Below are 72,089 nucleotides of genomic sequence, written 5' to 3'. Positions count from 1 at the left end.
TCTCCACAAACACAAATAAAAAACAGTATAGCATAAATAAGAGGTAAATTGAAGAAAAATCTTTGTATTCATAAGCACATGATTACAAAACCCCACGAAGAGTCCTTACATATGATTAGAAAAGCCCATAAGGGATCCTTACTCAGAAACGAAGAAGCAGAAAAAGGTGAAGAAGTGGTTAGGTGAAATTTTTTGGCAAGTATGGGGCTTGCCAACACTACTACTAGGAAGTCACTTCTTAAGACATTGCACTGATATGAGGTGCAGAGTCAGTAGCTAATAGTGGTGCCTTATTCCAGGGAATGCAGAAGGAATAAAGCGCCACACCAGGCCGGGGTAGGAAGGTGAGAAGCCGTGTTTAATCCGAACACCCTCGTGAGCAGCGGTGTAGAGTCCAAATATCTTCCTAATCTGGAAGAAGTCGGCCACCCTGTCTCCTCGTTGCAAGTCAAAGACGATAGCAGTAGAAACAACAACAACAACAACAACAACAACAACAACAACAACAACAATGACAACAAGTTGGTGTAATCTCGCTTGGTAAGAAAGAGACCCGGGAAAAAGGCATGGCATATCTAATGAGAACGCCACCAGGCAACTTTGAGACCATGGGTCTCAGATATGAGAAATGACAGCGGATGAGGATGGAGGGAAGAAATGGAAGAAAGACTGATTGAAGAACATTGGAATGAAGAATTAATTCAGGGAAAAGTCCCATTTATGGATAAAGGGCAGAGTAACCGGGGGGCACAATCAATACCCTTTGAAAAACACAACCAATTGCGCCATCAATGCTCTTGAAAGACATATCGGCATGCGCAATTAATGCTTATTTGGAACTGAATCGACAGTGCATTGAAAGACACCGAAAAGACAAGTCAACAGGACGCCTCAATTGCCACAAATACCAATGTCATGAGTATTACATCATCAATATAACATTATCATGGGAGATTTGGAAAGATGGCTGTCAAAGCCGTTTCTTATCATTCCACTCTAAGAAACGTGGGGACTATCTGTATACGGTAAAATTGGAAAGTTCAATTTCCCGTCATTACGGTGCCTTGTCAGCGCGTTCTCAAAGGCTCAAGGCTATGGTCGAGGTTCACCCCTGAGGGGTTATCGATGACCGACCCCGAGGAAGTGCAGATCAGCAGCTATGATAGATAAGTGGAGAGTTCATAAGGCGCGTGACTAAAGCCGACAAAGACTAGTGGACTAGTTCTGATACGAATCAAGACATTGACTAGTTGTCCCATCTCCATATCTTTGTAATAAATTCACTTGTACTATGTTAGGATTCCCCCTCATATATAAAGGAGACCCTTGGAAATTTGTAGGATATCTGATATTTGTTGCTTCATACTAAATATACAAAAACATTATCTCTTATCTCCAACTTATTCTCTTGATCTCAATACTGCATTCATTGCTTATATTTATTGTGTTTTACTAAAAGTTCATCATTTATTGATTATTATTGGCCATAAAGATCCATCTTTGATTTATTTATAACTGTTAGTATCCATTGACCACCCTTTATAGCTCGCAGTCGAGCTCCAGAATAGACCCCGAGATCCTCGAATAGGCAAGCTCGAAGCCTTGATTATTGATCATCCGGTTTGGTTATCACCTTGCTCCTAGGTTCTTATTTCTTTTATAAGTCTCTCACATAGCATCCACTCTATAACAACTGACATAAAAATAGATCACGTATTTTTAGAACCACTAAATCAATTTAGTTGTTATTACCATTTTCATGGTAAACAAATGACTTGAATAAATAACAATTAATAATAATTCAAAATCATTAAAGTATATACTAATGTGGGGTCACATAGGTCAAAGATAAAATAGGTCCAAGAAAAAGTGTTGACGTTTGATGATCTTTTGAAGATAGTTAAAGAGGAAGACAAGGAGTTACAAGTTGAACAACTCACAAGCATGCAGAAGAAAGGACAAGATTATAATTTCTACATCATATTATTTTACCTTTATATTAGTATCATCTTATGTAATTGTATACGGTCGATATTAGGGATATCAATGACGAGGTCTCAATGGCATTCCGAGCCCGATCTCGAGAACCTCTGGGCAAGATTTGAAGATACACCTCAATTTGGCATACCTCGAGTTCAACCTCAATTTGATGTGCCTTGAGCGACAACATCAGAGGCCCGTGACGAACTACCTCAAATCTGTGCAGAATTGATGACCATCATGGAAAGGAGTGAAATTCTCAAGGACACGTGGTTAGGACTGATAATGTTTACAAGAAATAGTACAAATCCATACTAAGCCATATATACTTGTACCAATAGAATTCTTTACCTAAATTAGGAATGTACTATGTTGAAATCTTCCCCCTCTACATAAAGGGACCCCAATTATTTGTAATGGATCATCAATCACTGCAATAGAATATTCTTTGCTATACTCGTTAAACATGCTCTCAATATTCCTTAACTTTATCATTACTCGGTTTTGTTGTTTTTCATTTTATTGTCCTTTACTTATTGTTCATTATTTATCACTGAAGACCAACCTCGAGACCCCTATTATTGAACCTCGAGGCCCTCGATCCTGAGACAATATTGGTTTGGCTATCACATTTTTCTTACTCGAAGTTGTTACTTCTTGCTTATTAACTAATATTACAATAAATCACTTATTTTTAGAACCACAAATCAAGTTTAATTGTTAACACCATTTTCGAGGTAAACAGTTTGGCGTCCACCGTGGGGCTGAAGATTATTTTGGTGCTAATGATCATTTTGGTGCTAGTTCTCTGATAACACACATTATCTTTCACACTTTTTCTTGTCCAATGATTCTTTAATTCAGGTTAAAATATGTCTAACTCTGCAAACATGCAAGGAATTGATGGTCTTGGGTTCCACAGAGAAAATAGTGTAGCAACTTCAGAGGCCGGTATTCCACCGCTAAACCCTGGGGTAGCACCAGCTCAAAATCCGGTTGACGTAGGCTCACACATTTCTCAGCACATCAATTTGCAAACTGGCATTGAAGGAAACATACGTAGAGGTGACCAACCTAATACACAAAGGTAACAGGATCGAGAAGAAAGAGATGTTAGCCTACAATTCATTTTTGGAATATTGCAGGCATAGCAAATTGCCATCACTCAGCTGCAGAGTCAGAAAACGACTCCAAGCATCGTAGGACCGGAAATAGCTCCTCGAGTTGAGCAAGCATCGAAAAGATCGAGCAACAATGGGTCGGGAACACACCCCTCTATTATTAAAATGTTGTAGGACCTCACAAAAAGGATCGAGTCGGGATAAAAGAAGACAGAAGCCAACAATAAAAAAATGGAGACCTAAAACTCGAGGGTCGACCAGATCACGAGCGCGCCTTCGATTTTGAAGGGATTAGATTCAAAGAAGTTTGTGCAGAAGCCATTTCTATCAAGTGCGGCTCTGAAGCCCATTATGAAGAAGTTTAGGATGCCCGATATTCCGAAGTACAATAGGACCACTAATCCCAATGAGCATATTACCACTTACACTTGTGGTATAAAAGGGAATGACTTAAAAGATGACGCGATAAAGTCCGTTTTGTTGAAAAATTTGGAGAAACGTTGTCTAAGAGGGCCACGATGTGGTATCATAACCTCACACCAAATTCAATAGATTCATTTGCTATTTTGGCAGTCTCTTTCATGAAGGCACATGCTGGTGCCATTAAGGTCGCTATGAGGAAGTCTGATGTCTTCAAAATTAAACAAAGAGAGAACGAGATGCTAAGAGAGTTTGTATCCCACATTCAGATAGAGCGGATGGAATTACCAATAGTCACCGATGACTGGGTCGTGCAAGCCTTCACTCAGGGCTTGAATGAACGAAGCTCAATAGCTTCAAAGCAACTGAAGCAAAACTTTATCGAGTATCCCACCGTAACTTGGGCGGATATGCAAAACAGGTACCGGTCGAAGATTAGGGTTGAAGACGACAAACTGGGAGCCCCTTCGAGCTTAGTATATCCAAGCAGGTTGTTGGCAAAGGAGTCAAGAAATACAGAAAAGGAGCTGAGGCTGAGCAAGAAGAGATATCAACTGTATGTCGAAGATAGAAGAAACTCTTCAAGGCATAATACACTTTCAAAATGATCAAAAGGTGGATCGGGGCCAAAGTTCCCGAGGACTCATGGCCAAGGCCGGGTTCGACAAGCATTCAGGTCCATTAGAAGCACCCCAATTGTCGGAGTGTAATTTAAACATCGATGCCTCAGATATCATATCGGCCATCAGCAAGATCAGAGACACCAGGTAGCCCAAACCCATGAAATCAGATCCTTCCCAGAGGAACCCCAACTTAATGTGAAAATACCATGGCACCCTCTGTCATAGAACCAAAGATTATAGAGAGCTTCAAGAGGAGGTAGCCCGATTGTTAAATGAAGGGCATCTGCGATAGTTTCATGCTGACTGGGCAAAGAATCATTTTTTGAGAGAGAGATGCAAACAGAAAAAATGAATAGGAGGAGCCATAGCATATCATTCATATGATCATTGGAGGAGCCGACGTCCCACAGGGACCCATTTTCAAACGAACAAAGCTATTCATCCCAAAGGAAAAGCTGACTCAGAATTACATACCCGAGGACGCACTCATATTCAACGATGATCGAGGCCTTATCTTAGCCTCATAATGATGCACTGGTAATTTCATTTCTTTTAAATAAAGTTAAAAATTAAACATGTGCTCGTGGATCCAGGTAGCTCGGCCAACATAATAAGGTTGAGGGTTGTGGGGCAGCTCAGACAGATCGACTGAATCATCTTCGCTTCTCGAGTCCTGAATGGATTCAACATGGCCAGTGAAATGATGAAGGGAGAAATCGTCAACACAATCAACGTGGCCAGTACAATTCAAGACAACAAGTTTTATGTCATCGAGAGTGACATGAGTTACAATACCTTACATGGAATGCCATATATACATAGTATGAGGGTGGTGTCATCAACATTTCATCAAATGATGAAGTTCTCAACGAAGGATGGCGTAAAGACGGTATGGAGAACAGCATGCAGTGAAGGAGATGTTCACGGTGCATAATTTGGCACTAGTATCAACGCCTTCCACCTCGGAGAAGTCAAAAGAAAAGTAGATAGCCAAATAGCAACCACAGTCTATACCCTCGGTTGAGCCCGAGGGATAGGTATTCGGGGAGTAGGTGGTCGATGATGTTGAAGAAGACTTCCTCATCCCTTGAGCCTTTGTTGCACCCGAGGAGTCAGACGTAACAAAGTCAACAGTAGAAGAGCTCAAATAGGCCGTATTAATCGAACATCTTTCTCATCGAAAGGTATATCTAGGAACAAGATTAACCCCCAAACTCGGGAAAGAACTCATTCAATTTCTTATTGATAACATTGACTGCTTCGCTTGGTCCCATTTAGACATGACAGGGATCCTACCGGAGGTAACCACCCGTCGACTAAGTGTCGATCCCAGGTTCAAACCGGTGAAGAAAAAAAAAGGGACCTCAATCTAAGGTAAAGCATGCATTCATCAAAGACGAGGTAACAAAACTTCTCAAAAGAAGATCCATCAAGGAGGTAAAATACCCTGATTGGCTAGCTAATGTAGTAGTAGTCCCTAAAAAAGGAAATAAACTAAGAATGTGTGTTGGTTACAAAGATTTGAATAAAGAATACCTCAAAGATTCATTCCTATAGCCTAATATCGATCGTTTGATCGATGCTACGACCGGCCATGAGACCCTTATTTTTCTCGATGCCTACTCCGGGTTTAATCAAATTCAGATGAACTCGGAGGACCAGGAAAAGACTTCGTTCATCAAGAAGTATGGTACATATTGTTATAAAGTAATGCCCTTCAGGTTAAAAAATGCAGGAGCCACATATCAACGCCTAGTTAATAAGATGTTCGAACATCAAATAGGCACGTCTATGGAAGTTTACATTGATAACATGTTAGTTAAGTCCCTGCGCACAGAGGACTATTTGACTCATTTGTAGGAAACATTTGATATCCTAAGAAGATACAACATGATGCTCAACCCCGAGAAATGCACTTTTGGAGTAGGATCAGGCAAAGTTTTTGGCTTCATGGTGTCGTACAGGGGTATCGAGGTCAACCCCAAAAAAATCAAGACCATCAAGGAAATCACTGTGGTAAACAATGTGAAAGTCGTACAATGACTGACCGAGCGGATAGCAGCTTTGGGTCGATTAATCTCAAGGTCATCCGATTGGAGTCATCAATTTTTCTCCCTACTCAAGAAGAAAAACAACTTCGAGTGGACCCCGAAATGCCAGCATGCCTTGGAAGAATTAAAGAGGTACCTCTCGAGCACACCTTTGCTCCATACCCCTAAGGAGGGCGAGCCACTATACTTATATCAGGTCGTGTCCGAGGTAGCAGTAAGTGATGTATTGGTTCGAGAAAAACAAGGTATGCAATTCCCTATCTATTATGTAAGTCGGACCCTGGGAGATGCTGAAACCAGGTATCTGCACTTAGAAAAATTAGCTCTAGCATTAATAAGTTCATCTAGAATGTTGAAACTATATTTTCAATGCCATCCTATATATGTATTAACCATATATCCTCTTTGAAACATTCTGCATAAGCCCAAACTATCAGGCCGATTGGACAAATGGGCCATCAAAATTGGAATGTATGATATCAAGTATCAACCCTGAACGACTATCAAGTCTGAAATTTTGGTATAGTTCATGGTCGATTTTACACCCGCCCATATGCTTGAAGAAGAAAACAAACTCTTGTTATTAACGGGCACATCGTATGGTGTATAGACCCTCTTCACGGACGGTGCCTCGAATGTGAAAGGGTCCGGGCTCGGTATAGTTCTAAAACCACCTACGGGTGGCGTAATTAGACAATCTATAAAAACTTCGAAGTTGACTAATAACGAGGCCAAGTATAAGGCTGTGATTGTAGGTCTTGAACTGGCCATAGGCCTAGGAGCAGAAATCGTCGAAGCAAAATGTGACTCTCTTCTGGTTGTAAACCAAGTAAATGGGAGCTTCGAGGTTAGAGAAGATAGGATGCAAAGATACTCAGACAAGATTCAAGTGGCATTGCATTGTTTCAAAGAGTGGACCCTGGTTCACATACCCCAAGAATAGAACAACGAGGATGATGCACTTACGAACTTGGGCTCGTCCGTGGAGGAAGATGACATAGTTCTGGGAACTGTGGTACAATAATAAAAATCGGTGATCGAAGAAGGTCACGCAGAAATCAACTCGACAAGTCTGACATGGGACTGGAGGTAAAAGTACCTCGACTACTTAAAGCATGGGAAGCTCCCCTCGGACCTAAAAGAGTCAAGGGCACTTCGAGCAAAAGTAGCTCAAATTTCTCTCAATGAGAATGGAACATTGTATAGAAGGTCTTTCGACGGGCCATTAGTTGTATGCCTGGGACTAGGGGATACTGAGTGTTCTACGAGAAATCCACAAAGGCATTTCCAAAAACCACTTTGGTGCCAATTCCTTAGTTCGAAAGTTAATCAGAGCAGGTTACTATTGGGATATCAGGGGAAAGGACACTAAGGAATTTGTTCAAAGATGTGATAGATGCCAAAGATTTGCACTGATGATTCACCAACCTGGTGAACAACTACATTCAGTTCTATCTCCTTGGCCATTCATGAAATAGGGGATGGACATCGTCAGCCCCCTACCAGCGGCGCTAGGTACAACTAAGTTTATCTTATTTATGACTGAATATTTTTCTAAATGGGTTGAAGCTAAGGCCTTCGAGAAGATAAGAGAAAAAGAAGTCATCGATTTTATATGGGACCACAACATATGTCGATTTGGGATCCACTCCGAAATTACATGTGATAATGGGAAACATTTCTTCGGCACCAAGGTGATGAAGTTCCTTGAGGATCACAAAATCAAAAGAATCATATCAACACCTTACCACCCAAGTGAAATGGTCAGGCCGAATCCACAAACAAAACTATCATTAAAAACCTAAAGAAGAAGTTGGAGAATGCAAATGGGAAATGGAGAGAAGTACTGCCCGAATTACTATAGGCATATCGAACAACCTCGAAGTCAAGCACCAGGAAGACCCCGTTCTCTTTGGTGTATGGAGCATTGATACTAGTCGAGGTCAGAAACCCGAGTTCCAGATTTCAGGATGCAACCGAGGATTCAAACAACGAAACCATGGACAGCACCCTCGAGCTACTAGATAAGAAGCGCGAGGCCCCACTAGTTCAAATGGCAGCTCAAAACCAAAGGATCGAAAGATACTACAACAGAAGAATGAACCTCCGCTACTTCGGAGTCGGGGACTTAGTCCTAAGGAAAGTCACCCTCAACACTCGAAACCCAAATAAAGGATGCTAGGCCCTAGTTGGGACGGACCGTACCGCGTCCTCAGAGTAGTAGGCAAAGGATCCTACAAACTTAGCACCTTGGAAGGTGAGAAACTACCAAGCAATTAGAACATATCGATGCTCAAACACTATTATTGCTAAGATATAACCTTCGCGTTTTCTAATTTATATGTCATACTAACTTTTTGCAGGTGTTTGATGACAGATATCGAAGTACCCGTCAACTCGAAGATCTTGGATTTCAAAGCATGCGTTGCACTCTTTTCTCTTCGATCGGGTTTTATCCCAAATTGGTTTTACTGGCAAGGTTTTATAATTAGGCAACATCTATATGCTACCTAAGAAAAACTCAACAAGTATTCAAAGTCCGCCTTCGAGAGAACACCACAAGGTGCTCAATTATCGTCGCACATCGACTTGTAATCGAGGTTCCTGTTTGAACCATAGAAAAGACGGACGGCCACAAAAACATGACAAGGCATAACTAAATTTTTAAAAGTCTTTAGCCAGAACGGGAGAAAGTTATAGACATACTATAAGTCGAATCGACCCATTCTAGAAACAGCCTAAGGGCCGATTTGTAAGAGCCTACGGGCGAACCTAAAGAGCTTAAAGGCCATCATAAAGAGACTAAGGGACAACTTAAAGAGCCTAAAGGACGATGTTTTAAAACCTATACTTAAAATGCCGAAGTACATGATGCTCAAAATTTTATCTAATTCAGACTCGAAGTCCTAAGCTAAAACTTAGCTCGACGATCGGACCCTATGTGATTACCTATTATCGATTGTTCATCGAATTCAAAGCCTAAGGTTTATACGCTAAGTCCGATATGTTGAACTGATCATCAATAACATCAAAAAGGCAAAGGAAAGGCAGAAACATAGATGAAATGAAAGACTTCTTTTATACATAAACGATATTCACAAAATGTTCCCTTATGTGTACACATTTTCTTGTATTTCGTCTCTTATAAACTGGATATAAATTTTTTCCTTTAGATGTTTGCTCAGCAAAAGTTTTTGGATAGTTAAATTTACAGAGACCTTTTTTCCCCATACATGCATTTGTAGGATTTAAATCACCACATGGTCCATGCATCATATGTTGAAGCACACGTGAATAAAGATGTTTTTCGGTATTAGCATCAGGTAGTTCAACCCGGACAAAGTTATCATAAGATTAAGGTTTTAATAATTTGTATTCATCACTAAGTATGATAAAATAGAAGACCATATTTTTTAAATTCTATAGTATACATAAAAGCAGCAACTTTTCCAAAGATTTTTCTTTTTAAGATATCAACTTTCAATTCCTCCACTTTTGGCCTGAATAATCATGATACTAAATCGGGTCTATTTTGAGTTTCATTATTAGATAACAAGTGTTGTTTTATTTTTGGCCAAGATGGATTACATGTCATAGTTAATAAAAGATCAAATTTTCCAAAACGTTGCACTAATGCGATAGCATCCATATATCGCCGATGCATATCTCTTGGACCTCCTATGAAAGTAATAGGGAGAAAGATTTTCTTCCAATTTTGGAAGCTTATGTTTTACCAAGTCTTAGAAAATGAATAATTCTTTATATCATATCTATTTGAAACAAATCTTAAAAAAATAAAAATCTAATATTTGTGTTTCTAGCTTTATGAACACATCTACTATGAATTGTTGAAATAATCTTCTGCAGTGTAATACTTCATTATTCTCATGCTCTCTTATATGCAATTTGTAACAATAATAATCACAGCAAAAAATGATCTCTCTTTTTCGTTTCCCCGTTTTCAGGACCTGATCTTCTATGTCAAGAAGTCCATCAATGGAACACATGTTCTTTGCACTTGGTAATTCTCCATGTTCACAATAACGCTGATTTCTTCGTGTAATTTTTTTTAATATCACAATGCCATCCATTTTGACCATAAGGAAATAATAATGGGTATTGTAAAGGATCATAACATCCGTAATAATAATTTGTGGATTGCTTCTTATTACTATGGGTATATATTCGAATATGTGGTGTAAAAACAATATCGGCATGATTATCTTGAATTCCAGCTACATATGTTGTAGTTGGTAAATTATATACACATTGATCTAAACATGGATCACATTTAAGCGCGATATAAGAAACACATAGTTTCGGAACGTTTGCTAGGGATTTTAGAAAGTTAGAGTATGCTCCGTTTACCCAAAATGTTGACCGAAGTCAACATTATGCATATTAATACCAAAATTCATCAAATGTTTCACATAATTCACATATTCTAACATTAAAACTTTCCGGCTACGCGTCCGAACTGTCCACGCCAATCGAGGCAACTAAAGACGAGGTTTTCAAGGCCTCAAAAGCACGGAACAAGGAAGAACTACGGTGATGACCCTTCGGGTCGTCACATGGTCGTGGACGAGGGGGGGAAGTTGATGGTTTTTTCCGGCGAGTTGGAGTGTTGAAGACGTGACAGTGGAGCTAGTGTTTGGAGTTGTTTTCACGGCTGCTGTTCGTTGTTGCCGCTGGTTCACGATGGAGAAGAAGACGAAGCTGGCGGCTTGGGTGGTCGTTGGGCATGAGGGAGTAGAAGCAGCGGGTTGTTTGGACGTGAAGGAGCAGAAGCAGCGGGTAGCCATGGGAGCTTGGGTGTTGGAGAAGAAGAAGAAGAGAGTTGTTTGGATGTGAAGGAGCAGAAGCAGCGGGTAGCCATGGATGTGAAGGAGCAGAAGCAGCGGGTAGCCATGGTTGGGCGTTGGAGAAGAAGAAGAAGAGGGGGGGTCATGTGGTTAGATGGGGTGTGTTTAGGGTTTTTTAGGTAACAAAACAAAAAATGAGAGAAAGAGGGAGGGGGGGCTCGTGTGGTCAGATGGGGGCGGCGGTTGGGCTTGGGTCAAGGATTTTGGGTTGGGTAGAGGTGTTTTGGGCCTAAATTTAGAATTGAAGAAGAGGCCCAAATTCTGATTTTCTTTTATTTTTATTGCTTTCTTAAATTAAAACTAAATTCTAAAAATCCTAAATTATCCTATAAAACTAAACTGATTTATAAAAGTGCAAATTAACTCTCAATAACAATTAACACACAATTAAATAACAATTACGATAAAATCACATAATTTGGACATTAAATGCTAAAAATGCAACGTACATTATTTTTATGATTTATTCTTTCTTGTAAAACAAACTTGATTACTTCTAATTGTAGAATTAAATACTAAATGCAAATGCGACATATTTTTGTATTTTTTGATTAATTTAACAAATAAACATGCATGGACAAATACAAATACTTATTGAAAAATGCCACGAAAATTCTCAAAATTGTACACAAAGGAAAATTGTTTTATTTTGAATTTTTTTGGGAGTAATTCTCTCATTTGGAAAAAATCAAGTGCTTACAACTGCCCCTCTTTGTCCGAAAACACGAAGAGTTTTTCGTGCAGAGATAAAGTGAGCGATTTTTTCCCATCCGAGTACTCCGTGTGAAGCATTTTTTGAAAAAGATTTAACCGAACCTTTGCTTCAAAGGTTTCCTACATATCCCTGGCTAAAAGGGAATCAGGTTAATGTAGTTCGGGAAGTTTTGGTAGCTGGGACTACCATGGGACTGCAATGTTACTGCTGTTGCATGCTGTTATTACTGCTTGCCGACCTCCTTATTACACCATGCTGAAAGAAAACAAGAAGGTAGACTAAACTATAGTATATGAATTACAAAATCTTATCTAGATCTTCAGCCATGCTCTTGTGTCTCTTGTCGGCTTGTGTTTCCTCTGGTGCCTTTCTTTCGAAAACTGCTGGGGATGACACTGGCCTTTTACCTTTCTGAACATAAGTTTTATTATTCCGCTCTGTCTGCTGGGGACACTGCTTCCTACATTAAAGCTTGTTATGCTGGGGATTTTTGTTGTAACCCTCCTCATTACTGACTTCTGTTTGATCTTGAAATGTATTCCTCTATTCTGCAGGCGGGGACGCTCCTGACACCAACTTGATTTCTGAAAGATGACACAACCTCCATTCTTCAGGCAGGCTCCTAACTCCAATAACAACTTAAAATAACACCTCCATTCTCCAAGCGGGCTCCTAACTTCTTCAATCCTTTTAAATGTAACACCTCCATTCTCTAGGCGGGCTCCTGACCTCTCCAATTTAAAATAAACACCTTCATTCTCCAGGCGGGATCCTGACTCCAACTTAAAATTTAACAACCTCCGTTCTACAGGCGGGCTCCTGACTTCTCCAACTTTCTCAAAATAATTCAGCCTCCATTCTCCAGGCGGGCTCCTGACTCCAACAATTTTAAAATAATTCAGCCTCCATTCTCCAGGCGGGCTCCTGACTTGAACAACTTCTTCAAGATAATTCAGCCTCCATTCTTCAGGCGGGCTCCTGACTTCAACAATAACTTAAAAATAATTCGGCCTCCATTCTCCAGGCGGGCTCTTGACTTCAACCACTTTGAAAATGTAACACCTCTATTCTCCAGGCGGGCTCCTGACTTCTCCAATCTTAATATGCGGGCTCCTGACTTCAACAATTTTAAATGTAACACCTCCATTCTCCAGGCGGGCTCCTGACTTCTTCAACTACTTCCTTCCAAACTGGTGTTTTATTCCTCTGAAAACTGCTGGGAATAACACCGATATTTTATTTCACAAATATGTCATTTTCCTTCTTCAAAGACTATTTCCTTTAAAGCTTAGTGCTTCTACTTCCCTGAAACCTGCCGGGAATAACACTGCTGGGGAATTATCTTCCTCCTTTTAACAATGGTGGGGATGATATTGATTCAAAGGTCATTGCTTTTACAACTTTGGGTTATCTTGCTTCTTCCAAGATTGCTTTTCTTTTAAAATTTGTATCTCCCTTCTTGTATACTGCTGGGGATTTTATTTTCTTCAAAACTTGTGTTATCTTCTCTCTTTCCCAAATGGCTATCTCATTTCAAGAAAATTTTTGTAATGAGAGAAAATTTTCTGCCCCAGTTTAATAATCTTCTTTGTGACCCTGTCTTTCTGTGGTCAATAATATTTCCTTTCCCTAGTTTAAATCAAAGTAAAATTTGTTAGTTTAAAATGGGGCGAGTGGTCGTGCCACTTCTGCTGGGCATGGTTTTTCCCTTTTTCTTTTCACTGCTTTGCTATAAAACTTGCTGGGGATAATATTCTTTGTTGGGGATGATACTCCTGCTGGGGATGGTTTTTCTTTTCTCTTCCTTCCCCGCTCTGTGTTGTCCGACCATTGCGGAACTTGGTCAAGAATCTGTCAGAGTTGTTCCTGTATCTCGCAAATCTGCTGGGGATCCTCATGGAATTTAATCCATAACTTTTCAACTGTTGTCCCTTCTATTTTTCTCCAACTTCCCCTGGAAATTTGGTCCTCTTGGGCTCTAGACCCATTCATCATTTGGTCTTGCGACCAACCTCTTTTCGCTTTGTTGCCTTATCCTTGGCCTGTCCTATTTGCATTTTGTTTTGCATCATTTTGGCAACTAGTAGTAAGCTCTGAAAATCATTTTCAAAAACAAACTGCTAGGGAGGTAAACTTTTTAAACCAAGAAATGATAAAGTGATGATTTCAAAAATAGAAAAAGAAGAAGTCTTTCTGAACAAATGTTGGGGAAAAAGAAAGAAAAGAACTTATCTGAGATATAACTGATCCTAACGATCATGTCGTGCATTTCGGATCAATCAACCCAGTCTATTCGTATCAATCAATCTTTCGGATGGCCTTATCTTTCTGGGGATAAATAGACGCTCAACTCTTTGCCCACCGCAGATCCTTCCCTCCAATCTTGCCTTGTCGCCTCATAGTGCCCTTCGAGGGGTTTTCACTAATAAGACTCTCTCATTTCTCTCAACTCCCGTCGCCTCATGGTGCCTGTGAAGGGTTTCACCAATAAGGCTCTGTCATTTTATTTCTCTCAACTTTCGTCGCCTTATGGTGCCTGTAAAGGTTTTCACCGATAAGACTCTCTCATTTTATTTTATTTTTCGGCTGGGGATTGTAGCGCTGCCGATATGACTCTCTCTGCTGGGGATTCTTTCTGCTATCAATTAATTTCTAGTTTATGATCCTCTTCTCTGCTGGGGATCAGAGTGTTATTCCCGACTTCCGTGTGCATGACTTTGCACTTTTCGAATACTAATCGGGAGGTCTTTTTTGGACATCAATATTGGTTTTCGTGTCTGGCTGAATGGAAAAGGGGTATCAAAAGGCTCGAAATACTTTTGATGGGTAAAATATTATAACTCGTGGAATCAAACTTTCTTTTCAAAATTACAAACACAACTTGTGCCCCAGTTTTTCTTGCTTGGGGATTTTTATTTTTTGTTACACTATGACCGAGCTGTGAGGCGCCTACGTATCCTTCTTTGAGGAATCAGGTCAAACGTAGTTCCCAATTCCTTTGTTTTTCTTGTGACTTTTCTTTTGTCTTTATTATCATTATTTTTCTCCCTTTTTTCATTTTAATTTACTGATTCCAAAAGAAGGATATGAAAGAATAAATAAGGCTCAAAAGGGAAAGCAAAGGATAAAGTGTTTGGATATAAGAAAGAATTTCCTCCGTCATTTCATTCTCTGATAAATGCCAACCACAAACAAACAACAATTACAATCAAAAGAAATCATACATAATATCTCTTAACTGCATCAGAATTGATAGCCATGTCGACACATTTCCCTTCGATATCTGTTAAACATAAAGCGCCATTGGACAATACTCTGGTTATAATGAATGGTCCTTGCCAATTCGGGGCGAACTTGCCCTTTGCTTCGGCCTGATGTGGCAGGATTCGTTTCAACACCTGTTGTCCCACCTCAAATTTTCTGGGGCGCACCTTCTTGTTGTAGGCCCTCGCCATTCTCCTTTGATATAACTGTCCATGACACACAACTGCCAATCTTTTTTCATCAATCAGGTTCAACTGCTCCAATCGGGTTTTGATCCACTCGTCATCATCAATCTCAGCCTCAGCAACAATTCGAAGGGATGGAATTTCAACTTCCGCAGGTATTACTGCTTCGGTTCTATATACCAACAAATAAGGGGTTGCACCTACTGAAGTCCGGACGGTAGTGCAATAACCCAACAACGCAAATGGTAATTTTTTATGCCATTGTCTGGATCCTTCTACCATCTTCCTCAGTATCTTCTTGATATTCTTGTTGGCTGCTTGAACTGCTCCATTCACCTTAGGATGATATGGTGTGGAATTACGGTGTGTAATTTTAAATTGTTGACATACTTCTTTCATCAAATTGCTGTTAAGATTAGCATCATTATCCGTGATGATCACTTTTGGGACCCCAAATCTACAGATGATATGGGAGTGAACAAAATCCACCACTGCCTTCTTGGTTACTGATTTGAAAGTTTCAGCTTCAACCCACTTAGTAAAATAGTCGATGGCCACCAGAATGAACCTATGATCATTGGTAGCTGCCGGCTCAATAGGTCCAATGACATCCATGCCCCATGCAACAAATGGCCATGGCGCTGACATTGTATGCAATTCTGTCGGCTGAGAATGAATCAAATCTCCGTGTATCTGACATTGATGGCATTTCCGCACGAAATTGATACAATCGCGCTCCATAGTGAGCCAATAATACCCTGCTCGAAGAATCTTCGTTGCCAATACATATCCGCTCATATGTGGCCCACAAACTCCAGCATGTACCTCTATCATAACTGTCATGGCTTGACTGGCGTCTATACATCTCAGCAATCCCAAATCCGGGGTTCTTTTGTACAACACTCCTCCACTGAGGAAGAAACCACTTGACAATCGCCGAATGGCTCTTTTTTGATCTCCGGTGGCCTGCTCCGGGTATATCCCCATACTGAGGTACTCTTTAACGTCATAAAACCATGGCTCGCCATCCACTTCTTCTTCTATCATGTTGCAATAGGCATGCTGATCACGAACTTGGATGTGCAACGGGTCAACATGAATTTTGTCTGGGTGGTGCAACATTGATGCTAAAGTGGCCAATGCATCGACAACCTCATTGTGAACTCTTGGGATGTGTCTGAATTCCACTGATCGAAATCGCTTGCTCAGATCGTGCAAACATTGTCGATATGGTATGAGTTTCAAATCCTGTGTTTCCCATTCACCCTGAATCTGATGCACCAGGAGGTCCGAGTCTCCCAAGACCAAAACTTCCTGGACATCCATGTCTGCAGCTAGTCGCAGACCCAAAATGCATGCCTCATACTCAGCCATGTTATTGGTACAATAGAAACGCAGCTGAGCTGTAACAGGATAATGATGTCCTATTTCAGAAATAAGTACCGCTCCTATTCCAACGCCCTTCGCATTTGTGGCTCCATCAAAGAAAAGCTTCCAACCTGGTTCCTCGGGTAATTCCAACTCATCTATATGCATTACTTCCTCGTCAGGAAAATACGTTCTCAACGACTCGTATTCTTCATCAATAGGATTCTCAGCCAAGTGATCTGCCAACGCTTGGGCCTTCATGGTTGTCCTCATCACATAGACGATGTCAAACTCCATGAGTAATATTTGCCATTTCGCTAACCTTCATGTGGGCATAGGCTTCTGAAAAATATACTTTAGCGGATCCAAGCGAGAAATGAGATAACTAGTATATGAGGACAAATAATTCTTCAATTTTTGTGTCACCCAAGTTAGGACGCAACATATCTTCTCGAGTTGAGTGTACTTAACCTCATATACTGTAAATTTCTTGCTGAGATAATAGATGGCTTGCTCCTTTCTTCCTGTAATGTCGTGTTGCCCCAACACGCATCCAAACAAATTCTCCAAAACCGTTAGATAAAGAATTAACGGTCTCCCTGGCTCAGGTGGAACCAATACAGGTGGATTTGATAAATATCCTTTGATCTGGTCAAATGCCTCCTGGCATTCCGCCGTCCATTCTACCGCGACATCCTTCTTCAATAGCCGAAAGATGGGTTCACAGGTTGCTGTGAGTTGTGCAATAAATCTGCTGATGTAATTCAACCTTCCTAATAGACTCATTACTTCTGTCTTGTTCTTTGGCAGTGGAAAATCTTGGATAGATTTGATCTTTGACGGGTCCAGTTCAATACCTCGCCGACTGATGATGAATCCTAATAGCTTTCTAGATGGAACACCAAAGGCACATTTGGCCGGGTTGAGCTTAATATCATACCTTCGATGTCTTTGGAAAAACTTCCTTAAGTCTGCTACGTGGTCTTCCTGATGCTTGGACTTTATGATCACATCGTCCACGTACACCTCAATCTCTTTGTGGATCATGTCATGAAACACAGTGGTCATTGCTCTCATGTACATTGCCCCAGCATTTTTCAAACCAAATGGCATTACCCGGTAGCAATAAGTCCCCCATGGCGTGATGAATGCCGTCTTTTCCGCATCTTTTTCATCCATCAGAATCTGATGATACCCAGCATAGCAATCTACAAAAGATCCAATCTCACGTCCGGCGCAATTGTCGATCAAGATATGAATGTTGGGTAAAGGAAAGTTGTCCTTTGGGCTTGCCCTGTTCATATTGCGGCAATCGACACACACCTTGATCTTCCCATCTTTCTTTGGAACCGACACCACATTAGCCAACCAATCAGGATATCGAGTGACACGAATAACCTTTGTTTGCAGCTGCTTGGTTACTTCCTCTTTAATCTTCACACTCATATCCGTTTTGAACATCCTCAATTTCTGCTTGACGGGAGGGCATGTCGGGTCAGTGGGCAATTTATGAACCACTAAATCTGTGCTTAACCCCGGCATGTCATCATATGACCATGCAAAAACATCTTTGAACTCAATAAGTGTTTTGATCAATTCTTTCCTAATATTTGGTGCAATGTGGATGCTTATTTTAGTTTCTCTGATATCGCCGGCATCCCCTAAATTGATGGCTTCTGTGTCATTTAAGTTGGGCTTGGATTTTTCTTCAAACTAGCTTAACTCCCTGTTTATCTCCTCGAAAGCTTCATCCTCATCGTATTCCGATTCATTATCATAATCGATCTCTTGTATAGTTAGTTCGGAATCAGATTGATCTTTTAGACTAGGTTGAAGATCCGTTGTGCATGCCATGTCGTTAGAACCAGTATGAAAAGAACTGTTTAGAAAAAGAAACGAAGGAAACAAAATTAAAAATAACATATAAAATAAGAAATAAAGAAGAAACTTTTCGTTTTATTGAATTATGGGATAACAAGGTTTCACACTTTATTGAACACAATAAAAAAGGAATATGGATTACAACCCTAGAATAATCCAGAAAACAAGAAGGAAAATTAGAGCCAACTACCAGGACTCCCTCTGAGTAGGAAGAGGAGTAGCAATCCAATTGTTGACCTTGGCCTTAGGACCCATAAACTGTATGTCTGCCTTACTGGGACCCTCTCCAGCTTCTATCATGTTGACATCTGCGAACATTCTTTCAAAGCCCTCATTCAAATCTCCATCTGGCCCAATCAAGGGTCCAAGAACTTCCGAGACTGGCAAGTTTCTGCACCCTGCTTTGACAAATGATCTAGACATGCATGTGATTGGCTTAGGAAGGACCCAGACTCTTTTCTTCAACTAGCGAGCCCGCTTTACATCCGTTGCAGTAGGTTTGAATCCCAACCCAAAAGTATCCAAGTTCTTAGGCAAGGAAACTAGCTGGATCATTCCCTGCAGATCAATCTCCAGACCTTTCCCTGGTACAAACCCACTGTTCAACATCTCTGAAGCTATCATGAAGGTTGCAGCTATGATTCTGGGAAGTGGAAGGCCCCCACCCTCGGGAATTTTGTCTACTGAGACTACGTCGAAAACATGATAAACCCATGGGCCCTTGTCATCGTCGGTTTCTATGAAGGGCACAATAGCATCACTGACGGCATGTGTGCCGTCATCCCCGTGTACCACAATCTCTTGTCTATCCCATTCAAATTTGACCATTTGATGCAGTGTAGAAGGCATTGCTTTAGCTGCTTGGATCCAGGGTCGTCCCAACAAAAGATTGTACGACACCGCCACATCTATCACTTGAAATTCCATGGTGAACTCGACTGGACCAATGGTTAATTCCAGTACGATATCACCCACTGTGTCAGAACCGCCCCCATCAAAACCTCAGACGCATACGCTGTTCTTGTGGATCCTATCATCAGCAACCTTTAGTTTGTTCAGAGTGGCCAAAGGACAGATATTGGCACTTGACCCATTATCAATTAGTGCTCGAGTGACCACCGATTCTTCGCATTTTACCGTCAGGTAGAGTGCTCTGTTGTGTTCAGTACCCTCTACCGGTAACTCATCGTCAGAGAATGTCACTCGGTTTACTTCGAAGATTTTGTGCGCTATTTTCTCCAAATGGTTCACTGAGAGCTTGTCCGGGACATAGGCTTCATTCAGAATCTTCATTAAGGCCTGACAATGATCGCTTGAATGGATTAACAAAAATAGCAATGAAATCTGGGCTGGGGTCTTCCTCAACTGCTCTATAATTGAGTAGTCCTGTGCCTTCATCTTCTTTAAAAACTCTTCTGCTTCTTCCCCCATTACTGTCTTCTTTATTGTTACAGGATTGACCCCTCTCAATTCTGCGGGAACAAAACACCTTCCCGAACGAGTTAGTCCCTGAGTTTCACATACTTCTTCCACCACCTCCTTTCCCTTATGCATCACTGTCACTTGACTGTAGTTCCACGGCACAGCTTTCTCACTTGTTACCGGCAACTGCGTGACTGGTCTGATAACAACTGGTTCTACGTGGACCCCCTTTACCACCAACACTGGTGTGCTTGATACTCCTTGTAGTACTGCCTTGGCTGACTCTGGCTTCTTCGCAGCAACAGACGAACCTTTCCTTAATACCACAAATGGCTTGTCATCTACCTTTCCCAACTACACCACTGCCTTTCCACTAGTCGAATTTTCATTTGGACTGGCACGAATCATCATTACTGTTTGTGAGGGTGTTTTAATTTTCCCTCCTTCGTGCACTAGTTCGATCATATGGGCCTCATGGTGCACTGGTAACGGGTTTTCATTGATGTTGGGTGCCTCTGGTGCTTCAACCTCGATCCTATTTGTGTCAATAAGATCTTGTATGGCAGTCTTCAACTTCCAACACTTCTCAGTATCATCCCCAGGAGCCCCCGAACAATATTCACAGCTTACTGAGTGGTCCAGATTTTTGGGAAGGGGATTTGGCAATTTGGGTTCAACAGGACTTAATAGGCCTATCTTCCTCAACTTGTGGAACAGAGTAGTATATGTTTCTCCCAATGGAGTGAATGTCCTCGACCTCTGCACCCTCTCGTTCTTGAAAGCCTGATTTCCGCGGAAGCTTGGCCCTGAAGGATTCTTGTAGGCCCTTGGTTGTGGATATGTGTTTTGTGGAGGTGGATATGTGTTTTGTGGAGGTGGATATATATTTTGTGGAGGTGTATATATATGTTGGGGAGCCGGCTCACACCATTGTGGGTGAGCCGGAGGCTGGGTGTAAGTTTGGGCGTGATGGACAGAGAGATGTGGCTCTTGCGATGGATAATAAGGTTGTGGAGGGTTGTATGGAGTGTGTGGATAGTTTGGGTAATGGGGTCTAGGTTGGTAGAGAGGGGATGGACCCCTTGATCTGGACCAAGTACCTGTTTCGACCGTTGCGACCTCCTCTCTCTTCTTTTTCCCGAGAGCACCTCCCGTGTTGCTTTGGATAGCCTGAGTTGTGGCCTTGATCGCCGAATAACTCATTATCTTGTTGGACCTGAGTCCCTATTCAACCATGCCGCCCATTTTTACTACTTTATTGAAAGATTTACCAACTGATGTCACCAAGTGAACAAAGTAAGTTGGCTCCAACATTTGTAAGAAATAGTCCACCATTTGGCCTTCCCTCATTGGTGGGTCGACTCTTGCTGCTTGTTCTCTCTAACGGAATCCGAATTCCCTGAAGCTCTCTTCGGGCTTTTTCTCAAGTTTTAATAGCGTGAGACGGTCGGGGACGATCTCAAGGTTATACTGGAAATGACCTGCAATGCTTGTGCTAGATCGTCCCAAGTATACCACCTACTAGGATCCTGCCTCGTGTACCATTCTAATGTGGACCCGCTTAAACTTTGACCGAAATAAGCAATCAACAACTCATCCTTTCCACCTGCCTCTCTCATCTTACTGCAGAAACCTCGTAGATGTGCCATGGGATCACCATGTCCCTCATATAAGTCAAACTTTGGCATCTTAAAACCTGCCGGCAATTGAACATCGGGGAAGGGACACAGATCTTTGTAGGCCACACTAACTTGGCTGCCCAATCCATGCATATTCCTGAAGGATTGCTCCAGGCTTTTCACTTTACGGAGCACTTCATCCTGCTCCGGATTCTTAGCTGGCCTCTCAGTTTCTGTTGGGAACTGAAGGTGAGGGGTGTAAGTGTATGGCTCGGGTGCTTTGAAGGTGAGTTCAGGAGGATAGTATTGATTGTCTTGAATCTGAAACACTGGTTCATCAGGTGATTTTTGCAATGTGGCGGGTGGAGGTGCCACGAAAACATGAACATCTGGTGGATGAGGGTTTTGTTTGGGTGGTGAAACTTGGGGATTATAGGAAGTTTCCCCTTGATAGTATTGGCCAATGGGGAAGCTCGCTGATGGACCAGTGGAAGGGTGTTCCGGAGTCCGAGCTGGTGAAAGGGCAGGAGTAGGGGGAAGTTTTGGTGATGTTTGTCCCTTAGCCCAGGCTAGGTGCATCTCAGCTATCTCTTGTCTCAACCTGTCTACTTCCTCCTTCATCATTTGCATCTCTATCTTTTCCTCCTCAACACTTTTGTCCGAACGAGACATACTTTCCGGAATGGGCCCTTTTGATCTTGTGTGGTAATGGTAATCTACCAGACCGTTCTAACGAGCTAATTGTTTTGAAATCTCTTTCTCTGGTATAAACAACAAACTTGTTAGCGTTAGAGCTTAACACATATTGCAATTTCACATTGGGGAATGCAATGTTCCTAGGCAATTTAACCATTTCTAACATGTTTTTGCTTCGATTGCATGCGTCATTCCGGCTTATGTCCTTTCTTTATTCACTTTGCCTTTTCTTTTTATCTTTAGTGGTGGTCAAATCTTATGTAGATTGCCTACGTATCATGTCCCCGCATGAATCAGACCGGGCGTAGTTCTGCCATAAGTAAAAATAAAGACACAATTTTGCATTTTATCACCAAAATATGCTATTACAAGCTACTTATTTGAAAAGGGACAAACAAAATAAAGACTCCACACTATTAACATTGTTTGATATAAAAAGATAACAAAAGGGTAGACAACAGACTTTTGAAGACAACAAAAACAGACTTGAATTAAGGATACATTAGGGCTTTGAATTTTGGGGCACGCGAGGCATCATTCGGCCTTTCCGCGGGCTTTGGTGCCAGGCCTCTTTGCAAGCTTCTTAATTCCTCCATGCTCCGGTGAACATAACCCATGACTGAGGCAAAAAGGGTATCACGGGGCATTTCCTCACATGTTAGGCACTTCGTGGTGATGTAGTGCCCAATCTCATCGATCCTACCCCTGATTCTATCCCTTTCCATACATAGTTGTTCTATTTGTTGATTCTTTAATACCAATACTTGAGTATTGTCAATGAGCTGATCTTGGAACCTCTCCATTTGTTTTTCCATTCGGGCTATTAAATCATAGCAGCGCTCCCTGTCCGTTCTAGCCTCTCGGGCTTGTTTAAAGGCCCGATCTCTGAGAGTGGAATTTGTTTCTCTCAATATTGCAATGCTCCCTTCATAATCCCTTCTCACTTGCCATAGGTGCTTTTTCCGTGCTGTTGTACCTTTTGCCCATCTGGCCCGCATTCTTGCTATGCTAGCCTTGGATCTTTCCAAGTATTTTCGGCTTTCAATGACCAGATTCCTTAACCCTGCTATCAGCCTTTTGTCGGACCGGCTTCTCCGTTGGTTGTCAGCATCCATTTTCATTTTCCGGATTTGAGCTTTGAGGATCTCGCTTTCCCGGGCTAATTTGTTCTTTTCTCCTTCATCGGCAGCAACCTGCACCTTGTTCTTAAATTTCAGATCCTTAATCTGTTGTTTCAGCTTGCCTATTTCGGCCCGGTATTCCTGCTCTTTGGCCAACCAGTCCCACGGTTCTTGTGACGCCTCAATGAACTCTTGAATGTGGGCTTTTTTTGCTAGTCGTTCTGGCTCATCTCTTGCAATATCTCTCTTCCTGTACCAGGCGATATAAGCCGGTGAGACTTCACATCGGGATAGGTCGCGCACTCGAGTGTTTACCATTAAATATTGGCATTCATTCCATATAGAACGAACGGCTTCTTCATGAAATTGGCCATTGGTTCTAACCTCGATTGCATAAACGCTGAGATCTTCATCTGGGTGTACCACCTGACACCTCCCTAACTGTCTCATCGCCCGGTAAGGCGAATAAGGCTGAATGCCTCGGAGTCCTATTAAGAGGAAGTAAGGACCCGTGGCGGGCATGTACACAATTTATTTAACAGGAAGCCAACCCAATGTCCACCATATTTGTGCTGCAGTGATGGCGCGAAGTCAAGATACCCAGTCTTCAGACTTTTCTGGCAATTTGAGCCCTGAAACCCTTGTGTTATATCCTTCAATGCAACCTTCATTTGTAGATCTACAGCTCATATACTGAGGATGATGACACAAGTGCTCGATCATCCACATTTGCAATAACAAGTTGCATTCTTCAAAAAAATTTGCCCCGGCTTTACAGGCTGTGAGATCTCGGTATATCTCGGACACTATCATAGGGGCCAACGTGCCTTTGTTGTTGGTGATTAGGACCTTGACGACTCCAGCCACCTTTAAATCAATATTTCTGTCTTTCCGAGGAAATACCACAATGCCCAAGAATGCTACCATGAAGGCAAACTGCCTATGTTCATCCCATTTTGTCTGATTCCCTCTGCTGCAAACCCCGCTTTACGGATCGTCGAACCCTCTTATATGCCCATACCTCTGGTATATGAACTGCAAAGTAGAAAACCCCATATCCAATTCAGAGTACGAGACTCCCTTGCTTATCTTCAGCAGATCCATGAACTTGTGTGAATTGACGACTCTTGGTGCAATCAGATATTTGTGCCTTAGCCCCTCAGTAATGTCCATATATCCTTCTACCTCTTCTAAGGTTGGGGTGAGTTCCAAATTCGAAAAGTGGAATACGTTATGGGCCGGGTCCCAAAATGTAATCAAGGCCTTTATGATGTCACATCTGGGTCTGACATTCAACAAACTGGTGAGACCTCCCAGATGTAGTTTGATCTTATCTTGCTCTGACTTTTCCAAATCCTCCCACCATAAGCACAACTCCAAAGGGATTTTGCTCCTGACTGTCACCGGCAAACTTGGACCCGGGTTCATTTTGTATGTTTGTTTGGGGTGATTAACACTCATTAGACTCAAAAGAAAGAATAAACCTTAAATAGACACACATTAAAATAAAACTCTGGTCTTGTCAATACGGGCTTTCAGCACTTCGGAGAATATTTAAAGGCTCGACAAAACATTGAAAATGACCAAAAGTGGCTATTTTCGAAAAAATAGTCTTCCAGCATCTTTTTAGGGACATTCGGTTATTTTTTACAAGAATGAAATCACCCAACTTATTTACGACGAAAGATTAAAAATTTTGACATTTGTGGCTATTTTGCAAAAGGGGAGGTTGGACCCGATGAGGGTTGCCTACGTATCTCACATCCGGTGAGAATCAAACCGGCGTAGTTCGGGCAACGAAAATAAACTAATTCTGAAAACAAGACTTGTTTAAACTAATTACCCTAAAAAATGTTTTTTTTTCATTTTCACAAAATTTTGGCAGAGTTCGCCGGTAACTTAGAATAAGCCGGTCAGCATGCAAGTCTGCAGCAAATAAATGCGTAAAACAAACAGGATGCAGCAGGATGGTCTTTTTCATTTCAGGTCGCTTGTCCTAGACGGACCCAACCCCTGTGTTGAGTCCCCTAAGTCAAGTGCACATGATGCAAATAAGCGTTCCTACTAGGGATCCGGCATGAGGTTTTGTTATACTAGGTTTATCCTGGGTGTTTGTTCTAGACCTGGCTTACCCGAGCGGACAACTCGAGCCGAGGATGGGAACTGCGTACCGGTAACCAAAATATCATCCGGTGTTGCAACTCCTCCGAATCCTCTTTCTATTTTGGGATAGGACACTAACAGAAAGAAGTCATGACCAGCGTGCACTCCTCAAGAGAGAGAAGAGAGGGATTTTCATAGCAGTTTATATATACAGTTCAGATAATATCAAAGCGGTAAAAAGCAACATTTTTGCACATTATGACAAAACATGTAATAAAATCAGATGATAAATAAAGCCAAATATAACAATTCATCTAAGCTCGAATTCTGAACCCTGAACCAGAGATTCTGGGTTTAAGTCCTCAGCAGAGTCGCCAGACCTGTCACACCTCCTTTTTCGCCTGCGCCACCTGCAATAGTGACGCGGAAGGGAGTTTATTCCAATTAAAGGACAATCAAAACGGGATTTATTTCTTTATTTCAAAGTCGCCACTTGGGAGATTTATGGTGTCCCAAGTCACCGGTTGAATCCCGGATCAAGGAAAAGAATGACTCTCTTTAACAATTTGCGTACCAGAAATCCAGATAAGGAATTTTGTTAACCCGGGAGAAGGTGTTAGGTATTCCCGAGTTCCGTGGTTCTAGCACGGTCGCTCAATTGTCATATTCGGCTTGATTATCTGATATAATACATGTTGAATATATGTGCGAATTTTAACTTTTATCCGCTTTTATCATTATTATTATTTTTTTTTATCGAGAATTGCAACTTTGTGAAAATATATCTTGAACCACGTCACAATCAATGTACCCGTGGTCGTCGACATACTTCGACTCCGTTGAGATTTGGATTTGGGTCACATAAATGTGCACCCGAGTATAGGAAAATAACTTTATTAAATACGCGCCTAAAGACTAACGCGTTGTTATTATTTTTTGGTAGGGCCGTGAAATTTTCTAAACGGCCTGTCCCGGAATCTAAGTATTTTTTTAAAATAAATAATTATTAAGGGCCCCGCAATTTTTGTATTTATTTTTGGCGAAGGCCTCCTTTATTTTATGGATATCCTAAAATGACTACATTTCTATTAAATTCGTCTCTAAAATAAAAGCAAAAAAATCCTAATTAATTACATAGTTAAAAATAACATATGAAATGCTACGCTAAGACAACTGTTAACGGAAAGGAATATTACTAAAATTGTAATTATAAATACAATATGGAATTGTCAAATAATATATTTAAAAGAAACTAATTATCCCATAACCAGATTAAACTCGTATTGTTAGATGACTTGAACTGTTGAAATTAATTATTTACAACTACTGAAAATTAGAATCAATCTTAATTACTAATGCATATTTCTAAAATTTATTAAATTTTAACATTAACTCGCCTTGTTTGAACTCAAATCATGCCATAATGCCTAATTCGCGAAATTAATTTAAATTCATGATTTAGCTAAATTTAGCTACATGTTTTCGATTAACTTAATGTTGACAATATTAAAACCTTCATAACTAGTGAACTTAATCAGTTTTGCCAAGCCGATTTAGTAAAGACCGACTTATGTTATTTTCCTCTTATTCCAATTATTAAACAGTTTGACAGTAATGAGCATGCTTAAATATATACTGCCTAATAATCAAGTTAAAGCAAAGTATTATTTAATACATCACTACAAGATGCCTAGTTATGCAAAGCGACAGAAATTTACAGAATAATAATACATGAAATAGCCTAAATAAAATTAGTAAAAGAAACAAAGAAAAAGCTAAATTAAAATTTTAAAGTTCCATTCTTCATATGTATTCATACTTTCACATTTCAGCTTACAAAATACCAAAATTACAGTTGTGTACCTGGTATTGCCAATACAAGAAGAAGAAAGTCAGCAAAGTAGTATGTAACACAGCAACAACAACAATAACCAGCGATAACCAACAAACGGAACACCCAGTGACAGATTTGAAAACCGAATAAAATTCAGCAATAACCAGTGAAGTAGTAGCAAATAACCAATTAAACTCGAGAAACAAACCACATGAAAATCCGGAAACACCAACAATAATCAACGGGCAAAAACAAAGTGAACTTCTTTATTTTTAAATTGAATGACCAGTTAATGTTTAACCCTTAATTCTCTCTTAATGTTCAGAAAATTCTTTCTTTTAAACTCTCTTCAAATTCGAATCCCCAAAAATCTTATAATATTTTCGAAATTTTTTTCTCTCTATTTTCAGCTAATTCTCCCTCTCAATTCTGTCCAAGTCTGCTCTATTTATGTCTCATAACAGACCCCTTAATCAATTAATCAAATAATAAAACCATTCACTTTCTCTTACCAAACCCACTACTACATAAAAAATGCAATTATTATTTATTTAATCAACTTTTCTTGAGCCCCGTAATCCTACTTTGTCTTGTTCCCCATGATTGATTAAACAAATGCATTATTCCCCACCATTTTATCTTGTCCCCCATTATTGATTAAACAAATGCATTATTCCCCACCATTATGTCTTGTCCCCCACTACATATTATTTTATACATTATTTTAATATTATTAGCTTAGTGGACAGAGCACTCAAAATAAATAATTGTTCATATTTTCAATTCCAAAAATACCCCTCTGAAATTACTGAAATTACCATTCTACCCCTGAAAATACTGCAATTTACCATTCTACCCCATCAGGTATAACCAATTCACCTAATCAATTCTAACCAAAATACAGCAGCTATAACCAATTCCTAATCAAATTCAATCAACAAATTCAAACTAAATGATGAACAACAAAGAAACAACTGGAATTATTTTGACTGCACAATATTTTTTAACAACAAACCTACTTTCAGATTCAACAAAAATAACAAACAAGTATATTCAAATCATTGAGCTCAAATTCAAATTAAACTTAAACAGATTCAAATTACTAAACTCAATAATCAATTGATCTTCAAATTAAATCCAACAACATTACAACCAAGATAAATAATTCAAACTAAATCAAAAAATTAAAAACCAAAACATAAGCTCACATTAAATCACTGGATTAAAAATGAACTTCAAACAAAAAATGAACACGAATTAAATCTAAATTAAGCAACAAAGATGACGGATTCAAGCGATTAAACGAACACTCTTCTATATTAAAACTAAACAAGAACATAAAACAAACTAAAGAAATAATCAAGAAATGATAACAACGAATAAGAAAAGAATCAAAGATATACTGATTTCAAATCCGAGAATATCAAACAAAATACGGACAGAAATGAAAAGTAAACCAACTAACCGGAAATGAACAACGACGAGCTCGAACGGAAACGGACAACTCGAACAAACAACCTCGACATACCGGATCTCGACGAACAACGAAACCCCACCTTCCTTTTAACCTTGACGAACTCAAACTGGACCTCGACGAGGCAGTCATGGCGAAAAAAGAAGACGAAGAAGCGACAGCAACATCAGCCATGCTCCTGGTCGCGACGAGGGGGGAAGTTGATGGTTTTTTCCGGCGAGTTGGGGTGTTGAAGACGTGACAGTGGAGCTGGTGTTTGGAGTTGTTTTCATGGCTGTTGTTAGTTGTTGCCGCTGGTTCACAACGGAGAAGAAGACGAAGCTGGCGGATTGGGTGGTCGTTGGGCGTGAGGGAGTAGAAGCAGCGGGTTGTTTGTACGTGAAGGAGCAGAAGCAACGGGTAGCCATGGGAGCTTGGGCGTTGGAGAAGAAGAAGAAGAGAGTTGTTTGGACGTGAAGGAGCGGAAGCAGCGGGTAGCCATGGACGTGAAGGAGCAGAAGCAGTGGGTAGCCATGGGAGCTTGGGCGTTGGAGAAGAAGAAGAAGAGGGGGGTCATGTGGTTAGATGGGGTGTTTTTAGGTAACAAAACAAAAAATGAGAGAAAGAGAGAGGGGGGGGGCTCGTGTGGTCAGATGGGGGGGGGGGGGGTTGGGCTTGGGTCAAGGATTTTGGGTTGGGTAGAGGTATTTTGGGCCTAAATTTAGAATTGAAGAAGAGACCCAAATTCCGATTTTCTTCTATTTTTATTGCTTTCTTAAAATAAAACTAAATTCTAAAAATCCTAAATTATCCTATAAAACTAAATTGATTTATAAAAGTGCAAATTAACTCTCAATAACAATTAACACACAATTAAATAATAATTACGATAAAATCACACAATTTGGACATTAAATACTAAAAATGCAACGTACATTATTTTTATGATTTTTTCTTTCTTGTAAAACAAACTTGATTACTTCTAATTGTAGAATTAAATCCTAAATGCAATTGCGACATATTTTTGTATTTTTTATTAATTTAACAAATAAACATGCATGGACAAATACAAATAATTATTGAAAAATGCCACGAAAATTCTCAAAATTGTACACAAAGGAAAATTATTTTATTTTGAATTTTTTTGGGAGTAATTCTCTCATAGGGCAAAAATCACGTGCTTACAAGTACCTCTATTTGAAATGATGGAAACTAGGATACGATGCAGACGAACAATCTCTTGGATATAAATTTCCGTCAATCGCTCCGAAGAATAGGTATTACAGACAGGAATTAAATGCACAGACATGGTCAGCCCATCCACAATCACCCAAATGGCATCGAACTTCCTCGAAGTCTGTGGGAGTCCAACCACGAAGTCTATGGTGATCCACTCCTACTTCCACTCCGGAATCTCTATCGGTTGAAGCAAACTACACGGTCTCTGGTGCTCATACTTTACCTGCTGACAATTGAGATACCGAGCTACAAACCCAACTATATCTTTATTCATCTGCATCCATCAATAGTGTTGTTTCAAATCCTGTTACATCTTGGCAGCACCCAGAAGGATAAAATGTCGTGAATTATGGGCCCTCTCTAGAATCGACTCCCGAAGCCCATCAACATTGAGTACACATACCCGACCCTGCATTCTCAATACCCCGTCATCACCAATGTTCACATCTCTAGCATCACCATGCAGAACCTTGTCCTTAAGGACAAGCAAATGAGGGTAATCAAACTTGTCACGACCTATTTCCATAATAGGTCATGATGGCGCCCAACACCATTGCCGGGAAAGCCAATGCGGAAAATACTAAATAAACTTTCATTTACCTTTACCCAAAAATAGTTTAAATAATTCTTTAAGTTGAAATATAAATAAAAAATGATTAATAAAGTCATAATAATCATACAACCCCAAAATGATACAGTCTACTAATGTGTGTGCCAAGACCTGAAGTCACAAGTTGTGGGCAACTAGTAGAATATGCAAAAGAATCACACTATCCTACTGTCCGAACAGAGTAGAGAGCAAAAAAAAATACATAAGAAAGACTTCTTCAGGCTGCTGAACGGTATGGGAGGGAAACAGCTCACCATAGAAGTCTCGAGTCTGCTCAGGGACGCGCACCGGACTGAGAGCTAGATACACCTGCCTCAAATCCTGTACAATTAAGTACATACGTGTAATATGAGTACATAAACAATATGTACCCAGTAAGTATCCCATCTAATATCGAAGAAGTAGACACGAGAGGTTGACTTGATACTTACTAGGGTCAATAATATGAGAAGAATTTATAATAAGCATGGATAGCACAATTTATTGACGTTTTATGGCAATGGGTAACAGTTCTTTTTCCAAATAATGTCATGATATCCATTTACATTTTCAAGGCATATATGAAGTTCAGTCTCCAAGAAATACTAAGTAAAGCATGCGCAAATAACACCGAGGGACGTACGACCCGATCCAACATAAAAGTAAAGTGTGCACTGCCAGTAAAAGATTAAAAAGTATATCAATACAACTATTGTTCAATCAAAACCTATAATAGTAACAACAAACAACAGATAATCCCGACATAATGTTCCACTAAGCAGATGATAAAGAAAATATTTGGGGCATATTTATATAATGGAAAAAGTAAAAGAAGTCTTTCTAGCAATGTAAAATAACATGAACAGTAAAAATAATTGAGAGTGCAACATAGCTTTAACAGATTTACATGATTAAGTATTTTGCTTATACTTAGCACTAACAAAAGTTAACACACATTTGAGCTTCGCGGTAGTTCTCCCCAGAGAAACTATTGAATTAACTTTCTATACATAGAGCTAGTACTTCTCAACCCCCTAACAGAAGAAAATGTAATAACTCAAAAATTGTAGTTATGAAGATAATTTATATCCTCTATTGTGTTGCTGAACCTAGTTTCATCTCCCCCCGCCAAAACAACAGTGACATATATATTTATTGGAAAAGAAAATAGTAAATACCTGATAATTCCATCATGTCTAGATTCATCTCAAACCAAATTATGGAAAACTTCTTTATACACCACATTTCTAGCTTCATTTGTTATTTGGCCATCATCATCATAAACTAAAATCTTCAATCCTTTTCTACTCGTCACGTGTGAAAGAGCAACATACAATTGTCCATGAGTAAATACTGGCTTCTTCAAATATAAACCCACATGAGATAATGACTGGCCTTGACTTTTATTAATTGTCATGGCAAAAGATACAACAATTGGAAATTGTCTTTGCTGGAACTTAAAAGGTATTTTTGTATCTGATGGAATCAACGTCATTCTAGGGATAAACACTTTTTGTCCAGCCATATCACCCGATAAAACCTTGGTTTCAATAACTCGATTTTCAAGTCTTGTGATGATCAACCTCGTGCCATTACACAATCCTGATGACTGGTTTATATTTCTCAGCAACATTACAGGAACACCAACCTTCAAAGTAATAGAGTGATTTGGAATTCCAGAACATTTAATACTGTTTAGGAATTCGGGTGTATGTACGTGCTCCAAAGCTGAAAGGGAATTATCAGACATACAGACTGTATCAGAAGTTAAATATGTCTTCTCAGGACTATTATTGAGTGAAACCGTATATTCATTGATCGACTCCACCATATCAAGAGTCGGATCAAGAATTGCTCTTTGTTGGAGGTAATCAATGTCACTGGAATGATTAAAGAAATCTGGATATGTACTTTCAACAATTGCCGATACTGGATCATCACAATTATTTATGAGAAGATCATCGGGGATTTGGACTTTCTCAATGCCATCAATGGAACTCCCAATCCTTCCATCACCGATTGCTAAAATCCATTCAGAAATATTTTTTAACTCATCCAAATGTTTCTTCAAATGGGAAATGTATTTAGTACTATCTCCCTAGGCTATGATGAAGACTCAGGTTAAGACCTTTCTGTTTACTCTTTTTTCATTTTTTGAATGGGTGTTTGGTCGATTCATTATAGTTTGAGATTGTGAAGCTTTGTTTTATTTTGCCTTCTTTTTTTTACATCTTTGTGTATAAGAAACATCTAAATTATCTACAGCTATGACATAGTAAGTATAATCAACATAAATCCATAAATACGCTAAGTGAGATTGTGAAAACTCAAAATATTCTTGGTTCCCTAGCATGAATGCATGTCCTATTTATATTTGAATGGATCTTGATCAAAATATTCTTTTCATAATATTCATAATATGCTTCTTGATTGTTACATGATTATTCACTTTCCAAATATATTTCTAGATCAGCGCTCTCATGCATCCTTGATTTCCTCAGTTTGAAGGAAATTATGAATATTTTTGGTCATATAATATTATTCCTTATATGGTGATGTTTGAGCTGCAAATATTTAAATTTTTAAGTAATATACAATTGTATTATGCAGATCTAGTGTCACGACCCCAACCCCGGTCATGATGGTGTCTAACACACTACTAGGCAAGCCCGACCATTCAACAATATTATCCCAAATTCTTATTCAGATTATAGATAAATATCACAGAGAATTTACTAAGTCATCACTTTCAAGTGTATAATTAATAACAAAATCTGCGGAAATTCAACTAAAATACCACACCATAGCCCAATAGAATCCGGTGTCACGACTATGAGCCTCTAATACAGAATATCCACCTATCACAAGTCTGTCTAGGAAAAATACGGAATAAAAAATAGAGATAGAGGGGAGATCAAGGCTGCGAACGCCATGCTGCTACCTCAATACTCTCGGATACTGTTGCGCAGCTAAACAAATCCTCACTCATCCTGTGGTGTACCTGGATCTGCACGCAAGGTGCAGGAAGTAATGTGAGTACTCCAACCCAGTCAGTAATAAATATAAATAATGGCTGAAAGCAAGAAAACAAGTAAAGGCACAAAACATTCTATACAAAAGTAGTAAAATCGCTTAAAATAGTAATTCGGTGAAATATCAATGAAATCTCTTTTAAAACCAGTAAAATAGGTAATTTGGCAGTAATTAACAAGTAGAAATTTGCCCCTCGGACTCAGTATCAAAATAACAAGTAGAAATCTGCCCCTCAGACACCGTATCAGTTACCACTGTCTCAAATCACATGGGTACCCGCGCTCACTGTGGGTGTGCAGACTCCGGAGGGGCTCCCACAGCCCAAGCGCAATAATAACATAAGGCCTGAAAGCCTTCTCACTTCACTTATAAGGCCTGAAAGTCTCCTAACATCACTCATAAGGCCTGAAAGCCTCCTCACATCACTCAAGCCACCGCGTGGCATAAAACTCATGAGGCCTGAAAGCCTTCTCACATCACCCAAGCCACCACGTGGCGTAAATAGTATCACAGGCCCTCTGCCTCATATCACTCCGCATATCCTCACATATGGCCCTCTGCCTCACTCAGTCCGTAAATCATCATAAGCCCTTGGGCATTTGTAAAATAGTAGTTCTCAGCCCAAAAATATCATTTAAGTTTCAAATCTGTATAAAGTGGCTGATTTTGTAAAAAAAATAATTATTAATGGGACTGAGTTCAAATATAAGTCAAAACAGTAAGGAAATAGTGATAAAAATTCGCGAAAGATTCAAACAATTGGCACGAAGACCAAATATGGCAAACAGCCTAAATCATGATGATAACAAATAAGTTTTAGTAAAATACACAGTAAAATCATCAATCGGGATGGAGCAAGTCACAATCCCCAGTAGTAAAAAGACCTCGCGCGTATCATCCAACACGTGTCTCCCCTCATATAGCACTACGATGTGCAAATCCGGGGTTTCAAACCCTCAGGACATCATTTACACTCATTACTCACCTCAAACCGGCTATTTCTTTAATTCGCGACGCCTTTGCCCCTTGAATTGGCCTCCACGTGCATCGAATCTACCTAAAATCACAACGAATATGTCACATAATGCTAAAGAGACAATACTTCGAAAAATATCAAAATTCACGAATTTGGCAAAACTTGAGCCCCGAGCCCTGGGCCCACGTCTCGAAATTCAGAAATTGTTTACGTCATCGGGTTCCTTATCTCGCCACGAGTCTATACATACAAAAATCTTTCAAATCGGACCATAAATAGCCCCTCAAATCCCAAATTTAGAATTTCAATTTCAAGCCTTAATTTCTTACAATTTGGCTATATTTTCATGAATTTCAAGGATGATTTCACAATATAATCATGTATTTAGTTCATAGGACTTACCTCCAATCAATCCTCTTCGAGTCCCTCTTCAATTACTCCCAAGTAGCTCTTCAAATTGCTCTGATACCAATTTGGGGTGGGTTGTTTGAGTTCATCTTATTTTTCATAGGATCTTTTTTATGTAGTTGTGGAATTAAATGCTTTTTCATGATTATCTGTAGCTAGCGAAATTAACCTTGAAATTTCTTTTATATTTTCAAGTGTGTATTCTAAGTATTTAATATCTTTAGTTTTTTGATATTCTTTTGTTTGAGTTCATCTTATTTTTCATAGGATCTTTTTTATGTAGTTGTGGAATTAAATGCTTTTTCATGATTATCTGTAGCTAGCGAAATTAACCTTGAAATTTCTTTTATATTTTCAAGTGTGTATTCTAAGTATTTAATATCTTTAGTTTTTTGATATTCTTCTATATTTTTTTCTAATATTATTTTTGACATATTTATATGTTTTAGAATATCTAACCAGTACTTAAAATATTTGTAACTATCAATTTTTGATTTGTTCATATTAATACTGAGATGTATACCTGTTGATACATATATCCATGGTTTCTATATTTCTCAGTGTTATTTCTTTTCTGTGTTGATAACTTTCAAGTTTATCTTCATAAAATTCAATTTCATTTTCTATAGTTAATAAAGCTTTATTACGTAATTTATTATATCTAATAATATCTTTGCAGGTTTTAATATTGTATTTAACACAATCTATTTTTCTATTTATGTTACTGAGGGTTTTAAGAAGTTTCCATTTCTGGGTATTATAGAATCTTATATAATGAAAAGTGTTATGTTTCATTTATAAAAAGATTTTATTAACTTGATATGTGATCATTAGTCTGAATATAAATCTAGTTCATATAGATCTAATATATCTATTTCATGTGATACAATTAGTTCTGTAAATGCTTGTTCCATTACATATATTATTTCAAAAGTAACTAAAATATCGTAAATTTTTCTTTTAACATCGTTATTAAGTCTCTTAAAGATATATAACATAAGTATTTTGTAGTCAATATTTTCTTCTAATAAATACGTGTGGTTGTTCATTCAGATTTCTATTTATCCTTATCATGTGTTTACTAAACATATTCCCTCTAACCTCTTTGTTTATCATAGAGTTTATCATATTTTAATAAGTTATACTGAACAATCTTTTCTGGTCACTACCATGTTTTTCATGCTTCAATCATTTACCCTAACAGCGCCTCAACTCTGTGTACTCCCCTAAACGGCTTCCTTGCCTACTGGTTTCCACTTTAGGATGGCATAGTCTGGGCTTAACTACTCTCAGCATTATTAGACAGGCAAACTTTCTCAAGATGTTCTTTATAACAGTACTATAACATGATAAACAATTATGATATTCAAGAGATTATAAGGAATATATGAGTTTAGTTAAACATGATTATGAATAAACTTACCTGGTTTTGTAACTCGTTTGAATGCTCCATAGCTTTCAGAAGTTTGTATATAATTAGATATTTTATTGAGAGAAGATAAGAGAGAAGGTAAGGGTGAGGATGTCTGAGGATGTCCTCCTTCCTCAGATTTACATTCTATATAAAGAAAATTAAAACGACTCTTACTGTTTACAAATGACTCCTACTATTCATGAACGACCTTTACTGTTCATGATTATGACATATACTATTTACTTTATGACTCTTACTATTCATGAACGACCTTTACTGTTCATGATTATGACATATACTATTTACTTTATGACTCTTACTATTCATGAACGACCTTTACTGTTCATGAATGCGACTAGTACTATTTACTTTACATTATATGTTTCCAGTAGCTGTCTTCTTCTTTTGTCTTCTTGTTGATACCTTCATTCTAGTTGGACTTCTGGTACATAGTTATCATCTCCGTTGCACTTTGAACATATGTGGTCTGGATATTTGTGTCCTACTAGTTTGCAGTATCTTGTTAATAACTCGTTTGAAATAAATTCTTTTTTCAATGCTCTGGTAGTTGGTTGCATTTCTGGTTTTAATAATGATAAAATCCATTTCTGGACTTCATCCATATCTCCTTGGCGTAGTTCCTTCGAGTTGGCATATATCATCAATTGGTCTCTGGAATAGTAGCTCCAGATAGCATTTCCTTGTAGATAATTGTTAGCTAGTTCTTGAATAATAGTTGCTATACCAATTATTCTTTTATTAGCATAGAAACTTGGTATCTCCATTTTCTGTATCTCCGGTTGTTTCTCTATCTCTTCCGGTATTATCATATCTCGTGTTAGTCCTATTTTTATCACCTGTATTATGGGTTTTATTTCATCATATAGTATTTCCGCTGGTGCTGTATAGAATTTGATGAAGAATAGGTTGCCTTTTGTAATTCTCTTGAAGGTGACAAATGCTTTGTATAGCTCTGGTATTCCAATTATTTCTTCTCCGTCATGGGTATATACTGTGCTAAGTAGTCCGTAGTTGTAACATGGTTTTACTAGGTTTGCTTTTGTTTTTGGCTGGGCTATAAGCCTATTATATCCCTGTAGTTTTTGGGTTACATAATCTTGTGTTGGATCTGTAGTAGTTGTTGATCTAGGGTTTAGGTTCAGAAATGTCTGTATTTTATATATATTCTCAATATATGTTTGAGTAATATGGTTATATACCTTTTTGTTGTGGTGTAGGCTATTAGCATAGGTTGAAGTTTGTGGGGCTATAACTATTGCTTCTCTTGGCTTTTTTGATGTAAATGGCTTATCAAATACGGTATTTAGGTTTACATTGATATGTGGCTTTTTGCTAACTTGTTTGCTTGTACCTGCAGCTGTATATAAAGCAACTGTGTTATGGGTTTTTTGGAGTTTCCCAACGTCTCCTTCTACCTCTGGAAGTTTAGAGTCTTCCGATCGACTTAGCTCCGCATTTTTATAGTCATGCTGCTGACTTTCTAGCTGTTGTAATCTTTTTCCCATACTCTCCATCTGTAAGGATAGAGTAGTAAGGATTGTAAATATGTCTTTTGATTCTTGGCTTTCATCTATTTGGGTACCTTTGTCTTGATAGGTAGTCTGCAATAACATTCTTGTCAGTCCGTATTACTTCAATTGTAAATGTAAAATTTTGTATATTTAATACAAGTCTCCTTATTTCCTTTGTAGTTACTGAATCCTGTACTTTCCGAGTTATCCACCATTTTACTTGTGTATTATCTGTTCTTACTATAAATTTGTTATAAACAATATATGGCTCAAATGCTAACAAACATTTATATAATCCAAATAGTTCTTTCCTATTTATTTCCCATTTTAATTGTGGTTCCGTGTATGATCCGGAATAATATCTACAATGGTGTTCAATTTTTTCATTATCATATTTATATTTTAGAACTCCTCCGTAGCTGTGATCACTAGAATCAGTTTCTACAATATATGTAAATTGTTTCTTTTCATCTGGAAAATATAGTTTTGGTAATTTTTTACACATATTTTTTATCTTCTGTATATGTATTTTATCTTTTTCGTCAAAATGATATTCTATGTCCTTTTTAATTTTTTCTGTAATGGTTTTAAGTTTTCTGCTAATTTAGGAATATATTCTCTTACTTGGTTAACCAATCCTAAAAATGATTGTAACTTCTTTTTTGTATCAAGTGTTTCATTCAAGTTAATTATTTTTTGTACTACATGGGTTTGCATTTTTATTCCGTTTTTATCTATTTGTATACCTAAAAATTCTATTTGATTTTTCATTACTTCTGCTTTCTTTTTACTTAAACTTATTCCTGATATTTCTACAATGTGTATGAATTTTTCTAGTAGTTTTATATGTTCGTTCTCTGTTCTAGAATATAGCAATATATCATCTATATATATTATACAATTTTCTAATTGGTTGAAGTAATTATCCATAAAATGTTGATACCTACCTGGTGCATTTTTATATCCAAAAGGTAATACGTTCCATTCGTAAAATCCTTGTGGTACTGTGAATGCTGTTAACTTTTTAGATTCATCTTCTAGTTTTAAATGGTAAAATCCTGATTTACAGTCAAATTTACTAAAATAGTTATATCCTTGTATTTGTCTAATTTTCAGTATTTTATTTGGTATCGGATAATTATATGTTTTTGTTTTTGCATTTAAGTTTCTATAATCTATAACCATACGGCTTTTTCCTCTTTTTTGTTCACTATGCTTATTTACTATAAATGCTGGGCTAGTATGTTTACTATTACTTTCTTGTATGTAGTTATTATCTAATAATTCTTTTATATGCATTTTAAATTCTGTTAAATCATTAAAATTGTATTTTAAAGGTTTTTGTGTTATTATGCTATTTTCATCTATTAGTTCAATCTTTATTTTTGTTTGATGTTTTTCCCATCCTTGGAGTGGATTATCATTATATAGTAATTCTAGTTTATCTTGTAGTGGTTTTATCTTATTTATTGAGAAAATGATTATCTCTATATTATGGTTACTTTGTATTACATTTTCTAATTTTTGGGTAATCTTTTCACTTCCTTTAATCCAGGGTGTTGTTTTTCTTACTTTATTATTTACTCTTTTTGCTCCTAATTTTTGTTTACACGGGGTAGTAAACCACCAATGTATTTTTGTTATAATATGTGGGTATAATTTATCTAAAAATGGCATTCCTAATAATATATCTTTATTTGTGAATTCGTAACTATATATTTCTTCTATGGTTAATATTTTATCCCATATTTGTATTTTTATATTTCTTGCTTTATATGTTATCATACTTCCTTCATTATTAAATCCTGTTACTACTATGGGGGTTTTTAGCTTTTCCCATTTACTTTCTGGTAAACAATTATGTCTACACATATTAGCTTCTGCTCCTGTATCCACCATAGGTGTATAATATCTATTATAATATCCTTCTACTATTATTTTGGAAAGTATGTATATCTTTGGCATTATATCAAAGTTCTTTTTATTATTATTTTCTTATTTTCATAACTTATTGTTAATTTCCTATCTTCTAATTTATATGGTTTGACTTTTTCTAACCATTTTATCCCTAGTGTAATATTTTTATCTCCTTGATATATTTTAAAATTTATTAATATTGGTATTCCTCCAATAATTAATTCTTTTTCAGTTGTTTCTTCGTTTTTTCTTAACGCTTTTGGTAGTTCTGAATTTTGTTGTTCTATTGTTACTATCTCTTGTTCTGGTATTAGTTCTCTTATAACATAATTCTCTTCCTGCCCTGTATTTATTAGTATTAAATATTTTCTTTGGTCCATTATTCCTGTTATATAATAATGATGTGGGTTTATTTCTTCTATTTTTTGTTCTATTAATTTTTGTGGAGTGGTATAATTTATTCTTTTTGATGTACTTCTTGATGTACTTCTTGATGATGTTTCTGGCATTTCATTATTTATTCGTTTTGATGTGCTTAATCTTTCTTTTACTATTTCTAAATCTTCATCCATGTCTATTTCTGTATAACTGTAATCATTGTTGTCTATAACTGATACTATTCTTTCGAATGGATTTTCTATTTTTATTTTATTTATTTTATTTTTAGCTGTTATCTTATGTTTTGTTGTTAAGACATATAGATTTTTACATCTTGCTGTGAATATTTTACTTCCTGGTGCTAATTCTATTCCAGACATTTTCCAGTATAATACTAATGATTTATCTATATTTTTATCATCTACTGCTACTGAATAGTTAGCACTTACTATAAATTTAAATTTTTGGTATATTAAGTTACCTCTTACAGCACTTATTATACTCTTTTCTATAGGTTGTACAATCCTATCATCTGCCAAGTATATTTCTATAGGGGTATCTATTCCTTCCCTAAAACATGCTTTTATTAGGATCTCCGTTCCTCCTAAATGTACATATTTTATTGGATTTTTTGCTTTTATATCTTGTATTTCTTTATTTAGTAGTCTTTTATTTAAAATTGGTATTTGTGCTTTACCTTTGATGTATTTACAATCTATTATATGTTCTCTTTGGCTTACTACATAGTATTCTTCTTTTTGTCTTTTAAACCAATTCTTTATTGTTGGTACTTCTAATATTTTGTCTATACTTAGATCCAATTCTTTTCCTTTTATTTGTTCAAATATATTAGCGTCAAATATTATTTTTTGTTCTGAAGATTGTTCATCTTGGTGTTCTTCTTGTTGTATAATTTGTATATCTTTTTCAGTCATAATTTTCTTCATCTGACTCTTCTATATCCTTGTTTATTTCATTTTCAGAGAACTCATTTTCTGATATCTCATATATGCTGTCTTCACTGCTTAATTCATAATCTACATATTCTATTTGTGTATATTTATCATTATCTATCAATATTTCGGTAATTTGTTTCTTCTTTGGGTTTTTTGGTAATTTACAATCTTTGGCTAAGTGTCCTAGCTTTCCACAATTATAGCAAGTACATTCTGTTAGTTTTTTCTTTTTCCTATATGGTTTTTTATGTTTATAATTTTTTACATAATATCTTCTTCTTGGTTTCCTATATTTATACTTTGAATATTTTGATTTAAATTTCTTTTTCTTTCCTTCTTTTTTGTAATATTTATCTGTGCAGCCAAATTGGGGTGCTATTCTACTTTTGCAACATGCCAAATTTTTTACTAATATTTTTTCCATTTTCATGTTTTCTTTATATTTTTCACATAATTCTATAAACCAGTTTTGTAGAAATTTTATCCTTACTCCTAATGTATCTGCTAGTCCTGCTTCGTTCCAACTTTTTATTATTTTTGAGCTAAAGGGTTCTGGTAATTTTGTAAAATATAATTTTCTTATCTCTTTACTTTCATCTGGACTATATGTTCCTTTATAATAATAGTCTCTAAATGCACAAGTATATTCATCTATATAACACATATTACATATTGCTAATTTTGTCATTAAATTTCTATTTGTAATTTTTTCTTTATTTTGTTCTTCTACTTCTGTTGTCATACTACTAAATTCATTTCTTATTGCTATTTCATATTTATTTAATATATCTGTAACTGTTGTTGTAGTTGTACCGTCAAGTTTTTTATTACTCCTTAATGTGTCTAAGCTTTCACTTGATAAATTTTGTAACCATAATTTTACAGTTCCTATTAATGTTCTTTCTATATATCCTGGTGTGTCCGTTATTGTTATTTTATTATCTATTAGTTGTTTTGAGATATATCCTATCCATAATTGTATTGTTTTATTTATATCTGCTACACAATCTAGATCTAAAAAATTATATTGTTCAGTTATCTGTCTTGGTGCCCATTTCTTATTTAACCTTTTATCCCATAATGTTTTGTTTCTGTCATATGCATCATAACTTACTCTGTAATAGGTTGGGTTTAATTGTTTTGGATTTTTTATTCCTGATATGCTTGGTTTATCTTCGTTCATATCTCCTGTATTTATTTCTGGGTTTATTTTTATCTTTTTTGTTTTTGCATTTAAGTTTCTATAATCTATAACCATACGGCTTTTTCCTCTTTTTTGTTCACTATGCTTATTTACTATAAATGCTGGGCTAGTATGTTTACTATTACTAGCACACCGAATACCTATTAGGAATGGAGGTTATGAAGGAGATAGAAAATATGATGTGAGAGTTTAAGTAAGTAAGGCAAAGGTAAACAACAAACGAGATACTTAAATGCAAAAAGTTGTGAATAGTCCATAATTCGAATAGAAGGCTAGAACCGCGGGGATTTAATATCCAGGAATGATAGCAGCATCGTCAGTGGCATATACTGTATCCTATGGTTTCTACATATCGAGAAGGTTAACTAATATAGTAAAGAAGAGTTAGAGACAATATGATGTCTCGCTTGACATTCCAGAGGGACATAAGGAAACCTATGATACAAGCAAGTTGACGGAAGGTTGCGAGTAATATAAATAAATATGGGTAGGTCGCGAGCTTAAGTATATCAAAACGATAAGGTTTTAGGAAGGCAAGAGTAAGGTTATGAAAGGGCGAGTGAGAAGGTGACGAGAATGGATAAGTCCTCAGAATTAAACCCATAAAAACGGGCGAGCTAATGGTTTCTCTAAGTCATAGAAAGCTCAGTATAGCCTGAATGAACTCAAAGGAGTCTAAGGCTAATAGCATTTAGAAGATATGGAATGTTGCCCTAGTAATAGAATGAAGGTGTAATTGTAATAGATAAAGGATGATGTTTGGGCCTTCGATTGAGAAATGATTTGAAAAAAGGGATTCATGAATTTTACGAGATTAGTTTACTTATGTAAGGTGAATCAAATTGAGATGCTATGAAATATGGTTATGGAGGGACAGTATCGTCCCCAGGTGGGTCAGTAAAATCACTTCAAATGTTCCTAAATGCCACGTAAGCCCTAGTGATTACGTAAGAAGTTCCAAGTTATCAGTGGTGAATTGTATATCAATATTGAGGTGAATCAACAATGGATGGAAAATAATGATAAAGTATGAGATACGATTAGGCCGTCATTCTTAAGATAAATAATAATGAGAGAGAATTAAAGAACTTATATGGGATAAGGAACGAAAGTAACCGGGACTTGGTAGCAGACCTCAGTAAAGATACATTGAGGTAATAGTTATGGTATAGTATGAGCTACCTAGGTGCAGTAAAGTCAAACGGATGGATGAACAAAATAAGGTGTAGCAATATTTGTGAGTTCAACAAAGTACCGAACGAAGAATTTCGGTATACCCATAGATGTCCAGAGGAACATATTATCAAGCTCAATATATATTTACCAAGTGAGGCCTAGAGGTTGGCTAAAAGCTGGAGAAAAAAAGAAAGAACACTCACATAGGCATACTTACAAGGAAAAAGTCGTACAGGCTCTATGACAGAAGGTAGCAAGAGTTACGAGATTGGAAGAATCCCGATCACAGGTCGTGGTGTAAGAAAGAGACCTACAGGTAGGAATACCATAGACTTTGAATTTGTTCACAGAACAACTGCCTAAATTGAGAGGAGAGTATTAAGGTATTCAAAAGAGATATAAGTTATGAAAATGGCAAGAATATAGGTCAACATTCGAGGACGAATGTTCCAAAGGGGGGAATGATTTTACGCCACGTAATATTACGTCGATATTACGTCCTGCAGTATTATATTGCGAATATGTTATATCTTGCAGTATTTTATTACGAGGATGTTACGTCCTGCAGTATTAAATTATGATAATATTACGCTTCGCAGTATTAAATTATGATGATATTGCACCCTATAGTATTGTACATTGAATTTGTCATAAGGTAATTGACATCAGTCCAAGGAAATGATTATTTGAAGGTTATAAGAATTATGCTATTTTAAACAAGTGATGAGTAAATTCATGAAGATGAGAGGGGAAGCAAGTCAAAGAAAATGAATTTTCGTCCAAGTTTGGCATGTTGGGATAAACTTCGGGCCGAGAGTTAATACCCGATATTTATAGACAAGTACCAGATAAGGTACCATATGGCCATGATGGTAAGGTATATAAAGTATATTAAAAGTGAGTAGTATTTTATGCAATGTGAGATAATTCTTGATTATGTGGATAACTGGTTAATTATTAGTTCATGGGGGATTAGCAAATTAATTAAGGAATTAATTAAGTTATTGGATAAGGATGATTAATCTCCTAATGTGGAAACCAAGGTGTCCTGATTTTATAGCGCAAATAAGTGACTCTTAAGTCACATTATAAGGTGGCAAAATATGGAGGAGTCTTTGTCCAACTAAGAAAATAAGTGTGTCCTACACCCAAAAGACTAAAGAGAGCTTTTTACTTCATTTTCAATCTCTACAATTCAAAGCTAGATTCAGTAAGATAATGTTACAAATGTAACATGTGTACTTCAACAAAAATTCATACGAAACAATTTATCATAATAACAACGGGATTTTGCGATTCTAAGGGAGTACGGTGCAATCTTTCTCAAGAATATCATAAGGATTCTCCCCTACTTTGATCCGTCGTTATGTTATTGTTGCAATTGACATAGGTTAGAGGGATTGTCAAGAAAATTGGCTCAGGTATGTTAAGGCTATCCATTCATTATTTTGGCATGATCCTTACGAAAACACGAAAAATGCAAATGCACAATTTCCATACATGACTCTATTTATAGAATTATTAGAGATGCTTATGTTGTTGATTCCCCATGCGTCATATTATTCTATCATCTATTCATGGGTCTCAGAAAATTACGTAAGTTAAAAAAAGTTTACTTCATGATACTTTTCAAAGGGATAATGGTCTTATGACACTCCAAAAAATTTTATTAACGAACTTTTCATGCATAGCATTCATGTACATTGACCCATGACCAGATGGAGTTACATACGCGTATATATGTATGTATATATATGTATATGGGATATGAGAAAGGTTATGGCATTATATATGCACCACCACATAATCAGCTGGTATACGTTGATGATTTTGCCTACAGTGGCCGAGATGATATGATTGGACGCCCTTAGAGGCTGATGATGTTATGAAACATGTACCTATACACGACATGACATTCATACTCATATGCATGACACTATAATTATTTCATGATTTACAAAGTTATCCAAACTTACATGTGGAGTTATTTACTCTATATTTCCTGGATGTCTGTTATGTACCTATTTATGTTCCTTACATACTCCGTACATTATTCGTACTGACGTACCTTTCTGCCTGGAGACGCTGCATTTCATGCCCGCAAGCAGGGAGTAACGTGAGTACGCCAACTTAGTAAGTCACTAAAGTGAATAAGGTCTGAGTGCAGTGACAAGCATTTAAAAATCATATATAAGAGTATGCAACAGAGTCTCAAATCAAACTCAACAGTTTAAAAACCAATTACTTCATAAAAACTTCAGTTTCAATTGAAATACTTTTAAATCATTTACATAGCAGTTTTCAACATAGGCTCGTTATAAAAGATGAGTGATAATCAACAAAATATGTCATAAATGAGCCCCTTGGGCAAGGTATCACCCATAAATATAGCCTCTCGGGAAAGCCTCTCAGTCACCCGTGTCTCAGCTCTCGTCACACAGTACCCACACTCCGCAGGTGCGGAAGTGCTAAAGGCAAAATGGTTCTTTTAAAAATCGAGATTTGGCCGTCTTCTCTAGGTGATATGGAGACTTAGGTGAGCTGCACTTCCTGAGAAGATGATATCGAGATTAAAAATCGAGATTTGGCCATCAACAAAGAGGGGATTTTCATCATAAACGATAAAGTAAGCTATTCCCACCTATCTTGAGTTAAATATATTGATTATGTATGGATTTGAGCATGAAATTAGTAGAAACTTAAGGTTTGAGGGAAAATCTAGAAAATTCTTATTCTTAGGTTTTGACCAAGGTTTTGGGTATGTAATTAAGAGAAAACCATGTATTTGAGTTAGTAAAGCTATGGGTAGAATTTATCTTCGAGAAATTTCAGAATCCGGGCACGTGGGCCCAAGGTCAATTTTGTAAACTTTTCGATTGGAGTTAGGAATTATTATAAATTAGATTGTAATGAGTAAGTGAACATATATTAATGGATTTGCATAATTATTGGCTAGTTTTAGAGCATTGTGCATCGATTTGAGTCTTCGAAAGAGCGTAGAATGTCGGTTATGGATCTTCAGAGCGAGGTGAGTCTCCTTTCTAACCTTGGAAGAGGGAATTGTCCCCATAAGTGATATAATTGGTTATGTGCTTCTATTTGTGGGGGCTACATATGCATGAGGTGATGAGAGTCCGTGCGTAGCTACTATTATGTTTAAGTCTGGGTAGTTTTGGACCCAAAATCATGCTATACTTGGTCTATTTGTAATCTTATTGACATCTTGAATTTCTTAAATCATATCAAATTAGTAAATGAATTTCTAAAAAGATTTAAACTTCATTTTCATAAATTGTTAAAAGATAATTGGATTTTTTGGATAATTGTTCCATGTTGACTTCTTGATTGACTGTCTGTGTGTGTTTATTTTTTAAACGGGTCGTACGACCTCGGCATGATATGCACATGCTTGTATTGCTTGCCTGAGAATGTTATGTGATAATATTTGCCTTCCCTGGCCAGACATAGTTAATAAGCCTAATGAAAAGTAAACCTTGGAAATCATTTATTGTTTGAGAAGGGGTTTACCTGCTTTCTAGTTTTATGAGTTATAATTGCTATATAATTCTATGATTTTCTCACACTTTCACTATATTATTATTGGACCACTAGCAAGTGTCAAAGTCGACTTCTCGTCTCTACTTCTTCGAGATTAGACGGGATACTTGCTGAGTATACGTTATTTTCGTACTCATGCTACACTTGCTATGCATTTTTGTTGCACAGGTGCATGCATTTTCTAGTGGCCTAGTGGGCGTAGCAGCATGGTTGATATGGAGACTTAGGTGAGCTGCACTTCCCGAGGCGACCCGCAGCAGAGTCTCTTTTAGATTATTGTATTTACTTTTTGTTCAATTTGTATTCCAGATGGTTGTTGTATTACATTGCTTCCCACAGATAGCTCATACACTTGTGACACCGGGTTCTGGGATGATTACAGGATTGCTCAATATTAGTTTGGTTAAAATTTCATGGTTATTTCTGTAAATTTCATTATTTATTATTTAATATATAAAAAACGATTTCAACAAATATCAAAATTGGAATTTAATTAAGTATTTTGGTTGGCTTGCCTGATAGCGGTGTCCGGCGCCATCATGACCCTTAGTGAATTTTTGGGTCGTGACACCAACCAACCCGATAACACATAATACACCTGAACAAAACAATAGGAAGAAGAAATAGGGGAAATGGAGCGGTAACTCATGACACGACCGGCCGGGTCTTTACAGTTTACTTCATCGAAAAGCGAGGCGTTCCCCAGGATCAGTTTTACCCGTATACAACTGAATCTACCGCATAAATAAATGTATCGATATTCTAATCATGCATTCCCATAACTACAATCGTATGCCGAGAAAGAGACTTAAAAAGTGTTGATATCTTTGGGGTATTCATTAGGGTTGGGCGTTCGGGCAGTTCAGATTAAATATAGAATTTCGGTTGGTATTTTCGGTTTTTGGATTGAAGAAATAACAATCCAAATCCAATCCAAATAAGCTAGGATTGGACCGGATTTTTTAAGTTCGGTTTCGAATTAATCGGGTTGGATATTTTGGATTTTCGGTTTTGAGCTTATAAGTTGACATGTTTCTTCTTTTTACAAAAATTAGTATCCAAATGAATTACTCATATTAAATTGCCTGAAAAAGTTACTCATTATGACCGCAATCATCCAAATAAAGTATTCAATTAATGAAATTACTATCAAGAAAATACAACAAAGACATTAATACGGCTTATAAGAAGCAGTAATAGTAAAACCATGTCCAAATAGAATGTATTCTAACAGTATCTTAGTAACTAATATTACATATATGAAATAATATCTAATGGATAGGGTATTTAACTTATTATTATTGACATATAGATAACGTACGAAATATAAAGTATAAAATATTTGGATTTTCGGATATCCAAAAATCCAAAGTACCAAATCCAACATCCAATCCGAAATCCAAATATTTTAAAATTAAATCAAAAATCCAATCCGTAATCCGAAAATTCAACCAAAAATTTAAAAAAATCGGATTTCGATTTGGATTTTTGATTTGCCCAAACTATGCCCACCCATAGTATTCATTAAGTTAAGATGAACTAGACCCGTGTACTCTATTTGGAATTGAAATCAAACTTTTCTTGTAAACTATAATGCGCAAACTTTGAGGATACCCTTATAAGTTGAACTCCTTGGCTTCATTGGAAATAAGATCATAGGAAGTAAGAAGTCCACTTTTGTTTTGAAGAAACAATAAGTGATTCTTCCAAATTGTTAATGGGGATTTGAATGGAGGAGGTCTAATTATGTATTTCTTAGTCCATGAATCACGTATACCGTAGTCCATCATTATCCATACATCCATTGAATCTTGTGTCAGATCAGTCTCGGTATATGAATCGGGGTAACAAATTAATGTTAGGGACTCATTCAAGATTACAAGGCTATAATACTTCCCATCGTAGTCATTGAAAGAATCAGGCATCATCATGGTGCGAAATATCTCAGTACTCATGTCAAAAGAAAGAATTACCATTGTGTCAACTATATTTGCATACCAATGAAAGGCTCATTTATGAAAGATCTCGAAATGTGGCAACCAATGAACTTTAGGAAACTGTTGACCCACACGGAATTCTCTCCAAGAATCAGTGTACAAATCATAAACCTCAACTTTTTGATCTATCACATCCGGAGACCAATCAGCATCCTTAAAAACTTCTAAAATCCTAATCAACTTGTAGTCTTTCCCGATCCAATCAAAACCAAACCCATCACCACCCATAATGGAGAGATTCAAACCCTATGCACAAACAAAAGGGCTAGATGGGAGTGGCATGTAATTTCTAGTAGCTGGTTTTAATAAGATAATAACTTCAAAATTTGTCAAAGCAAGTAAACCATTGCAAGGGCCGACTAGTTCATTATACGCATAGTAATAACTGAAGGTCAGATATGGCGGATCTAGATCTGTAAAGATGGAGTTAAGATCATCGTCATTATCACTGTAAATAATAGATATGACATTTTTTAATCCGTCAGGTTCTACTTTGATTGAGCGACTGAAAAGAATGAATTCATTTTTTTCTGGTTGTAGGGCGATTAAGATGAAGATTGATAAATGTTGAGGATTGTACGAGAGTATACCAAGTTCTGGAGATGCATTTAAATCGTATAAGAGATTTCACTGTGAACTTCAAAAGTATATCAATTACCACATCTTCAGGCAATTTTTTCATAATTCCATCTACCATCATTAATCTCTACAATGCAATGACGAATGATGTTTCTTTGTCCACTAAAAGCTTTAACATCTCAGTAATATCATCCTATGAATTGGATGCAAATGCTTATTACTCACATATTTAACTCCCTAATAAATTAGCTGCCAAACTTGTCGTTGTGATTTGAGTGTTTTACGGTGCAACATTTTTCGTTTAGATAGAGTTATTTTATAGCTTGTTTGGATAATTGACTCATTATTCTTTAATGTATGACATAGTAGATTCTATTTTGAAAATAATATTGGGGTAAATTCGTTTGCCTCACGTAATCAAACGCACAATTACTTGTATGTGTCAGATGCATTCATATATGCTCCTAACTTTTAAGCAGAAAATGAATAATTGCATGAACTTCTTGCTCATTAGACAATTTATAACCCTAATTTGACCACCGTAGTCCTACCATACTTAGTTTCAATAATATCCCACGGATATTTGATAATCTTGTGAGTAGAATGCCATGTGACACCTTTACTACTCAACAACGTAATGTGATCCATGATATTATAACAATCCAAAAAATACTGTTCTTCTAGCACATATTACAATTCAATATTTTAATATTTTTTGATTGTTATCCTTGAGCTTTTCAATATATATATTATTTATATTTAGAATAGATTATGAATTATTACACCATGTTTTTTGATGACAAGGGCCCCTCAAAAAAGGATTATAGAAGAAAGCACTGTTAAACATATTTCTCGAAGAATATCAATCCTTTTTTGAAGGGCCTAAATGGTTTTTATAGAAACTTTAGGAATTGTCCATTTATTTAATAAATCAAGGTTTTGAGGTATTAATATTAATTATAAATATATGATAACTAATTAATGTATATTCACGAAAAATATATATCTTAAATAACAAATATAATATTATTCGTACTTATTTTTTTTAAAGTAATCCACTAGGCATGGCCTAGGGCTAGTTTTTATTTATAATAATTTAAATACAAAATGTGCAAATAATCTAACAAATATAAAAAATAATCCTTGCATATTACATTTACCCTATTATCAAAATTGAGTAATGTACTCAAAATTGATATCACAAAATGATCACTAAAACTTGCATAAAAAATTAGCCCATGCGAGCGGGCCGAATCATTTGGCCCAAATATGGTCTTCCATTGCATAGCAGCCCAGCCTAGCGTAACACATAGGTTGCATGAATAGCCACACTCCATTTTCGCTTCCTTCAATTGCAAAAATAGCCACTTTAATTATATCGTTGCTACTGTACACGTGTTGCCTTGCATGGATCCATTTATAACCTTCTTTGTTGCATTTAATCTTCGTCATTGTTGCATTATTTTCACGTGATTTCCAGGCAGACCCACCTTTGATTAAATTTTTCCCATGTATTTGTATTGGTCTTAGATAGTTGCATTCACCCTTGAGCCAGGAGTGCATAGTGTCATTGCATCTCTTTGATCTGCACGTCACATTTTCATCCCTAATGAGCGTGCAAAATCCATGTGAAAGCATGCGTGCATTTAAGAATCAAAAGGATGTAATGACTTATTTCCAGCTTAATCATGCGTGGATTAAAATCCAAGATTCTTGTCCAGCAGAACGCAGCATGCCATATTTAATTATGGTAGCCCATGTTCATCCCATGTGCGTGCATTATAGCATTATGTTTAGTGTTTCTCAGCTGTTGTCTCGACAAGAAAAACCATGTCCACAACCAGCGTGCATCTGTCATGGTAATCAGCACTTCCACATTTTGAGGTCCAAGACGCATGGTTACCAATGCAGATTCCCGTGCAATCAGTCCCAATGAGCATGTGTGCATTAAAATAATAGAATGTGAGTGTCCCAAAATAATTGTTGAGCAACTGAATTTTTCATTACTGTCCAGCACCTTTTTCCAATAAAATTGGGGAACACACAATGGCATGCCTGTCTCTTTTATGATCAGCATTTGCTCTAAAACTTTAAAACGTTGCATGATACCTCCATGCCTCACTGTGTAGCCTTCAACTAGGCGTGCCAAAAGGTGCACGGCTACACAGTTTTCAAAGGTTCTTGGTATATCCTTTTTCAGTGTGCCTTGAAACCACCTTGTGTGCCTAATGCCCATGCTCACCTTTTCATCAATTTCACGTGCCCTCCATGTTTGTGGAGTTTCTTTACACTTGAGCTGCCATGAAAAGATGTTTGAAAATATGCCAAAGCTCAACTTTAATGTCCTCTCAGTAGATTGAATGTAAAGCATTAATACCACCACTTGAGATTCTACTATAAAATAATATTTTAGCATCAATGAAGTACCTACAACAAAGTAAACAATGTTAGCGTTAAAATTGCCAACCTACCTCTCCTCAAGAATGATTCGAGCCTGATAGCAAATTGAATCCTATTTTCCTCCTAGTTTCTTGCAACATTCACTCTTATGTAAGGACATTGCATCTTATCTTCGTTAATAATCCTCCTTCCTTTTGAGTCCATATCCCAGAAACCATGACATTCAATATTTCCTTAGTCAAGAGCATAATTGGCAAGGTGGTCTGCTAATGTATTCCCTTCTCTGAATATTTTTGTGACCTTGATGATACTTTGTTCCTTCAATCTTAAAATCTCATCAACATGATCAGTAATACACTAAAGAGGCTTCCATGATTCCTCTATAATGTTCTTTAATAGCAAGGAATCTGTCTGCAGCCATATCTGAAAATAATTAAGATTTTTGCACATCTTCAATGCATCCACAATAGCTACTGCTTCTGATTCATTATTGGTTCCTTAAGAAATATCCCTTCCTTTTGCATATATCAAATCACCTACCTCATCCCTTATGCAGAAACCAATTGAACTCCTCCCTGGGTTCCCTCTACATGCTCCATCTATATTTACTTTGATCCACCCTCTTGGAGGAAATTCCCATAACACCTTTTCATATTTCAATCGAGGTGTGTATTTCTCCATCATTGTCAGTAAGTCCAGCCACTTGTTAGGAACATGCAGTCCAGGTTTTTTTAGTTGGACTAGAGCTTGCATAGTAGATGACACCTGGTAAATAACTCTGCTCACTGACACTGCTTCTCCATAGTTGAAATTGTTTCTTCTCTTCCAAAGTTCCCATACAATGCATGCAGGTAAAGCTTGTAAGACTGGATTCAATCTAGGAACAACTAGTGTTGTCCAACACTTTATAATTGCTTGTTGCAATGATAACCCTTCTAATGCAATTCCTGCTCTCCTCAGGAAGTAATTCCAAACACTCCTAGCAGCATTGGATGTGAAGAACAAATGTACTAATGACTCCTCCTTGGGATCAGCACAGCACCAACATTTTGATGGCATAGAGTATCATATTTTATGCAAGAAATCACCAAGTGGCAGTTTGGCTTTCCACACCTTCCACAGGAAGAAGGATATCTTGAAAGGTAAGCCTTTGACCCATATCATCCTGTAACCTAATCTTGAGTTTTCTCTTCTTCGCAGGTAATCCCATGCAGACTTCACTGAAAAATGACCTCTTATTTCAACCATCCAGAATGGTGTATCTAACTCTGCACACACGTTTGGTGGTTTAATATTCTGCACAATGTGGTTTGCCAAATCTTCAGGTAGAGTCTGAAATATTTTTTCCAAGTTCCACATACCATTTTCAACTAGATCATTGACATTTTGAATATCCTCATCGATACCAAACTCTGCAGACACATGGAAATATAAGGCTCCCAGCTTAGTCCAATTGTCCAACCAGAATTGAGCTGATCCCATTCTCGGTTTCCAGTAGATTTGATGCTCAATCAAGTCCCTACATTCTAGCATTTTTCTCCACACGTGGGATCCATGCTTCCAAGGTACAATTACTGGATTTAGTTTCTTGCAGTACTTTTGACTAATAAATGCACTCCATAAACTGCGCATTGTCTTGAAATTCCACCATAATTTACAGAATAGTGCCTTGGATACATCATGTACGGACCTGAAGCCTATGCCTCCCTCCTCATAAGGCATACAAAGGTTTGTCCACGATGACCAATGTTTAGAGTTGCCTCCCACATTGCTGCTCCAGAAGAATTTGGCAAAAATGCTATGTAATTTATTGATCACATAAATTGGTGGATTAACTGCTGACAATATATGAATTGGGATACTCTACATGACATTTGCGATCAATACAGCTCTGCCTCCTACGAATAGGAGTTTGCCTTTCCACGACTGCATTTTGTCCATGACCTTAGTGATTAATCCCTGGTAATAGTCACTCCTTCTTCTTGCATAAAAAATAGGGCAGCCAAGATAGGTCATAGGGAAACATTGTCTTCCTATACCTGTAATCCTTTCAACCTTGTTAATCACCTCATTATCAGTTAAATGATGCAGGTATATGGCAGATTTGGCTTTGTTCACCAGTTGACCATAAGCTTGCAAAACCTCCATGACAAGTCTCAGTAAGTTTTCATCAGATGAGGAGAAAATGATTGTATCATCAACGTATGAGAGATGATTTGTTTTTTGGCTCCATTTTGGCATTTCAAATCCACAGAAATACAGGTTAGGTGTAGTGAATTCAATCCCCGAGACATTGCTTCTGCTGCTAGAATGAATAAGCTTGGTGACAAAGGGTCACCCTGCTTAACTTTCCTCGAAGATTTGAAGAAATCATTTGGCTTCCCATTTATAAGAATAAAGTACCAATTATTCCCAATCAAATCAAAGATCAATCAAATAAACGCTTCAGGAAATCCCATCTTCCTTAGCGTTTTGGTCAGGAATAGCCATGATAGCCTATCGTAAGCTTTTGTCATGTCTAGCTTAATCATAACATTTGGGCCTACTTTTGTTCTCAACCTGATATCCGTAATGATTTCTTGAGTTAGCAGTACATTCTCAACTATACTTCTTCCCTTCACAAAACCTGCTTGTTCCTGTGAGATTAAGTTAGGTAAAAATTCAACCAACCTTTCATGAATAACCCTCGAGAAAATCTTGTTAACAAAGTTGCTGAGACTGATTGGTCTCATGTCTGCAAAGGTCATAACTTGTTTTTCTTTGGTAATAAAACCAGGTTTGTGTGTGTCACACTCTTTGGCAATTGCTGACCGCAAAAGAGAGCCTTAACCATGCCTACTACATCTTCTTCAATGATTTCCTTCATTTTTGGTAAAAGGATCCAGTGAAGCCATCCGGTCCACCTGCTGAGTCCCCATTCAACCACATAACTGCTCTCTTCACTTCTTCATTGGAAGTCAAAGCCATCAATCTTTCATGTTGATCACTCTCTACCATTGAAGGTACATGATTTAGAATATCAAAAGCATTATGAACTTCACTCTCAGTAAATTGATCCTTGTAGAACTTTAGTGCTTCTTCTGCTATTAAGTGATCTTCTTCAATCTAGTTGCCAAGGCAATTCTTGATCCTTGATACTTTCAGTCTCTTCCTTCTCCCATTAACTTGAGCATGGAAGAATTTAGTGTTTCTATCGCCGTCTTTGAACCATAACATGCCTTCTTTTTGTCTCCAGAATTCTTCTTCTAATGCAAGATATTTAATCATTTCAGCTTGTACCTGTTGTAATCATTGTCTGTTCATCTGTGTAGGATTGACTTCAAATTGCCTTTCATGAACCAAGACCACCTCCTCCAGGATTGCAATCTTCTGGAATATATCCCCATATGTAGCTCTGCTCCAGGTAGATAGTGCTTTCTTAAGCTTCTTTAACTTGTAGTTAAAAATGCAGAAATGGTTAGCACTAAAATCAACATTCCAATTCTCCTTTACTACATTTTTGAAGGTTTTATGCTTAGTCCAGAAGTTAAGAAATCTGAATGACTTCTTAATTAGAGGAGTTTCTATATCACATTTCAGCAGCATTGGGCAATGATCTGACCCAATTTTGGACAGGTGAGTTACTTCAATCCCGGAAAGGTCTGTTGCCATTCATGATTGCCAAAACATCTGTCCAATCTTTTAAAAATACAATCTTCCTCTGATCTTCCATTCCACCATGTAAATATGCTTCCTTTAAATCCCAAATCTGTCAAGTTGCAGGTATTGATGCAGTGCCTAAAGTCATCTACTTCAATGAGAGAAACTGGTAAGCCTCCAAATTTCTCTTCCTCATCCCATATCACATTAAAGTCGCCTCCAACTAGCCATGGTACTGTCATATCTGATGTCATTGCATACAAAGAATCCAATAGTTCAATTCTTTCAATGCGATCACATTTGGCATAAACTAGTGTAAGGATGAGCTCAACATGTGTTTCAGTGTGCGTTAATCTCAAAGTCTATTGTTGAGTCATGTTATATAGAATAGTAACCTTAGATATTTCATCAATAAAAGCCCAAATCTTGTTTGATACATTTACCACAGCCTGTGCCAAACAAATTTTTGCTCTATACCTCTCCATTTTGTGAGACTGTTGCATAGGCTCAAGGATTCATATGAACTCGAAGTGATGTTTTCTGTGCATTGTAATCAGCCTTTCAAATGCTTTCATTGTATTTACTGACCTGACAATTCCTATAATTGCATCCATTAAATGTTTTGGGGTTTGGATAGTGTTCTCCTTGTTTGTACTCCACTAGCTGGGACAGTAGATGTCTGTTTTGACTGTTTCTTTTTTCCTTTTGTTGCAGATTTTACTATATCAATAAGCCTTGGCGAGAGATAACCCTGCTTGGCAACATTAAGGAAATTTTGTGTAGTGGATTCCTCATCCATGTCTCTACCTTTAAGTTCTGTGTGGCCACCTTGGTCATGTGCTTCTATTGCTTCTTTTGATGTCACAACATCATATGCCTGATTGGTAAGTTCAGCATCTTTTTCCTGATTGGTAAGTTCAGCAGCTTTTTCCTCATGTTCATTGGTCAAAAGCTATGTATTACTCGATGGAACAACACTTCCTGCTACATCCTTCACTATGCTCAATGGTACAACACTTCTGGCATAGACTTGCACTGTCTTCTCTTGGTTCTTGTCTGAATTTTTCTCTTGGTTCTTGTCTGCATTTTCAGCTTCTTTCAAGACATTACTAACATCATTATGTAAAGTCCCTCTTGGATCTATAATATTTATGTTCCCCTCTTTTGTCTTTTCTGCTGCTGCATTTGTGCATTCACTTATGCTTTGAATATTAATTACATTGGCATTACAATTAACACTTTGATTCTCATCTTCCACTTCATTTCCTCCAATTTCTTCTTCACTATGCATTATATCTGGAATCTGCCCATCTGCTAAGACTTCCTCTGTTTGGTTGATCTATAATCTCCCTCCTGCCCATTTATCTTTTTCATTGGTCTTGAATTTCTCAAAATCTGTATCTTCAATTAAGTCATTCTCTTTATTGTTTGCTAAATATTGTTCAACTTTGGTGTCCTGTGAAGGAATGTCTTGACATGAGGTATTGACCTGAACTACATTATTTTTGAATGCTTCTTGCACCCATTGGGCAGTTGAGTAATTGTCAAAATGCTGATCATTCCCCAAATCTTGTTGTACACAATCTGCTGTTGATTCCCTATTTGCTACATGATTTCTTATTGTTGTAGGATTGAAAGTAGGTGCTGCAGGGTTTAGTTTCTTTGGTTCTGACATAGCTAATGGTCTCCTAGATGAACTAGGTGAATTTACCTTTTGTACTATTTGTCTAGTCGAAAAATCAAATTGTAGCTCTTCTGACTCATTCTCCACCACTGTATGAATATTAATGGGGTCTGCATTATTTTCAGTCACAGGAATTATGGACTTGGAGACATTTTTTTGGACAGCACTGTTAATGAGCTGATTTGTACAAAGTTCTTCACTGTTTTCCACTTCTAAACATGCAAACTTGTTTGTTGTCTGAACCTGCTATGGAATTCCTTTTTGATTGTTTACAGCCACGATTTCTTGTCCAGTATTTGCTAAATCTGCTGCCTGCTTCTCTTTTGCTTGCACTCTCCTATCTTTGACCTCCTTCCATTGAGCAACTTGATTGCCAACAACTTTACCACTTGAAAGAACCATTATTGGAGCATTGTTAGTTTTGTTATCCTTGTTGGGCTGCACTACAGCATTAGTTGAAGCCTTCTTTTCATCATTTCTGCTAGCCATTAGTTCAGGATGAATTTTCCAGCATTCGAACACATCATGGCCCTGAAGCTTACATTCCTTACAATACTTGGGTAGATAGTCATATTTTATAGTCACCCACTCAGTTCTAATATCTCCAGTAGGCTCATTAACAATGTCTAATCGAACCTTCTTAGGTAGGTCTGCTAGCAGGTCCACCAACACTTTCACGCGAGCACAACTAGGTCTAGTTTTCTTGACAGTAGCCAAGTCCAAATGGAGGGGTTTACCGACTGCAGAAGCTAGGGAGAACAAGTATTCTCTTACAAAATAAGTAGGCAGCAGATTAGGGAATGCGATCCACTCAATTACCTTAGGAGTCTCTTCGTCAACTTTAAATTTAACATCATAAATCAATGTTCTTAATTGATATTCATCTCCAAGCTTATCCTTTACATAATACACACCTTTTGACGAGAAGTCTACATAATCTTGCCATAATGAAAAACAAATCAAAATGTGCCTATCACGTAGATATCCAATGTTGCATTCAACTTTGATACCACACTGTAAAGGAACAATACAATATATTTCATTGATATCTGGCCATCCGTATGAAAATTTGCAAACAACAGCCTATTGCAAACCTTCCATTAAATTCATGCGTTCAACTTCTGCTTAAGAAAATCGTACAGTTGGTTGTCCTTGAAATATATGGGCTTGTCTTGGAGGAATTGGCTCAACTACTGTTGCACGTTCTTGCATTGTCGAAGTGTTGTTCGTAGGTTTTATAGCATTTGCATAGTCCATAGGTTTTGTGCCATTAGAAGGATGGGTGATGTTAGGGGGTGGTTGTGGAGGTGGCCCAACGTGAGAGGGTGGCTGGTCACTGGCCATAGTGGCCATGGCAGCACTGCGTGATAGTCTTCCCTAAATCAACCCAGAACACTAAGGACGATTCTAATACTACAAGGAGTTCTTCAAAATCTGGATACTTCGCGTGAAAGTTGTAAAACACTGAAGAAACGTGATGCTACATTAATAGTAGCCAAAATCTAGATCGAATATCTTCCAGATAATTCACCAAGAGAGATGTCGTGCTACAGTAATTTTCGAACTCAACTGATAATCAGTAGAATTGTTATACAAGTATATAGTTTTTCAACAAACCAACACTTGAGCTTAGAGCATAACAAATTCACATTACAAAGTTGAATAACGAAGCAGTTTGAATGAAATACCTCGATGCTGCAGTAACTGGAAAAACTAGAATTAAGATCTGTAGCTTTTTGATGTAGAAATCAGTGAAAAAACAAAGGGAGGTTGTTTGTGATGAGAATGGTGTTCTTTTAAGACCAATTTTGTAGTGTTCCCTCGCCGGATGAAAGAGTTATGGCCGATGAATATTGACGGAATCACTATTCATGGTCTTCTTCATTTTGCATTCATTCGTACTTTTTTTTGGCAATCCGCTAGGCAAGTGCCTAGGGCTAATTTTTAGTTATATAAAATATGCAAAAAAACAATAAAGTGCCTTAATGTTCTACGAAATGTAAAGAATAAACCTTGGAGATTACATGTACCCTATTATCAAAGTTGAGTAGTGTACTCAAAGTTGATATCACAACAACACTACTAAAAATTGTATAATAAAAACTAGTCCATGAATGGATCCGTGATTCATTTAAAGTCGCATTTGCTGCTTTGCACATTACCATGTGTGCATGTGCAACCTTAATCTTTTGAGGTCCTCATTATCTTCCCCAAGTGATTAAACAATTATCAATGTTGGTTCCTCCCATGTGCAGCCATTGTGCATCCAATTTGAATGATTTTGCACCATGGTTTTTTGAACAAATAATTGTGCAAATTATCCATTGTTTTCCACCATAAGCATGTGCTTTCCTTTGAAAAAAGAGCTGCTGCATTTATTGCAGGTGTGCATTTTATGCAATATTTTAATTCCCATACCTCTTGGAATCTCCCCTTGCACACTCCCATGGAGACACACATCTCGAGCTGTGTATATAAAGCAAAGTGAAAGTTGTTCACGCGTGAGTTGTGATCCTCGAAAGTGAAAGCTGTTCAAGCTTGAGCTTTGTTATCAGTGAATCACTTTTATGATTCCCCATGTGCATGCCTTCCTATTCTATCGAAGAACAACTCCCCATTTGCGTCAGATGGCGAAAAAAGTGAAAACTTGCATTGAGCAGCTGCATTTTTGCCTTTGTTGATTGAAGCCTCAATGCCTCTACGCTCCAGCACGTCTTTAGAGACAAGCTAGCCCATCAGTACTGTTCCACAAAGTTAAAACCTTGGTAATTTCCACCACGCCTGAGTTCTTTTTATTTCTATCGAGTCTGATTCCTCGATTCTTTCCCGTTGCTTATATTTTATTCTGTAAATGAGCACGCTTGTGTCTACCTTCAGCTTTCTGTCTGAAAAATGAGTGTACATCACTAACACTACCAACTTTGAGTCCGCAAGAATAGGGCTTTAACACATAATGTGTACCTGCAAGAAGGTAAACAATGTTAGCTTTAAAATTTCTTACCAAACTCTCCTCAAGAATGATCCGAGTATGGTAGAGAATTGTATCCTCTTTTCCTCCTAATTCCTTGCAACCTTCACTCTTATGTAGGGACATTGCATCTTATCTTCATTAATAATCCTCCTTCATTTTGAGTCCATATCCCAGAAATCATGACATTCAATATTTCCTTCATCTAGAGCATAATTAGCAAGGTGATCTGCTAGTGTATTCCCTTCTCTGAATATGTGTGTGACGTTGAAGATACTTTGTTCTTTCAATCTTAAAATCTCCTCTACATGATCAGTAATACACCAAGGAGGCTTCCATGATTCCTCTAAAATGTTCTTTAGTAGTAGGGAATCTGTCTGCAGCCATATCTGAAAATAATTAAGATTTTTGCACATCTTCAATGCCTCCACTATAGCTACTGCTTCTGATTCATTATTGGTTCCTTCAGAAATCTCTCTTCCTTCCGCGTATATCAAATCACCTACCTGATCCCTTATGCATTAACCAATTGAACTCCTCCCTGGGTTCCCTCTACATGTTCCATCTGTATTTACTTTGATCCACCCTCTTGGAGGAAATTCCCATAACACCTTTTCATATTTCAATCGAGGTGTGTATTGCTCCATCATTGTCAGTAAGTCCGGCCACTTGTGATGCACATGCATTCCAGGCTTTTTCAGTTGGACTAGAGCTTGCAGAGTAGATGACACCTGGTAAATAACTCTGCTCATTGACATTGCTTCTCCATATTTCAAACTGTTTCTTCTCTTCCATAGTTCCCATACAAGGTAAAGCTTGTAAAACTGGCTTCAATCTAGGAACAATGGGTGCTGTCCAACACTTTGTAATTGCTTGTTGTAATGATAACCCTTCTAATGCAATTCCTCCTCTCCTGAGGAAGTAATTCCAAACACTCCTAGCTACATTGGATGTGAAGAACAAATGTACTAATGGCTCCTCCTTAGGATCATCACAGTACCAATAGTTAGATGGCATGGAGTATCCTATTTTTCGTAAGAAATCATCAAGTGGCAGTTTGGCTTTCCACACCTTCCACAGGAAGAAGGATATCTTAAAAGGTAATCCTTTGACCCATATCATCCTGTAAGCTAATCTTGGGTTGTCTCTTCTTCGCAGTTAATCCCATGCAGACTTCACTGAAAAATGACCTCTTGTTTCAAGCATCCAGAATGGTGTATCTAACTCTGCACATTCGTTTGGTGGTCTAAAGTTCTGCACAATGTGGTTTGCCAAATCTTCAGGTAGAGTCTGAAATAATTTTTTCAAGTTACACATACCATTTTCAACCAGATCATTGACATTGTGAATATCCTCATCGATACCAAAGTCTGCAGGCACTTGGAAATATAAGGCTCCCAGCTCAGTCCAATTATAGAACCAGAATTGAGCTGATCCCATTCTCGGTTTCCAGTAGATTTGATGCTCAATCATGTCCCTACATTCTAGCATTTTTCTCCACATGTTGGATCCATGCTTCCAAGGTACAATTACTGGATTTAGTTTTTTGCAGTACTTTTGACTAATAAATGCACTCCATAAACTAGGCTTTGTCCTGAAATTCCGCCACAATTTACAGAATAGTGCTTTGGATACATCATGTAGGGACCTGAAGCCTATGCCTCACTGTTGATACCCAATTTTTCCCTATGTATTTTATACTCAAAAAAATTTCAAAATAGCATGTATATGCATATATAAGCATCCCCATAGGTTTTGGTATTTTTCCCAAATTCTTTAAGATTTTTAAAACCAATTTATGGCCTATTTTTGCACTATAAAATCCAATAATTATTCCCATAACTTATCATTTTGGTAAATAAGTTATTTTTTTCTCACATTTACATCAAAATATAATTTACACGATTTCTTCATAATTTTACAAGTCCATTTGTTATTTTTAAAACTAAAATTGCATGAAATTGCAATTTTAGCCTATTTCTCGATTTAATAGCATTTTTAATCACAAAATCATTTCTAAAATTTTTAAATTAGTACTTCCATATTGTTTATCAACTAAGTATTTTTAATTTGATTCTAAACATCATTTACTATTTTTGTAAATTCATAAAGGGAAAATGGCTATTTCAATTGCAGCCCATTTTACTTTCAATTCTAGCCCAATTTCGACCTCAATTAACCCCAATTTTAAACCCAATTTCAACCCATTTCAGACCAACCCATATCCCAATTAACCCGACCCACAGCCCGTTTATTTTACCCGTCCGGCTCCCCTTTTGATCAAGGTCGTTGATCAAAATGATCAACGGCCACATTTCCCCCTTTCCTTTTTTAATCCACCAGCACCCCAACCCTAAATTTACTTTCACCTACCCGCCGCCTTTGGTTCCCTCGTCTCTCTCAAATTCTCTCAACTCCTAAAACCCTAGTAACCGCCTACCCCCTCTAACCCCAAATCCAATTGAATCCATGGCTAACCTAGCCATGGATGATCTCTACTCACCATCTCCTGCTCCTATACGCCTGCTCGCTGAATATTCGAGGCTATACATCGAAGGTCTTCATCCAGACCTTGGCCGATTCGAGATTCTTTGGTCGTTTCCGGCCTTGCTCCGGCGTACCTTAGCCTCTTGAGCCCGGATTCGACTTTAGCAGCTCAGATCCTCTCTCGAGACTTCCAAGCCTTCTCGTCCTTTAGGGTTCTCAGAAACCCTAGCCTATTCGAGGTTCCATTTCATTTTATTCTTTTAGAGCTGTGCTAAATCTATTCTATATTTGACATTTGAGGGTTTTCCCCAAATTTCCCTTTCAAAATCGTTGGTTTTCAAATTAGGGTTTCTGAAAGTCTTTCGATTCTTGTTGTTCTTTTCTTTAGATGTTTGTCTGCAGTATGCTCATATGTTTTCCTCCTCTATTACGCATGTATTGTCTTCCTATTTTTATATGTATGCTCACATGATTAAGTCTTTTTTCTCACTCTTCTACCATGCGTATTTACTACTGTGTTTCTATATGTTTTGCTTTTCTGAACTATGTTCGTGTTTCTTGTTAAGCATGTTTGTCTGTTCTGTTTAAATCCCCATTCTTTCTTAAGTTCCGAAGTTGTCTGAACATGTTCTTCATGCCTTAAAATGGTTTTCTTTCTTTGATTGTTTCAAGCCTGCTATTGTATTTGCCTGATTCTCATAAGACTCCTTGAGTCTGTTCATTTGCCTTCTCGTTTCTGTGTTTGATTCGATGAGGGAAACCCTAGAATTTGGGTTTTCTTTTTCTTTGAGTAAAAGACACTAGGGTTTCACTATGAAACCCTAAGTTTACAGACTCACGACGAGTCTGCAATTGAACTTAAAATCTTATTTGCCTGTGATTATGAAAACTCTCATTGTTCTTCTTTGGTTTGAACTGTATGCTTTATATATAAGCTTCCCTTTCAAAGTTTTGAAATCCCTTTAATCATGCTAAGAAATTCGTCACTGATTTCTCTTGATTGAACCTCTTTTACCTTACTGATGTTTTCCTTAAATAATTGATCCTGTATCTTCTGTGATTTTGTACCAACGTCTGGATCATCTACTTCCTTAAATACCTCAGTTTCTTTGTGGTTTGCAACTGGATCCGAGATCCTTTGACTGATTTTTTCAAATTTGTACCTACTGTGCCCTCTCTCCTTAAATACCAACTATGTATTTGGCCCTATTTATGCACTATATGGTCGCTTTACCTTAATTTAGCCTTAATAAACTGATTCTCTCTTCCTTCTTAGTCGTTTGAACTAGACCCTTAATTAAAGGAGTCTGGCTACCCTGATTGATACTAATTTGATTAGTTTCTATGTTTGTATCCTTTGCCTGCCTCACCTGTTTTCAAAACTATATAAAGGGATTACCCCTTCCCTTTTTCGAAAAGAAAAAACCAAAAAAAAGGAACAAAAAGGCAATTAGTCGACTAACTCTCTTCTTCTCTTAACACACTGACCAGTTCTGTTTTCTACTTCTCTTTTCTTTCTGAAATACTTTTAAGTTCTCCTTGAATCTTCGAGTGTTCTGCTGAAAACCTGAGTTGTTTCTGCTGTTTGCTTGCTGTGGTTACTCTGCTATTCTCTTTCTATTACTTTGCAACTGGTATGTCCATCTTAGTTTAGTATTGCTTCTCGACTATGTGTTTTACACCCCAGTTCTGTTATGTTTTTTCTTTACTGTTTTCTACAACTTTATCATTATTTTTCTTACTTGAATTCCCTTACCCTTTACCCCTTTATATGTAAGTTATGGTTCAAAGCATGACATCACTCTAATATTGTTGTCTATGTTTCTGAACTGGGTTCTTTGAATCCAAAACTCAATCAGTTCCCCATTCCCTTTCCCCCTTTATGTGTTTGAGCCTTGGACTTGGGTCTGGTACTGTCCTAATAACTGTCCAGACCCTGGACTGACCTTCAAAGGTCTGCTCCTAATTTGTTTAATCAAACAGGTGGTCTGGGGTGTGCTAGCCTACCTTGTGGCTAGGCATGACCACCACCAGTCACGACTCCCCAATCCCCCTTTTCACTTTGCACTTACTCTTAGCTATTAAGTTCTGCCCCTCTCTTGCAAGCCATGCTTTGGGACCCCTGAGTTCCCTCTGAACTTGGATGCTTGAGGGTTGGCACTTCCACACTGCACTATTCTGTTATTATATCAATTATTCAGAATGTTAAGCATTGCCTGGAGTTCTTGAAGCTCCTTGGAACTCTGAAAACATTCTGAGTAAGAGAAGGCCTCGGAATCTGGAATCTGAAATCCGGATTTGGTGAAAGACATGTTATTGGGCATTAAGATTGAATTAGGCTGCTCAGATCTAGCTGTAGGCTGTGATGTATTTCTGTTTACTTTCTTTCTTCTGGTTCTGTAATAATCTTGTAAAAAGAACTCGGGGAATATTAGTAAAAGGGTGTGGGAGGGGTTTATATTGCTTGCATGAGTTAAAGGGTAGAAATCATGCCTATAGGATTTTAATGCTTTCAATCACCTAGATACCATGCCTATAGGATTTTAATGCTTTCAATCACCTAGAGACCATGTCTATAGGCCTTTACATTCCTTTAACTCAATCATTTAGAAATCATGTCTATAAGATTTAATATCGCAAATCAGTAGAAATCCTGCCTATAGGACCTAATAATCGAATAACCCGTTGCACGTAGAAATCATGCCTATGGGAAATGCATGAAAACGTTAGGCAAACTGTAGGGTAATCAAATACTCATTTTTTCTTAACGGCTTAATAACAGGTATAGATATCCTGCCTATTTCAAACTCGCCTAATCTGTATAAGCAATAATCTGGAAATTGGATTCAGTGTTTTCAACAAACTTGTACTAATTTGTTTATTGCCATAACTCTTACAAGTCTCCAAAATTCTCGATTTCTTTTTTTTTAAACTTGCATCTCTCTTTGCTAAAACGATTTTCAATCTTCTGCTTAAATTTTCATCTTAGGAAGCTGTTATATTCAAAACAGTATTCAGTTTGTTCTTACTTTTAAAGTCACTTTACTTTCGAAACACTTTTTCATAACTCTACTGTATTTCAAATCTGCTGATTTAAAGGTCAATTCTGAATTTCTGCAATTTCAACTATCTGTTTTAATCCTTTCTGCATTAGGCTTTTTTTGAAATCAGTACTTTCTAAATAATTCATTTAAAGTACTTCAATTCCTGACAATTGGATCCGAGTTGCCTAATGCAGACCTTTTAGCTAATTCTATGTGTTAAACTGATCCGTTCGCAGTTTAAGTTTTAATTAAAGACCAAACCAGTATATGCAAGACATGCTAAACTAATTGCTATGTGATTTACGGGGTTTTATGTGAGCCTTGCATATTTATTTTATTCCCCGCTTATTTGTTATTTGTTTTGACTGACGTCCTAGTATTTTATCCTTTTAAGCTCCATATATGCCTCCATCCCTTTCCTTCCTCTAGGATTAGAAGTCCAAATTCCCCGGGACTGATAGGTTGGGACGGGTACTAGCATGCAATAAGTAAAACGAAACTAATCGCGTTTAATACCCTAACGGGGTGGGAAGGGTAGAATATGGAGATGATGACGGTGCGCTAATATATCGTGCGAGAATGATTGCTGGGTATTTCACCAAACTGATTCATATTATATTTAAACCTAGGACCCTTTTTCTCCTTCTTTAGTTATCAATGTTTTCTTAAATTAGTGTTTTCTTCAACCAAGCTTTTCTCTTTACAAAATCACTTGTGTCCTTCTTCTTTCAATTTTTTTTTTCAACTTGTTTATACTTCCTATGTGCAAACTTTGCTTGTTTATTCCTACTCTTATTAAAATCATAACTAAGCATAGCCGGGAACCACACTAGTGGATCTTGAGGGGTGCCTAATACCTTCTCCTCGAGATAATCTCAAGCCCTTACTCGAACTCTGGTTTATCTTTCAAAATCCTTTTTTTAAGTGTCCTAATGCACTATAATCATTAGGTGGCGACTCTTCAAATTCCATATCCCGATTCCTCGAAAAGAGAATAAGAGTTGTTTTGCCCATAATGTCGTAAACCCGATTTCGCCTTCTTTCAGGAGGGAAAAAGGAGGCGTCGATAGCATGGTGACTCTGCTGGGGAGATGCTTTAGGGATTTTACCATTACGTTCTTTTTATGACTTTATTGCTTCCTTTGTTACCTTTATTTCCTGCTTTTAATCATTTCTCCATGAATACTAACTTGACTCTTCGTGTTTTATTTTCCTTTAATTGCTTTCCCCTTTACTGCTTTACCATCATCTCAATTCCGTTTTCATTTCCGAGCATTTGTTGTAATCTTTACTTTATGAACGTGAAAATACATGTAATTTGTTTCATTATTGTAATTGCATCTCTCAACATCATATCCCACTCGTGCCAAAACAAATCCTATAGCAACGCTTATAATGTGTGGTTGCGCCCTTCCGATATCATAACCCCTAAATGTGGTAAAGGCATATTTGCGGTAAAACCAGTCGATCAACGGTGTAGTCAATGGTTCCGCGTCTTTCCCTCTTGAGTTGTCCGCTCAAGGGTACCTTGTCTAGCACTTCAAAGTAGAAACCTTACTCTATTAAACTATTCATGCATCATGGTTAAACTTAGCCGAGTCAGTTATGTTTTCCGCATAATGACTCATTAAGATAGCCTAAACCAAAGTCCATCAGGTTTCCTCGAAACCCAAACGGACACCTCCACGTTATGTGCATTTATTTGGAGAACTAAATGCCCTTTTGCTAATTATTGATTTAAATAGTCGAGTCCGGTGGGGGTTAAGGGCCTAACATTTTGTTTTGTAGAAAATGAGGCACGAGGTCCCCAGATTCGGTATGGTATCCAACATCCACCCAAGGTTGCTAAGCTGGTGGGAAGATCTTCATGGTAGTGATCAAACCCTCGTTCGCAAGTACTTAGGGAATTTACCCTCACTTTTGGAAATCCAACCCAATAACAAGATCATTGAGGCTTCCACTTTGTTTTGGGATGGTGATCGATCAGTGTTCTGTTTCGGAGACATAGAAATGACCCATCTGCTAGAAGAGAGAGGGGGCCTAGCTGGTACCCCTTGGGAAACTCCGGGTTTGCTTATGCCGATGAATCGCAAAAGTAGAGGCTTTCTTAAGATGATGGGACTCAAGAAAAACCCCGACCTTTCTTTCTTGAAGGACTCCTACATACCCTTCGACTTCTTATACGAGAGGTATGGCCACAGCAAGTCCTATCGCACCTACATGGACGAATTCACCCTCACCTCTTTGGGGCATATACATAGAAGGGTGTTCGTGTTCATGTTTTGCTTCTTGGGCATGATAATTTTCCCTATAAAGAAGGCTAAGATCCACACCAGACTAGCCATGGTGCCCAAGACCTTAATGGAAGGAATTGACGGGCAGTCTTTCAGCATAGTACCTATGATCATCGCTGAAATCTATCGAGCCTTGGGAAAATGTCAACAAGGGGCTCCGCACTTCGAGGGTTGTAATCTGTTACTTCATCTTTGGCTTATAAAACACCTTCAGAAGGGCGACTACAGACAGGAAATCATACGCAGGGATTGGGATGACCACATCGTTTTTCATCACCCAAAGCGAATGAACTTCATGCCCAACATATTCGCTCAACCAGAGGACGCCAGTGGATGGGTAGAGTTGTTCGAGAATCTAAAAGAAGAGCAAATTCAGTGGATGTTCGAGTGGTTCCCAACAGGGGAGTTCATTATCTGTTCTTGAGATACACCATTCCTCATACTCATTGGCATGAGGGGAACTCATCCTTACGTCCCCCTCCGAGTCATGAGGCAAGCCGGAAGGAAACAAATCATACCCAGGATAGAGAAAATGAGTCACTTCAGAGCCGACTTTCAGGATGATGATAGCCCGCACAGGTGCCACGCTCAGCATATGTGGCACTGCAAGCTCGTTTTAGGGAAGGAGTCTATTGAACCAGACAGGTATCATGTCGGGTGTGTACCGCACTGCACAGGTTGGTTGGAAGATGATCACATTGGTTTGGGTCACCCAGGGTTTGTCCATGGTCATAGGCTTATTGATGAAAAGACTACAGCAAAGGTTAAATATAATCAACTGCGCAAAAGGATGCGATAATGCGAGAACGAACATCGGGAAATACAGGAAGCCCACGAAAAGCTTATCAACGAGTGGAAAGATATGGTTGTCAACGCTAACAACCGGCTGGTGTATCTGGAACGAGGCTTAATGGAATTGGAAGGTAAATTTCTGAAGAGGATCGACGATTGTCAGAATGCTGAGGGTAATGAAGGTGGGCACCTGGCCCGAGCTTTCTTGCTGCTGGGACTGCGCGAGCTGGTGCAGCTGTACGAGGGAGGCAAGAGTACCGAATCTGGGGAAGGTCCTTCTGGGACCAAGTAGTAGGACTCTTATTTTCTGCTTTCATAATGTAATAAGGCCATTGACCATTAGTGATATTTTTATCATTCAGTTGTTTTAAGACCCGTCTTGTTTTTATCAATAAAATGAGGCATTTAGCATTATAAGTTCTCCAAATTTAATTTGTCGCTAGACTTACCACGGGCTAAACGAGGCACCCAAATTAGGAAGAGATTTATATTCCAGCACAATGTGTTTAAATATTGCAATATTATTTATCAGAATCCGCGCTAACTTTTTACCTTTTTATTTTTTTTCTTTTATTATTTTTATTCCCCTCCCCAAAGGTTAGTTCGTGCATTCTGGCACCATCAGCGTACTCAACAAGATCCAAGGGTCCTCCACCTCGTCCTCCTCCAAGTCCTACTAGAAACAGGAACAAAGGCAAAATGGGAGATACAAGTGCTAGAAAGGAAATTGAGGAAACCTCTCAGAACGCTTCAATCACTAAGGAAACTGCTGCTCATCTTGAGCAAACTTTGCTGAGATTTCGAGAAGAATTGGAACAAGTTCGAAACCTGGCAAGTTTTTCAATCACTCTTGCCGCTGTTGATGCCAACAACCAGAACCATACTACACCACCAGCATAACCGGCTCATGCCCAAGCCTGCAACACCTGCAACAATACTCCACTGCACGTTCCTGAAACACAAAATACCATAAAAGACCATAACACTCCAATCTTTGTGGACACCATGCCACATTACAGTTAGCCAATCGCCAGTGCAATCGAGACAGATGACAAAAGCTCCCTCATTCAGAATTTGGCCACTGAGATCAAGAAGTTGACTAGCCGGGTCCAAGATTTCGAAGGTAACAAAAGTGTTGAAGGGTTAAATTACGAAGATCTCTGTGTTCAGCCAGATGTTGAGCTCCCGGAAGGGTACAAACCTCTCAAGTTCGAACTATGCGACGGTACATGTGATCCCAGGGTCCACCTCAGAATGTATTGTGATAAGCTGGTAGGAGTCGGAAGGGACGAGAAGATTCGCATGAAGCTGTTCATTAGGAGTTTGAAGGGTGATGCTTTATCACAGTATATTAGCCAGGATTCAAAGAAATGGACTAGTTGGGTGAACATGGCATTTAACTTTATGGATCGGTTTAGGTTCAACACTGAGAACGCACCAGATGTGTTCTATATCCAGAATCTCAAGAAGAATCCCACAGAGACCTTTCGCGAGTATGTTACTCGTTGGAGGTCAGAAGTTGCTAAGGTCAGACCGGCCTTGGAGGAAGAACAAATGAATAGGTTCTTCGTCCGTGCTCAGGATCTGCAGTACTACGAGAGGCTGATGCTAATAGAGGGCCAAAAGTTCTCCGACATCATCAAGTTGGGAGAAAGAATCGAAGAAGGCATCAAAAATGGTATGGTCACTAACCTCGAGGCATTGCAAGCTACCAACAAGGCTTTACAGTCTGGTGGCTCATCAAAGAAAAAAGGATGTGAATTCTGTCATGGCTGCGCAAAGGAACAACTCCCCTATGAAGTACCAAACCTATCCCTCAGCTCCACTCACATATCAACCTACCCTAAATTACCAAGCACCATCACCCACCTACCAAATTCCATCACCTACTCCACCACCTATGTATGAACCCGCTTCACATAGATATTCCCAACCCGCACCTATATACCAAGCATATAACTCTCAACCTTCTCACTACCCATCACCTCCTACCCATCAAAACTTCCCTCGACCTAGACCAAACTTCAACCGCAAACCTCCCAGACAATACACCGCCATAGCCAAGCCAATTGACCAATTATATCAAAAACTCAAGGCAGCTGGTTAGGTTACCCCTATCCCATCCGTAACTCCAGAAAATCCTTCCAAGTGGATCAACCCAAACAAGACTTGCGCATACCATTCTAGGATGAAGGGCCATACTATCGATGAGTGTCGCTCGTTGAAAGACAAGATTCGGAACCTGATTGACTACAAGATCATTATAGCAAAGGAGCCCGCTCCTAATGTCCGCAACAACCCTCTACCTGACCACGAGGGTAGAGACATCTACATGATCGAGATCGAAGATGATTGGGACCCCAAGAGGTCAATCGGGTTGATAGCTCAAGGAGACGAGCCTAAGAAGCCAATAGTTACTCTCAATCCCATTGTTGTCCAGATTCAGCCCTCTGAGGGCAATTTGGTAGATGTGTCCGTACCACTCGAGTTTGAAGCACCACCTTTAAAGGCGTCGAAACCAATTGAGGTTAAGTTCGGAGTTCCAAGGGTGCCTACGCCGTTTGAAGTTACTGTGTTACCTCCTAAGGCACCAATTCCAGTCTCCATGACAGACGTAACCCCATTCAAGACAAATGATATACCTTGGGATTACACCGCTGAGGCTAGAAGGAAGGGAAAGACATATACTGGGGAAGCGATTGTCGCACAGGGCATGACCAGGACAGGTAGGGTATACACCCCGGAACACTTGGCTGAGTCCAACAAGCAGGCCTCTGGGCGGGCTGTTGAAACTGGACCCGATGACCTTTGGAGGAAGGTACATGCCAAAGAGTACTCGGTCGTCGAGCAACTGAACAAAACGCCATCACAAATTTCCGTTCTGGCTCTTCTACAAAGCTCAGAGACATATAAAAACGCCTTAATAAAAGTACTGAGTGAAGCTTATGTTCCCAGCAACATAACATGAGGCGAAATAGCAAACATGGTGGGGCAGGTACTGGAAAGCCATAAGATCACCTTCCATGAAGATGAATTACCACCAGAAGGGCTTGGTCACAACAAAGTGTTGCACATCACTGCGCAATGCGAGGATCAATTTGTCA

The 72,089-nt window shown here is 37.9% G+C and overlaps 2 protein-coding genes, 1 long non-coding RNA gene and 1 pseudogene across 3 annotated transcripts; 1 reads left to right on the top strand and 3 right to left on the bottom strand.

The window, feature by feature from the left end:
- Nucleotides 1–31,756: 31,756 nt before the first annotated feature.
- LOC107805453 (uncharacterized) lies at nucleotides 31,757–33,035 on the bottom strand. The gene is made up of 2 exons (XM_075248641.1): nucleotides 32,999–33,035; nucleotides 31,757–32,571 (listed from the first exon to the last, which is right to left on the bottom strand). The coding sequence occupies exons 1-2, from the start codon at nucleotides 33,033–33,035 to the stop codon at nucleotides 31,757–31,759; spliced, it is 852 nt and encodes a 283-aa protein (XP_075104742.1).
- Nucleotides 33,036–48,630: 15,595 nt separating this feature from the next.
- Nucleotides 48,631–49,798, bottom strand: LOC107807490 (F-box/kelch-repeat protein At3g06240-like; annotated as a pseudogene).
- Nucleotides 49,799–52,053: 2,255 nt separating this feature from the next.
- LOC107807489 (uncharacterized) lies at nucleotides 52,054–53,639 on the top strand. The gene is made up of 3 exons (XR_001652907.2): nucleotides 52,054–52,928; nucleotides 53,038–53,402; nucleotides 53,496–53,639. It is a non-coding gene; the product is annotated as an uncharacterized LOC107807489 (long non-coding RNA).
- Nucleotides 53,640–54,939: 1,300 nt separating this feature from the next.
- Nucleotides 54,940–56,201, bottom strand: LOC142178866 (uncharacterized). The gene is made up of 5 exons (XM_075248640.1): nucleotides 56,160–56,201; nucleotides 55,769–56,078; nucleotides 55,426–55,568; nucleotides 55,243–55,356; nucleotides 54,940–55,182 (listed from the first exon to the last, which is right to left on the bottom strand). The coding sequence occupies exons 1-5, from the start codon at nucleotides 56,199–56,201 to the stop codon at nucleotides 54,940–54,942; spliced, it is 852 nt and encodes a 283-aa protein (XP_075104741.1).
- Between the last annotated feature and the right edge of the window lie 15,888 nt (nucleotides 56,202–72,089).

This window comes from Nicotiana tabacum, unplaced genomic scaffold (genome assembly GCF_000715075.1).
Source record: "Nicotiana tabacum cultivar K326 unplaced genomic scaffold, ASM71507v2 Un00007, whole genome shotgun sequence".
NCBI classification, from domain to species: Eukaryota; Viridiplantae; Streptophyta; class Magnoliopsida; order Solanales; family Solanaceae; genus Nicotiana; species Nicotiana tabacum.
The sequence above is the reverse complement of the archived record's forward strand: the minus strand, read 5'-3'. Positions and strand labels throughout refer to the sequence as shown.

Bases quoted from the DNA above. Each gene is read 5' to 3' on its own strand.
- LOC107805453 (XM_075248641.1), bottom strand. From the start codon at position 33,035: ATGCATGAGAGCGCTGATCTAGAAATATATTTGGAAA. The intron at 32,572-32,998 runs GTGAATAATCAT...AATGGATTTTAG, and splicing joins TCTAGAAATATATTTGGAAA to CAATCGGTGATGGAAGGATT.
- LOC142178866 (XM_075248640.1), bottom strand. From the start codon at position 56,201: ATGGAGAGGTATAGAGCAAAAATTTGTTTGGCACAGGCTGTG. The intron at 55,569-55,768 runs GTATTTTTAAAA...TCAAAAATGTAG, and splicing joins TGGAAGATCAGAGGAAGATT to TAAAGGAGAATTGGAATGTT. The intron at 55,357-55,425 runs GTGGTCTTGGTT...TGATTACAACAG, and splicing joins AGATTGCAATCCTGGAGGAG to GTACAAGCTGAAATGATTAA.